The sequence below is a fragment of the Spinacia oleracea genome, chromosome 2 (assembly GCF_020520425.1).
Source record: "Spinacia oleracea cultivar Varoflay chromosome 2, BTI_SOV_V1, whole genome shotgun sequence".
NCBI lineage: Eukaryota > Viridiplantae > Streptophyta > Magnoliopsida > Caryophyllales > Amaranthaceae > Spinacia > Spinacia oleracea.
The window spans coordinates 80,322,025-80,382,972 of record NC_079488.1 but is presented as its reverse complement, the minus strand read 5'-3'; the positions used below and the strand labels follow the sequence as shown (position 1 = coordinate 80,382,972).

At 37.0% G+C, this 60,948-nt stretch overlaps 2 protein-coding genes across 2 annotated transcripts; one reads left to right on the top strand and one right to left on the bottom strand.

Moving 5' to 3' along the window:
• Nucleotides 1–1,966: 1,966 nt before the first annotated feature.
• On the top strand, nucleotides 1,967–16,087 carry LOC110796827 (CBL-interacting serine/threonine-protein kinase 24). The gene is made up of 15 exons (XM_022001913.1): nucleotides 1,967–2,520; nucleotides 3,612–3,674; nucleotides 3,773–3,844; nucleotides 4,043–4,150; nucleotides 4,299–4,373; nucleotides 4,472–4,525; nucleotides 6,252–6,377; nucleotides 7,440–7,529; nucleotides 8,582–8,704; nucleotides 10,530–10,649; nucleotides 11,658–11,774; nucleotides 13,062–13,118; nucleotides 13,227–13,301; nucleotides 15,431–15,485; nucleotides 15,601–16,087. Exons 1-15 carry the CDS (start codon nucleotides 2,359–2,361, stop codon nucleotides 15,669–15,671), a joined length of 1,368 nt encoding a protein of 455 aa, XP_021857605.1. The 5' UTR covers nucleotides 1,967–2,358; the 3' UTR covers nucleotides 15,672–16,087.
• Nucleotides 16,088–56,545: 40,458 nt separating this feature from the next.
• On the bottom strand, nucleotides 56,546–60,010 carry LOC110796826 (EIN3-binding F-box protein 2). The gene is made up of 2 exons (XM_022001912.2): nucleotides 59,655–60,010; nucleotides 56,546–59,025 (listed from the first exon to the last, which is right to left on the bottom strand). The coding sequence occupies exons 1-2, from the start codon at nucleotides 59,677–59,679 to the stop codon at nucleotides 57,179–57,181; spliced, it is 1,872 nt and encodes a 623-aa protein (XP_021857604.1). The 5' UTR covers nucleotides 59,680–60,010; the 3' UTR covers nucleotides 56,546–57,178.
• Nucleotides 60,011–60,948: the final 938 nt, after the last annotated feature.

Genomic DNA, 60,948 nt, shown 5'->3' with positions numbered 1-60,948 from the left:
CATAACACTTAAAAAAGAACATAGTCTGATTCGTGGTAAAAGAACAAAAATACTTTTAAAAAAAAAATATAGATTTAGTTTAAAGTGCATCAAAAAATCGTCGTTTCGTCTTTTTTTAATTAGAACATAAAATCGTTTGAATAGAACAAATAACACTTAATAAAAGAACATAGATCTGATGCGTTAGATAAGAACAAAAATACATTTAAATAAAAATATAGATATAGTTTTAAGTGCATCAAAATATCGTCGTTTTTGTCTTTTTAATTAGAACACTAAGTGGTTTGAAAAGAACAAATACAACTAATAAAAGAACATAGATTTGTTGTTCTTTTCGTCCCTTTCATTCTGTTCTTTGTTTGATAAGGAAAAAGAAAATGTGTTCATGTGTTTTGTTCTCTTGTTTTTTTTTAAAATTTTTTTTGAGTTTTTGTTATTTTATTTTTCTTTTGATTTTGTTCTTTGTGTTTTCTAAAAAAGTTGTTGTTCTTTTTTTAATTATTTTGTGTTCTTTTTAACTTTTTTACTGTTTTTTAATTTTTTATAAATATTATCGATAATATGTTTTTTTTTTGTTTTTCTGTTGCATTTTTCACATAATGTTCTTTTTGTAAATAGTTGTTATTTTTATAGTGCATCAGGAGAGAGAATATGTTATTTTCAATTTTGTACATTTTCTTTAGTTTTTTAACATTAGTGTTTTTTTCAGCTTTTGGTTACTGTTCTTTTCGTTTACTCTATTATGTTCTTCCTGTTTAGTTTCTTATGTTCTTTTTGTATTTTTTTTTTGGCGTTTTGGTACAAGTGCACATAGATCTACGTGCAGACCCCTGCACCATCCGCGCGTTGAACAAAAATGAGTAAATGACAACATCAAATTTGTAAATCAAGAACCCAAAATTTGGAGAAATCTACTTTCACTGACCAAGTCTAAAAAGCCAAAATCACAATAACGAATATTAACAATTGAAAACCCAGAAAAGCAAACCACGATGCGAAGTTCACAATTACTCAGTAATTGTTACGACGTGCTTGCCCACTACTTAGCAGTAAGCCAGAGAAAAATTACAGCCTTAATTACCTTAATTACAATACTCAAACCTATTCATGTCTAGTTTTATGTCCTTGATGACGCCCCTGATTCCTGGTTGTCCCCCTCCACATTGCACATTTGCACTCGATCCCCATCTCTCGATCTTGACCATCAACCATCCCGCCGCCACCTTCACGCCCCCCTTATCTCCATTCTTGGAGCTCTTCCCTACTCCACCCACCTCCAAGGAAGGCCGCGATTGCTGAAATTTACAAATCGCCATCCCTAATAACTTCCTCTCTCTTCTGCACCACCCATTGATTTCGAACCAAGCTCAATTCGAAAGTGAAAATCTTGTAGGAAAGGATTGAATCGCTAAAAACGTTGATATTAAGGAGTTCTAAATTCAATTCACCATTACGGGGCATCAATGTTTTCAATTGATTTGGGAGTAAACCCTAAATCTTCTATTTTTAACAAGAGAAATAGGAGAAAAAATAGAGGGTAGAATATGCATTATGATCGACTGCTCAATTACTCAATTAGTAATAGTATTGAATGGGTCGGAGATGACGGTGGAGCTAGAAAAGGAGGAGGCGGTGAAAGAAGAGGATGAGGTGTGGAGAGAAGGACAAGGAATAATTCTATTTTTCTTTTTTATACATTTATTTTAGTTCCGGTGAGTTAAACATGAGTTAAGTGGCCGGAATCTTAACTTTAGGTCCTAATTGATGACTAAAAAAACTGAGGTCCTAATTGGTGAGTTTTTGCAAAAGTGAGATCCCAACTATTGGGTTAACTTTTTTTTTTTGACAGGAGGGTTAACTCTTAATATACAGATCATCAAAAAAATAATAAAAAAATAATACACCTGGGTAATGCAATGCGGTCCGAAAATTACAAACTTAACAAATTAAAAATACTTTTCATCTTTTTTTTAATAGAAAAATGAAATCTGAAAGTAAGGCTACGGCGCACTGTTTCTCCACCTTTCCCCACCTCTCATCACCCATTTCGCCGGAATTCATCATTCCATCTGAAAACTTCGATCTGTCAAGCTCAAAACCCTCGAATTCTATCTCCTCTGCCCTCATTCCATAAAGTTTCCGGCGAATTCCTGAGGAAAAAACTATCAATTATTCCTCAATAACTTGCTAATTTGTTCAAACTTCCTTCAAATTTCTCTAATTTCATTTTTCAATTGTGAACAAAATTGACAGAAATTCCGGTGTTCAGAAAAAATTAGGGTTCGGATCATCTGCTATTTCGGGGATCGTCTCCAATTTCAATGTTGGTGAGGTGAGGTGAGACAGAAGAGAGGGAAAATGACGACGATGAGGAGAGTTGGGAAGTATGAATTGGGAAGGACAATTGGAGAAGGGACCTTTGCCAAGGTTAAATTTGCGATCAACACGGATACTGGTGAAAGTGTGGCGGTCAAAATTTTAGCTAAAACTTCCATTCTCAAGCACAGGATGGTTGAGCAGGTATTAATCTTGTAGTTTTTATTTTATTTTATTAGTATTTCCTTGAACAAACATGGTCTTTTAATTATGATTAGTACTTGTTTCAATTAGACTTGGCAAAACTGACTTGTATTGTATCTAAGTTGACCCGGCCTCAAAAATTAAGAGTATAAAGTATGACTATAGCTTACTCTCTCCACCATTTTGTTTTTTGCAACATCTAGGAGATAGACGGTGTTTAGGAGATAGATTGAGAGAAATCATGTAATACATAGGAGATAGATAGAGAGAATTAGAGAAATCATGTGCAAATAAGGAAAACTTGCAAATCTTGAAATATATATGAACTTCCATTAAATGGAAATGTTGCAATATTTAAAGAACGGATGGAGTATAAGTTATATGGATGGGTTTTGTTACTTCTGTAGATTAAGATGAATGGTAATGTACTTGAATATGACCCAAACCTGACTTGTTTGCCACCTGGTTCACCAGATAAGAGGGGATGTGGGAAATTAATTGCTTTACACTATATGAGAAATTGAGAATGTGTATCCGAAGTAGGGAATTCAGTCTTGTCGAGGCATAATTGTAGTAGGGAAAAATTGCCTCGGTGGTCAGTACTCAGGACTGTTTTCCGCCTGTAATTTATGTGAAGATGAAAGCTTGCTAAGTTTGCTAAGTATTCAAACTTTTATAATGCTGGCAAAGGATGCAAATGATAACGTTTGGGTTACCAAGAACTTTATCAAGAGTGTTAGTGAACTTTGGGGAGCGACCTCAGAATATTTTTCTATATGCAGTAAGCGCATGACTGAGCTACGAGTAAGAGGGCTGGGGGTGGGCCCGGTGGGGGAGGGGGGATTATTGATTGGCCATTATGTTTCTCTGCCTGGTCGAGTCCTTTCAGTTTGGTTTTGGACTTTTGGACGTTTTGGTTACTGCTCGTTGCAATCAAGTGGATGCTGTTTAGTTTGTTGCTAACGGGGTGGAATTGCACAATAACTGTGTTAGATGCTCATGTTGAGGTCATTTTTGTTGTGAACTTTAGGATTTGCCACGTAGTCAGTGTCTCGATCTGCTGGAATTCAAACATTCTTCATTATTTGCAGATTAGACGTGAGATATCCATAATGAAGATTGTTCGACATCCTTTCATTGTCAGACTACATGAGGTATGTGTTCATCCTTTCATTGTTTGACATCCATAATGGTTAGGACTATTCAGGGGAACTTGTTCATGCCCTCTCTGATGTTATCTCCACATTTGAAGGTTTTAGCCAGCCGAACAAAGATATACATAATTTTGGAGTTTGTGCCTGGTGGGGAGCTGTTTGATAAAATTGTAAGGCTCTGTCATTGTTGAAAGATCAACTTATTCAATTTCTATGGATGGCTATTTTGAGAAGATCAGTAGTATTCTGAGGACCCCTCACCTGATTATGCAGTTCACTTCACAGTAGATTCATCATTGTAATTTGTGTCTGAGTTTTGACTAATCAGTTTGCTATCATTTATCACTGCCCTTGCTTCAAGTGTACAGGTTCATAAAGGCAAGTTGTCTGAAATGGAGTCCAGGAAATATCTTCAACAGCTTGTTGATGCAATCTCTCATTGTCATAAGAAGGGTGTTTACCACCGAGATTTGAAGGTACATACCTGTAACTGTGTATTTCTTTAGAACTTTTTCTATCGTTTTCTCAGGATTCATGGCTAAATCTTTTCTTATTCATATACCTAAAAGTAGGATATGACTGCATACATATTCTGACCCCTCCTTTTAACCATACAAAATTTAGCCAGAAAACCTCCTTCTCGATGCACGTGACAATTTGAAGGTTTCTGATTTTGGGCTCAGTGCCGTACCACAAGAAGTAAGCACGATTAAGTTTCTTTGCCTTGAAGCCGAGTTTATATTCTTCTGTTAACTTGCTGTATTGCGTAGCTTACTTCGGATGAATTTATTTTTTAGGGAATTGATCTTCTTCACACCACATGTGGCACTCCTAACTATGTTGCACCTGAGGTAACGTCTTAATTACCATCATAACGGTTGTGTCTTCGCCTGCACAAATCACAGTCTCTTTTGGCACCTGTTTTACATTTTTATGTTCTTAAAATTCAGTTTTGGTGACCAATGATGAGATTATTGAAGCAGACAAAAATAAATAACACAACTTGATTCTATGTATGAAAAAAAATTGAAAACTTCGCACATAGGGGAAGCCAATTGTGTACCTTTGTGTTTGGACTATCCCTTGTCTGAAATAGGATTTCTTTTTTTTGGTCAATTGGTGCAAATAAATCTGATCCAATAAAAAAATGATAACGTTGTTTCCGGAAGTCAAACAGTTACAACTAGAGCCGCACTATTCTGACCATAAGAGCAATTTTGTGGGCAGCAGATACGGCGTTCAACCTACCTGCAGTATTAGTCTGAAAGATCATATCAAATGAGGGGACAAGTCACTTTGGACTATTTATCATTCTAAACTATCCAAGATTCACTACAATGTTATCACCCACCTTTGCTCTCTATGGATCCGTTCTAGACTAGTGACTGAATCTGATAGCCTATTGGACGTAGACATGTTGAGTTCATTGCTATCTGTCCCATCAGACTCCTCAGTTGAAACTTTAATGTGAAAATGATTATCCAGTTCAACATCTTATTTTTTGCAAGTTATTTTTAAGATCTCTTCAAAACTTTAAATACTCATGACTGATCCCTGAGGGTTGCAATACTTTACTACTTTCCCTTGTGTCATTGACCAAAAAGTAGATGGTGAGATCTTTAGAAAGGAGTCTTGCCTTCTTTCAGTTAACAAGCCGATAACTTGGCTCCATCCTTCACTAGATCATGGATAGAATTTATGATCATACTTCCCTTATTTACTTCTAACTGAAGCCACACTGGAGGAGTTTTATTCCCTCCAACCTTGCGCAACATCCGACTCATCATCCTGCTCTCCTCATCCTGAATGTGGATAGTTTGTCCAAGTGTCCAACAATAACTGCCTCCTTGGCGGAATCAACAAACATATTTTCTTGAGGGTTTATGGATCTAAATTAGAATTGGAAATGCGATTCCTCTAAATCAATCATCATATTGTCGTCCTTTACTGTTAACCCCTTTCTACCAAGTTCGTGGATGAGAATGGACTCATACCAAGTTCTACGGTAACAAACTTGACCTCCTGATCATTGAGTGGGCACTGAAGAAGACATCACACTATGCTATACAGAATCATCCCCTTTCTTAGGGGTAAGTTTATGGATCTCTCTTCCATTTGAACTGGAATCTACTATCAACCAAAATTTATATTTTGTTTGATTATGATTACAACGTTATGCAGCTGTTGTGAGGTCCTCTGATCGGGATATTGCTACATTTGGGATTTTAAATTAAACACATTAAAGTCCTATACAAGACTTGTATTTTATGGAACAACATTACAGTACCTTCAAACGAATTAAAACACTGTTGAGTGTCGTGATTTATTAAGTTACTGAGATGGCAGTGAAAAATGTATGCAAATTGTAGAATCGAGTTAGCGTGATTGAATATTGCATGGATCTTGTTGTTACTTTTCTTTCACGACCTTGATGTTTATCTCCCTGTAGCTGTTTTTGAAAATTTGAAAATTTTGAAATACCTTACTTGGAAGGCTGGTTACACTTTCCAGTATATGTTTGCAACACGATAAATAAACATATAGATGATTCTTTTGTCTTATTTGTTGAATAAATAGGTTTTGAATGGCCGGGGATATGATGGCGCTGCTGCAGATATTTGGTCCTGTGGAGTAATCCTTTATGTTTTATTAGCTGGATATCTCCCTTTCCAAGAAACAGACCTTCCTTCCTTGTACAAAAAGGTAACCGTTTATTTTGGGGCTTTGGTCCAGAACTTCACTTTGAACTTGATGGAGTTGGTACATTTAATTATGGTACTTTTCCTGGAACCTTGTATCTTTTGTTTCCTTTGAGGTACTTGTGCTTTTATCTAGCTAATATTTATTCTGTATGAGGTCTCATGCTTGACTCAATATCTATAGAAACCTTAAAAGTAGGGTGTGCTGGTGTGGTCATGGTCCTTCAGAGTCCTCCTTTTGTCTTAGTTTGCGCAATTCGTTATTCCAGAATTCCTGAATGTTTAGTTGTCCCAACTCAGTATGAAGATATTGGAATTCTTAGAACCCGAAGACTATAATTAAGCATTCCCCTGCTTGTATTTCTTTCCTCCTTATCCCTGTCTGACTTTCTCAGATTCACTGGTAATATTAGCATTCAATCTGAAGGTTTCTCATATTTAGGGTAGACTCATATGGGAAATTGACAAGGCTGCAAAAATAAATAATGCCAGACACGCCAGTTAGTTAGGCCTTAGGGTTTCAAGTTCCTGAAAGCACCCTCATTCCTTCAATTTGGTATCAATTATGATTTGATACTCACCCTTTTCAGTAGGATTGTGTTCACTTTACCAGGAGGGTTGTATTGGCTGTAATTTTGAAAGAGCATCTGAATTTGTTCAAACTCAGAGTAGCAGCAGACATGGAGCTGATGTGGAGTCAAATGAGTTTCTTGACCACTCTTTCTGCACTGTCGCATCTGTCAAAGTGGAGTCAAATGAGTTCCTTGACCTCTCTTTCTACTCATGTTAACCTGTGTACCACATTGTACTGCCAATATGCTATTATACAACTTTGGCTGTTCGTTGTAGTCCTCGTTATTTCTTGGATTTTCACACATCTTTACAATTGACTCAGTCTGCACGTCAAGATTCAAGAGGTCCTATTGTATAACTTGTATTATATCATGCTTACGTTTCTCATACGACATTGATGGATGCAGAAACAACTGAAGTCTTTGAACATGTCAGTTGCTATGAATGATCGTCGTATGCATTGTATCTAACTCTTTCTCTGGTGTGTCTGCAGATTAACGCTGCTGAATATTCTTGCCCATTTTGGTTCTCACCAGGTGCAAAATCATTGATTGGAAAGATGCTTGACCCTAATCCCAAAGCAGTAAGTATACATCATCATGTAGAGAGGAAAATTCTCTCTTTCTTGTTTTTCTTCTAAATTTTCCTGCTCATGCCGAACCGATCCTGGTCCAACTGAAAATTTTAACTTTAAAATCAATATCATCTATGTTCAGCAATAAGAATATATCCACTGCATTCGACAATTAAACTTTAATCTAATCTGAGTTAACATGTTCTTTCCACGTCATCCGTTACCCCACCGAGCCAATTGTAAGTGAAATAACAGTCAAATGACAATTGTTTTTGTAATAAAAATTAATTTCCCGAAGCGAAAATAGACTTTTTAAATGGAAGTTTCATTTCCTACTTTCAAGTTATCATGGAGTTATGTTATAAAAAAAATATAAGGAGTACAAATGAAGTAGATGTTCTGTTTAAATTTATATCTGATGTTTTTATAGAATTTATTGTTCAAAAGTCAAAACAAAAATATGTCCCCATTACAGGTAATAATGAATTATTAGAAAATGTAAGTTTATTAATGTTAACACTGAATAAATGATATAAGTTGAATAAAGTAATGTACCACAATTTTTGAAGAGTCTAAAATGAATTAGGCCAAATGGCCAATAAACTTGCAATACTTGAGTGAAGTTTAAGTATAAAATTATACTTCCTCCTCCCTATATTAATTGCTACATGTAGAGGAGGCACACAAATTGACCAATTATGGAAGGGAAAAAAGTGAAGAAGGTAACCATTTGCAAGGGGTAATTTGGGAACAGGGAGGAGAGGGAATGTGGAGCAACTAGCTAGATCTGAAAACGTAAGGGTATGTTTGTCTTTTTATTTGAGAGTAGTTACCATGTTTAGGTATGTAGGAATTAATGTGAAACTTCCAAATAAGGGAAGTGTAACAATTAATATTGAACGGAGGATGTAAATAAGTTAGCGAAAAGTTTATGTGATTGTGAGCTACTAAGCTAGAGTATGAAGTCTTGAGTTATTGTAGGCAGTTAACTTGCTAGCTTCAAGAGGAGAGAGTTTCCGGTTGTGCCTAATCAATTTTCATTTGTTTCTTTGTCGATGCAGCGCATTACAATAGAAGAAATTAGAAAGGACCCTTGGTTTCCAGTGAACTACATTCCTGCTCGACAAGGTGTTGAAGAAGAAGTGAACTTGGATGATATTCGTGCTGCTTTTGATGACATTGAGGTTAGATTCTCGCCCTTGCCCTCTTTGTTTCCATTACTACGTCCCCTCTCTTATTTATTTATTTATTTATTTATTATACCCACTAAGTTTCCAAAATACACAAGAACCCTATTTTTTCAGAAATTCACCAAATGCCCTAATTTTTAACGGAAGTCCAATGCAGTTAGTTTTAATGATAATTAACTCTTAATTAACCCCCCAATTAACCTAATTGACCATAATAAAACCTAATAAAACTTTTTTCTCTTTTCTTTTTTTTTCTTTTCTCTCTCCACGTTCCTTTCTCACCCAGTTTTAGAAACGAACATTAGTTCCAGATGAGCCTGCATTATCATGCTTGCTGGGAAGTGTCTCTAACATCATTTGGTGGTTTCCACAACAAGAGTTAGTGATGCCCTCAACAGAGTCTGAACTATAGCCTGCAAAATCTTAGTAAACAGTTTTTTCTGGAGCTACAATTTGCTTTTCATTCGCTGCTTTCAATCCGCTCTGCTCTTGAGCCAATTACCTGGCCTAGCATAGACGTACCAATTGTTAATGCCATGGCAGTTTTGGGCATTAGAACAACCTTTCTAAACATGAGAAAACCATATGTAAATTGAGTTTTTTAGAATTTCATATATACATCAAAATTAGACCACAACCATCTTTCTTCACCCAGTTCGCTGCCCCACACCACGACCATCACCGGATACTTAGATACTCGAATTATGGGGGAAATCAAATTGGGTCTGAGCCTCTGGGGCGGCTAATTCCTTATCTGAATTGAATTACCTGGTATTACTAAACTGAAGATTTAAGGTTAAATTTGGCAAAAAAGGCATCATCGAAGAAGATGCGCATGATAATGAAGAGTTAAAGTTTTTTTGTAAGATTAAACAACAAAACAGTACCTTATTGAGATCAATAACGAGGAATAAAGACCAAGTCCAACTTATGAAGTGATTTGAATTGGACAAAAGCCCCAAATTCAGTATTGTATAGCTTATGCGTCTGATTCTTCAAATTGGAACCACCACCAAAAATGGGAACTAATCCAAATTAATAATTCGGTACGTCTTCAGGTAAATCGATCCAATTTCTTCTAAAATTTTAATTTGAAGACGGTGACCCGACGTTTCGTTGATGGTATCATAGTAGTGGGGATGGTGAGGTTGGTCGCAGGGAGATATGTGGGTTGATGTAGACCAGTGGCGGTTCAATTGGGGAGAGGAGAGGCATTGAGAAGAGAAGAGTAGTAGACGGCGACCCGGTGTTGGAGGGGCGTTGCGGTGGTTGTTGACCGTGGTGGTATAGAGGTTGTGGAGCAGAGAAGGCAGAGATGTGGGGCTTTGAACCTTTGAATCCGCCATTGAAGAACAGGAGAGAAAGGGACGAGGACAGAGAAAAGAAAAGAGAAAGAAAAAACAGTTTAATTAGGTTTAATTATGGTTAATTAGTTCAGTTAAGGGGTTAATTGGATTTTAATTATCATTAAAATAACGGCGTTATACTTCCATTAAAAATTAGGGCATTCGGTGAAATTTCTGAAAAAATAGGGGTAGTTTGTGTATTTTGAAAACTTAGTGGGTATTTGGTGCACTACGCGAAACCTCCAGGTCAATTCATGAAAAAACCTTTTTTTTTTTTTGCATACATCTGTGGTCTTCTTTGCTGGCCGTGCTGGGTCCTTTTTCTCTTGACGCCTGTCAATTCTGTCATCTAATTTGTGATCAATTCCCATGATTGCTTTACAGTTGTAGCTATTATTTTCTATTTTGTTGCTGTCTTTGTGATAGGTTGATTCTATTACTTACGATAAGTTCTCTTGGGTATTATTCTACAGGATCATTTTGTAACTGAGCAGTCTAGGAAGCTGGACAGGGGCCCCCTGATAATGAATGCGTTTGAAATGATTACCTTATCTCAGGGTCTAAATCTATCAGCCTTATTTGACAGACGGCAGGTATAATCTTTTTAAAATTTAAACAGAATAATCTCTATAATACTAATGCAAAGAAAAATACAGTTAGTTGCAGTGCTTGGAATACATGAACTTTTTTGATCTATTTCCTTGATATAGTACCTTATTAAACCTCATTAGACTTTAACGAAAGTTTATTAGATTATTACTAAACTTTTAACCATTAGAATATTAATAATAATTATCCAAAATATATAAAATGCAAGTATGGATTTGACCGGTTTGTAAAAAATTATTTGTGATTAACTCTTTAATAAACCTCTTTATACTCCGTAATGGAACTTTATCAAGGACGAAAAACGACTACTCCGTATTTAATACTCCCTACGAGTATTTCACAACTCACAAGTGTAGGAAAAAAGTTTTTTTTTTATTTGGAGGGAAAGATCGGGCGGTCAAGGAATTATATTAAAAGTTCCACCAAAGTTTGAATACTTTGGGTGAAGGAGTTCATACATACTCTTAGGGATCATCCATTGATTTGTGATGTACACGTAATTTTAAAAGTGTGAATTAACCTTTTCCCTTATAATTATATTGATAAATTAATAATAACATTTAATTAATACTTAATCACATAACATTGATAATTATTAACTTCAATTAGTAATCACAAATTATTTTAATATAATAGCATAAATATGATTTATTTAATATAACGCAAATAATCATAATATTACATATTTTATCTAAGACCTTATTGGAACTTATACGACCTTATTAGAACTTAAAGGGTTTTATTGGAACTTATAAGGCCTTGTTGGAACTTATAAGGCCTTGTTGGAACTTATATGACCTTATTGGAACTTATAGGAATTTATTGGAAATTATAGGCCCTTATTAGAACTTATAGGACCTTATTTAACTTATAGGAACTTATCTGAACCTATTTGAACTTATAGGACCTGAAAATAAGGTCTTATAAGTTGAAGAGAACAAGGTCTTAGTTTTCTTTCTTCACAATGCCCATTTTGTCCTTGTTTTTCATAGGATTATGTGAAGAGGCAAACTCGCTTTGTTTCCCGGGAATCTCCAAAGACCATCATTTCGACTATTGATACTGTTGCTGAATCAATGGGTCTCATGGTTCATACACGTAACTACAAGGTGTGCATCTTAATTTTGCACGAGTTTCTTTCCTGAGATTGCAAGGTTTATGCATAACAGCTCTTTTATCTGTATTGGGTTTATGCTATATTGTTTGAGTTTTGTAACTTTGTTTGCTCAATCTTGTCAGTTCTCTCTATCCGTATCCCATGTTTCTTGTATATGGTATCAAAGACGTGTTGAAATATAATATGCCTGCTCATAGGTGCCTCCCTTTTTTGACGGATGGAGAAAAGCCTATAGTATGCCTGCTCATAGGTGCCTCCCTTTCTTGATGGATGGAGAAATGCCTAAATGTTAACAAATGAAATATGGTTATTTATTCGAAATATTGGTTTCAATTTTAATACGTTTCCATCAACTTCTCTAACAGCAGCTGGAAATTTTGTTTTGGGATATTTTCTGATAAGAAACGAAAGTTCTATCAGGAAAACCTTTTATTAGACTGCAACTCTCGTAATATATCCCTGATTTAAGTTTTCTTAGTCTTCAGTCCATTTTGTTATTGGTATTGTAAGTTTGGGTGAAAGTTTGTAGCTTTATACCAGAGTTGTTTCTCAAAGAACAGAACTTCTGAATCTTCACAACTTGTGAGGAATTGGATTGTTGTGGTATTAACAATATATGAGGCAACCTGTTTCTAAACCGAAACTTCTAGAGTAGGAGGTTCTGTGGCTAATTTCTGGTTTCTATAAGAACAGAGTTCCTGATTCCTCACCCCTTGAGGATGTGACTTGTTGTGTCATGAGAAACTGAGGCAACATGTAACTTAGGATATCACAAGTTCTATTGTTGGAGGACCTGAGGCTAATTTTCTGCTTGTGGTTTTATCTGAAAAGGAAAACGGTAACTTTTGTGTAAGACCGCCTTACCGGAAAGACCACTTTGATTGCTTAACTAATTGGTTCCATTGCTTTACTAATTAATTCTAGTGTTTAACTAATTAGTTTCATTGCATAACTAATTGGTTACAATGCTTAACTAAATAGTTCCAGTGCTTAACTAATTGATTTCATTGATTAACTTATATGATATCAGAGTGGTCTTTTGTGTAAGACCGCCTTATATAAAAGTTTGTAAAAGGAAAAAGGGCACAGTATCTTTGGCTTAAAAATTCAAATATTATGTTCTGCTTTGAATTTGTTACGTACTTAGGTAGATGAGCTTTATTGTTCTTTTTCTTCGTTTCCCTTCCTGATATATATGTGGATAAGTAGTAAACTGCTGATTCCTGTCTTAAACTAATCCATTTTTTACCTTTCTTTTCCACAATGTTGGTTGATGTAGATGAGACTCGAAGGAATATCTGCTAATAAGGCGGGGCAGTTTTCTGTGGTGCTGGAGGTAAATAACTTTCTTTCTTGCACTACATTGAATCTTGGATACTCTCCTTGTACTCCCAATAGTATCGCAAATCCTCGTATGTGTTAATTGAGTTCATTCGAATTTCAGATCTACGAAGTTGCTCCTTCACTTTTCATGGTGGATGTTCGGAGAGCTTCTGGTGACACCCTTGAATACCACAAGGTTAGCTTTCATCAGTAGTGTCCAGCAAGCAACATGTGTATAATGTGATTGTTATTTCATATCAGTTACCAAAGCATGATATAATAGGGATATGGCAGAGCATAAATTGACAATTTGAGTGTGTTACTGTCAGTAGCTTCCACACCTGCAATATCTGTAGTTTATCAGCCATGCATTGTGTCACTGGGTTTATTGAAGATTCCGATTCACTTTTCAGAATTGTAAATCCACTTTTATGATAGCTGCTCTATGAATTAGGATTTTTTACAATCAGTCTTTCACAGTGACATATTTTCCATCTTAATATGGTATTCTCAATCAGACAAGAGGTCCTACTTCCTTTTGGCCTTATCTTTTTGTTTAGCTTCTGTTCACGGGTTCCTCTTTAGATTTAGATTTTTCTCAGCTAAAATTTCTTGGGCGATTGATAAATGTATATCAAGCAACCCTCTAGCTTTGTGAAAATCTTGCCAAGCTTAAGAATCTATTTCTAAATAGACTTGACATATTTTGGCAATAAATGGAAAAGGAGTGCATGATCCTTTTACTCTCTTCTTCAGTAGCGTTGTTTTTCCATATGTGACATCTTTTTTGTTTAAAGGATTTATTCTCACCAGGTTTCCTTCCAATGCTTCGACCTTTTTAAGGAGGACCGTTTGTTGCACTAAACTGAGAATCTATTCCTGGTTCTGCCCTCGACTTTTTTTTTGAGGGGGTGGGGGGGTATGATGTTGACCTAATACAAAGATTTTCAGCCCACCACTTTTACCTTCATGTGATCAGAAGGAATTGACTACCGGGATCTGAACCATAGGCATAGCATAGAGGTGAGACTGGTGATGAGCAACAATTTGACCAAGGACAGTTGGGTTTGGTGTTCAATTACTCACTCTTTCTTCCTTTTTCACCTATATCTTTCAGTAATATCTCTAGTCCCGCTACTAAATACTCCCTCCGTCCCAGATTAGTTGTTACACTTTCCTTTTTCGTGCGTCCCAGATTAGTTGTTACACTTCTAAATTAGGAATGACCCCACAATTATTATATTGTTTCTCTCTTCCCACTAAATCTTTTTTTGTCCCCACACCCTCTCTCATTCAATTAAAAATATACCCCACTAACTCTTATCACATCTACTTTTTCAATAAAATAATAATTGATAGCCACACTACTACTTATCGCATTAAACTGTGTGCCCAGGAAAGTGTAACAACTATTTTGGGACAGAGGGAGTATTATACTGATGCTCTTACTAGGGAAATTTGTGAACAATTACCCATTATGACACTAATTTTGTAAATAACTACCTGATATGTGCGTTTTTGTAAATAACTACCTAATATCATTCTTTATTTTTAATGTGTTTTGTCCAAATTGCCATTGGTAAGGACAACATTCAACCCTTTTCCTCCTTTGTCTTCTTCAATGAACCAAAATTCAAATTAAGCTCCCAATATTTTTATTTTCCATATCTTTAGCTCAGAATAGGAAAATGTAGGGCCTGCAGACAACTTGGACAGAAATCGTGTTTTGCAGGTGTTGCCCCAAAAAATATACTTAATATTAGGTAGTCATTTACAAATATACACATAATAGGTAGTTATTTACAAAAACTATGAAACTTAAAATAGGTAGTTGTTCACAAATTTGTCTTCTTAATACCTCACCTATCAGTTTGAATACTTGGAACCCCTCCCCCTCCACATTCAGTTCTGTTTCCATGGACCCATCATGTCATTGTTTTCCTTTTCCCTGTGTAGCTGGATGTCCTTCCTTTCCCAAGGGATGGGCCTGACTTCATTTTGTTAATTAGGCTCACCAGAAATCAGTTTGGTATCTTTCACCATGATTTTCCACTTGCAAATACTTGGTGCATGAAGTTCATGTGTATGCTTTATCTTGTTCTTTTGCTGATACCCTGGGTGGTAGCATTAGCCAAATACTGATTTACATCTTGTTCATTTGGCAAACTGCCCGGGGTTTCAGTTACAATACCAAAAATATTCACTCTTTTGTAGCTTAGCTAAAATCTCTAAGATCTTATCTATGGCAGTTATTTTTAGTTGGTATTTAATTACGTAAGTCTTAATTAAAATCTCTAAGATCTTATCTATGTTCTTGTCCTGCAGTTCTACAAGCATATATGTGCTAAACTGGATCACATCATCTTGAAACCAAAAGAGGGTATGCCATATTCCAGTCTACTTAGATCTGGTTCCATTGGATAAGGAAAATGATTGATGAGGCAGAAACTAACAGACGAGCTAACTACATCTAATCTACCTATATTACATGATAGGAAAAGGCGAAGAAGGTTCTCGAACCCTTGAAAGCAGATATCATAGAAGAATGTTATCGGAGCCACCTTGAAGGTAGTTGCCATTGACATGCCACTTTATTATTTATCAGAAGATCTTGAGTGTATGCAACATTTGCGTGTTAATTTGCACAGTGTATGTCTAGATTAACCCTTATAGAATTCGTCCCGTATTCTATCTTTATCTTGTCTGGGAATTGGTTGAGTTTTGTACACCGGGAAAAGGAAGAAGACTATGCACATCTCAAGAAGGTATGAACTGTATTTGGTAGGTTTCCAAGTGTTGTCTCAATAAAACTAGGAGCCTAGGAGGTGTCTCCATCCGTACATGTAGCAAGAACATTAACTCTGTGTTTGTTTGTTATAGGCATTCAAGTTGTTGTAAGGTAAAGTTAATAAATGTTGAGATAATAGTTATTCTTTCTTTTTAATAATTTCCCAGACGATACCCAGGATTCGGGATTGATCATGTTTGTGCTGTTGTCCACTGCTTCGAATGGACTCCAAATGTATAACTTCCACAAGTATCTTTAGAGACAATATAACTCAGTATTTTTCTTTGTTATATTGTCGTGGAGGGCTGTGATAGACTTATTTTGCTTATCACAAGCGTGTTATTTATGTTGGGTAAAAATACGTTTGTGTGTGTGCGCGCGTGCTTGCGTGCGTGTGTGAGAGAGAGTTACCACTTTTAGAGGTAAACTCCAATTGTCAAACAAGGCTTTTACCATTTCGAGTATACATGATAATACATCCAACCACGTTGATTATGTACTGAAATACAAGAGACTCAGGAGACAAACTGAAACCGGAGAGGGAAATACTCAACGTATGATACGGGGTAATTTACATTTTCTTTAGGTAGGTAAGAAGAACTGTTCTTCACCCAATGTCAAAAAAAAAATAAAAAAAAATAAGAACTGTTCTTTTGGGCTAAAACTTAACACGAGTCATTCATCATTAGACAAGTTTAATTGGCCTTTTATCGCCTTTTGCGGTAAATTCAGTAGACACAAAAAAATCAGTGCATTAATGACTTGAGAGTTGAGAAACAGACAAGATATCTTGAATTCTTGATATATACAGAGCATTTAGTTAAATAAAAGTACTCCATAAATATAGTATCATCAAAATCATCAATTATATATATTAATCTCCTATTTTCCACTTATATGCAAATTCTCTATAGAAATATAGCTTACAATCTTTGCTTTGAAACAATGATTGATTTCTAAAGTTAATCATATTCTTATAATCCGGATTTAGTTGTCACGTTACTGGTTGAAAGACGATAGGTTGTTATATCCTCTAATCACGGCTGAAAAACCTTATTCTTACACCTACATTTCCAAGACACCAAATAATAGTTTTCTTCTTGTGATGAAACTCGACGAGGAGGAATTACAAGAACAGCCATGCATGGTCTGCAATTCATACACTTGTTTGTGCACTTTGGTGGTCGAGATCCCAAAACCATTCTTTTGCTCTCCGAGATACCTATTCACCCGGAAAAATAATTAAAAATAATTAGGGTAAGCATATCATTATATTCACAATTACTAACATTAATCTATCTTAATTATGGTCAAGAAAATTCTAATTACAATCGTGATCATATTATTTCACTCGAAAGGGGGGTCATCCGGAAGAGTTAGATATCTGAAAATGTGAATTAAATCGTCTGCCTAGTTTTATTTCCTTATTAAAAAAAAAAAAAATCTTGATCATATTCAAACATACATAATAAAACAACACTCCTCTAGTATAAAATAATACTCCAGTGTTTTAGCTAGCTAGAATAATACAAAAGTTAATTAAAAATTAATGCAAATCACAAAATGATTCTTCAAACTTCAAAAAGATAGGAATGAATTTCACAAGTAAAATATTCTTTTTAAAAAAACACCTATATAGACCAAAGGGAGTACGGAATACAACAAAATCTTTCTCCTTGGATCTTGAGCAAACAAAACATACTCCAAGATGATCACAAACAAAATTTAAAAACTATAAACAAGAAATTAGTTACTACACTAAACATTAAATTCACTTGAGGGAAAAAGAAATAAAAATGAAATTCTCAATGGTAACCCCGTATTTCGTGAGGGAAAACAAGAACTTATTCATAGGTAAAAGAGAACCTTACTTTACAAATGCGTTTTGTAAAAGAGGATCTTACTCTAAACAAAATTTAAAAACTAGAAAAACAGGGAAATTCTTAATGGTAACCCAGCGTTTGTAAAAGAGAAGCTTACTAAATTAGTGCATATGAAATCTGGGTTGTTACCTGAAATAGAAGGAAGAGAAGAGAAAACAACGACAGATGCCAAAAACAGAGCTGATATCTGTAGCCACCTGAATGATTTGCATCTTGTATTCATCATTTATATCTAATATTTAACTAAATATGAATTTGAAGGAAGATGATAAATATGGGAAGTTTGAGGTTGTATAAAACTGAAGGTTAATGGTGTGTTTGGCTGTTTGCTCAATTATTCTTGTTGAATGCTTGTTTGTTATACTGTAACAAAAATACCAAGTAAGAGAGTAGATCGATAGCTACAGTATGTCTCAACTTTTTTAGGGGTGCACACTACCCTGCACACTACCGCACTGACGCACTCTATACCAAATACTTGTATTATTTTAGTGCTATAGTGAGTGACACTTGTTAGAACAAACAATGACAATAATTGCGAGCTGTTAATATCTGACCCATGAAACAATTACGTGTGAGAGTCTCACATTGATAAAAGAGAAGTTAATCACTTAACAAGGCCAAAGGGCTACTCCCCTTATTGTCATATGGTTTTAAGGTGGAACCTCCTTTGGACTTGTTAAGTGGACTCTCTCTTAATAGCGGGCGCGGCCCAGACCCGTATTTAATACGGGCAACGAATAGTAACATCATCCCTTAATCTTTATGAACACTCGTGTTTAAGGTCGCTTGAGTTTCTCTAGACTTGTTACGTTGTGTTGGATTCCTAGAAAGGACACTCGCTAGAACAATTATAGAAATTGCAGGTGACAAATAGTAACAAACATATACTACCTCCGTTTCAGAAAGTTTTTTACGCTTTGAAAAATGTGTCCAAAGTATGAAAACTTCTAACAAATGTTTAAGTTGAGCATGACCAATTTACCACCATGTGTCCCTAATCCCTATATATATAGACCTAGTAAGAAGTGGTATGTCACCTCACAATTCTTACTGCCTCGTATGTTGTGTCATGTCGAGGTTGAGATTTTGGAGAATTTGACATTGGAGTAATATGCCAGTTTAATGCGTTGTTGCCGTTGTAAGATCTGATTTAAGTTTTTAATGTCTATAATTAAACACAATTATTATAAATCTCGATTCTTTGTAATGCAAGACATCTCAAAAACAAAGGTGAATATTGCAACTTCGGATTAGAAAATTAATTACTCGTATTTTGTAAAATTAAATTAGGGTTGCACGAGATAATTATTTTTTTTGGTTCTATTATGAGGAGTTCCCACCGTTTTCGACGAGTGGAGTACGAGACAATAAAATTGATGAAATTCTATACTATTTAGTCCTTACTAAATATGGATTTGTACGACTAAGTATTCAATTATTAAAGAAAATGATGGAGAATATCAGAAAATGACCTTAAAAAGGTGAAAGCTAGAGTTTCGTTCTTCCTCACTTAAATAGCTACTCGGTACTTTAAGTGAAACTGTTTATATGGCCACCATCAAAATTAGTGAGTCCAATGTTTTTTTTAAGTTAGTGGGCCCAATGCTTAGTATTTAATTATTTGTTGAACACATGATACCATTTTACCAAAATGCTCTTGAGAGTCTTGACTTCGATAGTCTTTGATGAAGGGTTTGTCAATTGTCATGATGTTTGAAAGACAAATTAAGTTTGGGATGTCAACGGGATGAGATATTCGTAAACAACTATGTTAATAAGCTCGGTCAAAGCTCGTCCAGTAAGTAAATAACAAGTTTAATATCGCATTAAGTTTAATAAGTATAGCTAACTCGAACAACTATGTGTTCAACTCCTTTAGACCCGTGAGCAACTAAAGTAATGCAAAACCAACTCGTTTAACTTTTCAGGCTTGTTAATGTACTCCCTCTGTCCCTTAATACTCGTACCATTTTGACTTTTTGTACTATTCATAAAATTCCCTTTGACCCTACTTTATTTCTAGTATATGAAAACAAATGTTAGTATATAATATAATGTTGGCTTCATCTTAATATATATTTTCAAAGTATTATATTTTTATAAATTTTTACAATATGTAGTTAAAGATATTGATGGTCAAAGTTGTGCATTAGCAAGCGTGTTCAGTCAAAACGGTGCGAGTATTAAGGGACGGAGGGAGTAAATATTTGTACATTAATATCTCTACTTGAAAAAATTATTAAAAAGTTGATATTTCGAAAGTACATAACAAAACGATTCAAACAAGATCTCACACTATTACCCTATTTACTTATATACTCCGTATAAATCACACGTAATAGTCAAATTGGATTTTACATATAGTGTCAAAAATCAAAGTATAATAACCACACTTTGTTGAGTATTTGGATCGGGTGTTCCAATTCCAATTCCAATTCCAATTCCAAAATCAAAACGAAAAAAAAAGGGGGTAAAAGAGTGGATGACAGATGTTAAGGTGAAGAAGATAAAAAGAACAGTTAGAAGATGTGTTTGTTAGAGCAGATGACTTGACCTTCCTTCTGCACAAATAATTGAAACTTGTCTCCCACTCTCCACCTTTCAATCTCTGATTTCTTCACATGAATAATACCACCAAATTCGTTCTACACAACACTATTTACTCTCAACTACAGTCATTTTTGCTGGAGAAGAGTGAGACATTTCTCTTAAATTACAACCAACTTTTTAAATCCAAATACCTTTTTGACTAAAACTCTTCTAGGGTCCAAGTTTCTGTATCATTAACCCGAGTGGAGCTCATGGGTTGTTTTTGGCTTAGACCCGGTTTTCCGAATTTTATTTGGCTGAAATAAATTTAACTAAACTTAATTGAATTGAGCTGAAATGAATGGAGCTTAACTGAACTGAATTGAGCTGAATAAATAATAAATAATAAATAATAAATAATAGATATAATAATAATAATAAATAATAATATAATAATAACAATAACAACAACAACAACAACAATAATAATAATAATAAATTTTAATAGTAAATAAAGATGAACATTACAATTAATATTTAATATTGTAACAATAAAAATAATAAAAAAAAAACTTTAAAAAAAAAAAAAAACACGTACAATGTCGTTCTTTTGAACTGGACTGAATGAAACTTAATGGAGCTAAATTGAACTAATCTGAATGGAGCTGAATTGAACGCAACTGAATGGAGCTGAACAGAACTGAACTGGACCGAACCAAACTAGACTAAACGAAACTGAACTGAACTGCAATCAAGTCCAAATGAACAAGGCATTATTATGTAATTCAAAGTGATGCGTTGAGCCAAATTTATTGAACCAACTCAAGCATCTTGTTTGCAAAAGTTTTTGGGGAGGCATCGAAAGCATGCTCTTTGTCATGATCAAACATACGGAGTACTTTGACACTATTATAGTTGACACAACTAGATTAGGTCCCGTGCACGCACGGATATTTGAAAATTATTATTTGACCATCTTTTTAATAAAATTTTTAATTGAATTATTTGTCCTTTAAATCTATTGCGTAAATAATAATCTCCAATGTACTCATTTTATCATATTTTAACTTACTACGTATTATATATTTTATATGTTTAATATGATCATCTGACTAAAATATTTGATATATTTAATATGATAATTTGACCAAAATATCGAGTAAGAATATTTTTTATTATTGATATGACAGTTTGACTAAAATTTTACCAAAATTTTAATAATGGCATATTCCATAATCCTATTTTTTTTTCCATATATAAACATTTATACAAAAGGAGAGAAAATAAAAAAAGAATAAAATAAATTTCTATTTAGGAAAGAGTTTTTGGCGGGAAAATTTTTCACCAGGAAGTGACACGTGTCATTCCTGGTGTCTGTTTTAGTATATAGTAATAGATATTTGCATCTTTGACACTACCAGTTGCTGGACCAGGCGCTAGCGAATGTGGTCCCCTTAAGGGATGTAAAATCGATTAATGAAAGTAAATATGTAAAACTTGTATAGTAAAGGGTAGGGAATATGAAATATAAAAATCACAAATATACAAATTGGTAAACACAAACACTTAGGTAACATATATTATACATTATATCTACTTGGTAACCAAGATTCTTTAAATTTTACAAAAGGAGCAAAGCAAAGAGTATTGGCCAAAAACATGAAGCATTGCCTTGCAAAATTCCTCAGTACATACTACATTAAACTTGGCGAGTTAGGGTGATGCAACATTATCAGCTAGTGTCAAACTACTCTGTAATTTATACATATAGAAACTGACATTGATGCCTAGCCACATAGAGCTAGACATCATCCCCGAACTGCATTCATTCACCATCTTTTGTCTTCCAGAACAACTTTCTTAAGGGTCCACTACATAACATTGTTCCTCTAGAAAGAGTTATGGTCTCATTTCGATCAGCAAATGCTTGGTGCGAAGTAACTCGATCTTGGATAAACTTGAATGTCCCTTGATCATTCTACAATTCAAATACAACTTAGTCTAGAACACTCTAATATAAAATCATACGATATATAACAATGTGTTTAAGGAAAAGATAAAAAAAAACAAATAAATTATTAACTGTAATAAGAGGAAAGAGTAAAACAACTACTATGAAGTGTAATACGGAGTAAGAGGGAAAGGGGAAAACTTAAATGTACTATTGTTGAGAAAAGATAAGAAAAAACAAAAAAGGAATTGAGGGTATTTCAGTAATACCACTGTTGCATAAATAGTAATAAGGATTAAGTGACAAAGGGAGATCGATTTCTTGAGTGATTTTCAATGTTATTTCTAAACTTTTAAAGTTTGAGTCTATCTATGGCGGTGTTTGGTTAGGAGAGATTTGAGAGAAAAAGAGCTTTTTGAGGTGAATTAGAGGTTTGACCTTTAGAAAAATCTAATTGGGAGTGTTTGGTTAGGAGAGGATTGAAAGAGAGTTTTGGGGTGAAAAGACTAATTTTGGAAAAGCTCAATATAGGAGCTTTTTGCAATTAGAGGTTTGAGAAAGTGGATGAAAATGATTATTTTGTCCTACTATTGCCTATGTTTACAACCACTATCAACCTTGGTACCCTACATATTTTTCTCCTAAAAACATTACTCACACTTTCTTTTTCACTTCACGGTATTTACTAGATTCGTTTTTTGTTGTAATAAATTTTATATTAGTAATTTGAAGCAATTGAAGTATATTGCAATAATGCTTAAAATATCATTAGTAATTTTTCTCTATTTAAAAAATATATATTATTAAAAAATTTAAATTAAGAATAATATATAGATATTTTTTAAAATAAATTTATTTTATTTAGTCAATGTTTATTAAAAAAATATAAAAAGAAAAAAATTAACACGATAAACTATTTGTCTAATATTAATAAGAAACAAAGTATGTCAATGTTCTTAATGGTCATTTTACATATTAAACAGCTAACAGCTATCAGCTAACTTACCAAACACTTTTACACAAACAGCTAATGTAACCAGCTAGTCAAATCAACTAATGCAAACAGCTAACCGCTAACAGCTAGTCAAACTAGCTATCAACTAACAGTTAACATCTCCTAACCAAACAGGGCCATATAAATAATGTTGAATTGTGTTTATTTAAGTGACATGCAAATATGGTTAAACCATGTGAACTTCATGAGTACTCCAAATGCTAGGTAATTTCTGAGTGCAGTCAGGGGAAGGGGGACAACTCTTTATTTTTATTCTTAAAAAAATCTCAATAAAAATAGTTGTTTTATTAGGTTCCACCAAATTGTTCCCACACTAGTGACTTGTTTCCTTAGCCTAGAAAGCTGACTGATCATTTGCGTGTTCCATACACCATACTTCCATGCCCATGCTCAGCTCCTCCATCAAGAAAGAACTACTTGAATTATACTCATGAATCATGATCGTAAAGTTACAACCTATTCCGAACATATTAAAATGGTATAGAGTTTATTACTCCCTTCGTTCCGGAATACTAGCAACAGTTTGACTGGACACGTTTGCCAATGCACAACTTTGACCATCAATATCTTCAATTATATATAAAAATGTATATTAAGATGAAACCAACAATATATTATATGCTAACATTTGTTTTCATATACTATAAATAAAATAGGGTCAAAGTGAATTATGTGAATAGTGCAAAAAGTCAAACCGTTGCGAGTATTCCGGGACGGATGAAGTACATTTTTATTTAATTAAAAGATACTGAGTACATTTTTTTTATAATCGACCGTGTTTAATTAAAAGATACGGAGTATATTTTTCTTTTATGGCATATCATGGTCTTTACTTTCAATTATGTTAATATTAATCTCGTTTTTGTGATCCCCCAACTTACTCACATCATCTTTACTGCAATAACTAATTAATTCACCTACAATCACACTTTCATCTTATTTCAATAAATTCAACTCATTATCCTAAAATTACATGTCGATTAAAAAGTATATTTTAATTAAATACAGAGGGATTATACTTTCTCTATCACCTTAAACATTACTCCTACCCATCTTCTCAAAACTGAATCACCGTCACTTTTCAATATGGGTGGCAATTTGAGTCAGTGGATTAGGTTCGCTTTGATTTCAAGTCGATTTCAAGTTGTATCTATAAACATGAGATATTGTGTAAAACTTGATATTACTACTAAAAAAAATTACACCATTAACGACGGAAAATTCCGTCGTTAAAAGCCAATAATCGTTGATTTAATGACGGAATTTCCTGTTGCGAACCCGTCATAAAAAGGGGTCGTCGTTAATGGAAAATCTCGTTGTTAACCCATCGTAACCATTTGCAACGGTTGTTCCCGTCTTTGTTTGATAAAAGGTTTTTGCCACGGCATTTTTAGTCCGTCGTAATTAAATTATCGTTAAAAATACAAATTTTTGTAGTGTTACAAATATGATAAATGAGTCACATTGAGTTGAATTCGAATTGTTCAAGTTTAGTTCATACATATCGTATTCGTGTTTCCCTTAATAACTTGATATTGGGTTCAAAACTTCAAATGGGATTTTTTGTCGAGTCACGCAGCCCTAACTTTCAGCCCGTTTCTTAACACTTGTGCACAGTGCACTCCCCCTACATTTCAAGATGAGGGAATATTATGTACCATCTTATCTCATACGAAGTATGATATCTAAGGAATGGTAACGTGTGATGAGTATTCCCTATTGAGTGGTTAAAGTTTCAGAAAAATTATATAAACCAAAGGGAGAGAAGACAGGTGAATACAAGTAGGTGATACTCCCTCCGTCCCGGAATACTTGACATGTTTTTCTTATCGGGCCGTCCCTTAATACTTGACCTGTTTCTAAAAATGGAAATATTCTAACAATATTATATTATTTCTCACTCCACCCCTATTAACCCACCTACCCCCTACTCCATACAAAAAATAATTAAAAATTCAACCCCTACTCTCTCCCAACCCCACCCCTTCACACATTTCCCACTAACTACATTAAAATAATACCCCACTATCAACTACTACCTATTAAATTAAATAAGTCAATTCAAGTCCCTTAAACTCTGTGCCGGTCAAACCGGGTCGAGTATTCCGGGACGGAGGGAGTAAGACAACTGAAAATATATGAACCAAAATTTGCATATGTAAAAACTTTTGGAAATTGGAACAGTACATACAATACATCAAAAGAATTTTTCTTGTGTATCGCACGTCCGTGTACGCGAAAATTGCCCGCATTTTTTACGTGAAATGACGGTTATAACCTTATAAAACTCTACCCTGTAATAATAGTATTAATACTACTACTACAACAACAATAACAACAACAACAACAACATAATAGTAATAATATAACAACAACAACAACAACAACAACAACAATAATAATAATAATAATAATAATAGGAAGACTTTTCAATGGCTACACTAAAATGGTAGCCACCATAATACATTAAATCTCTACCCTTCATTATTGTTGACTCATTTAAGCCATTGATCTTGATGACTTTTTATGACTTAAAAAAAGTGTTTTTTTTATTATAAAAAAAAAACCTCCCCGTTATACTCCCACGTTCTTTTTTTTTTTTTTTTTTTGATATTTTTTCTGTTAATTACTTTTCTTGCTCCTGGAAATTACCGGCTACTCTACTCATCCTTTACCAAAAACTATCAACGAATGCTTCATAAATCTATTTTCACTTTTCTCCATCTAACACAAAATCAAAATTTAACAACTCAGATTATTCAAGGAAATCGAATAGATGACGATTCTACCCAAATTTGAAGAACATCCAGTACGAAACCAAGTTTCAGAAATTTTGTTCAACGAAACCACCCAAATATGAAGATCCCAAATCGTTAATTTCACAACAATAAAATCAATTTTGAATACAACAGTTCCAGAAATTTTGGTTCATTGCTCACGTCGTGGATGATAGGCATAGGAAAGTGGAGTATTTTTAATGTATTTATTTTTATTGAAAAACTAATTTTAATTAATAATAAAATACTTTAAAGTCAGCATAATTAACGGTTTAGATTGGTCAATTTTATTTTAATGGTTAAGATTTAATATATTATGGTGGCTACCATTTTATTGTAGCTATTGCAAAATCTTCCATAATAATAATAATAATAATAATAATGCAAATTTGCCAAAAAGGACATTTTATAACTCAAATTTAGCGAGAAAGGAACTTTTTTTTTTTTTTTTTTTTGTGAAAACACATCTTAAAGTAATTTTTTTTGCGAGAAAGGACCTAAGGGAAGTTTCTGTCATTGACTGAGCTTTTCCGGCCATTGACTGAGCTTTTCCGGCCATTGAGTTGCACTTGAGCAGCATGTGTGGCTTACGTTGGCTAAATACATTGATTTTCCCGAGTCTTGAATTTTCAAACTTGATTTTATTTGGGTTTTTTTCAACTTTAGGTTTTAAAGCTTAGAATTTTGGAGGAAAATTGGGTGTGATTAGCAAAATAAAGTCACACGTGCTTCTCACGTGCAAGTCAATGGCCGAAAAAGCTCAGTCAATGCCGGAAATTTACTTTTGGTTAGCTTTCGCAAAAAAAAAAAATTACATTAAGGTGTGATTTCACAAAAAATAAATTATAAAAGGTCCTTTCTCGCAAAAAAATTTACATTAAGGTGTGATTTCCACCCCTAGTCTACGTTACTTTTATTTTTATTTTTTTTATAGCACAAAATCAATAAGAATCAAACTATTGTTAGGTTATGAATAATACAATAATAAAATTCATGCGGAAAAACCATAAACCCAGAATCCAAATTAATTGCCACATAGTCAATTAACATAATTTAGATTACATACAATGTGATGCATGCCTTCCCTAGCTGCTCCAGAACCGAACAAGAACAAGTCTTTAGAGCCCCAAACGTTGCCCCTCCGTAGAAAGTCCACATCACGTTCGTATCCGCCTTAGGTTTAACCAACTAGGATAACCTTAAGTAAAATCCTAGTTTGTTGAATCTAAGGCGGATCCGAACGTGCTGTGGAATTTCTACGAAGGGGCAACATTTGGGGCTCTAAAGACTTGTTCTTGTTCGGTTCCGGAGCAGCTGTATATGGAAGGCACGCTTCACATTTTATGTCACCTAAATTATGCTAATTGACTATGTGACAATTAATTTGGATTCTGGCTTTATGGTTTTTCCGCATGAAACCTAACAGTGGTCTCACGAGCCTCTAATTAATTCTATAATCAATCATAGTTAACATGGATTAAATTTTATAAAATTGCAAAGAATTAGAGGGGTGATTAATTTCGTGGATGTAATTGATTGCAAATTTGTGCGATTATTTGATTATATGTTCGCAGGATTTTTCGGCAGTTTTGTCAATAATGGTCGAAATCTTATATTTTTATAGTCAATTTCGCATGTAACACTACAAGAATTTGTATCTTTAACGACAACCTAATTACGACGGGTCAAAAATCCCGTCGCAAAAGCATTTTGCGACGGGGCTAACAACCAAACAACGACGGGAATAATCGTCGCAAATGTCTTTTACGACGGGTTTACGACAAATTTACGACGGGATTTCTATTAACGACGGCCCCCTTTTATGACGGGTTCGCGACAGGAAATCCCGTCGTTAATCAACGATTATTGGCCTTTCGCGACGGGATTTCCCGTCGTTAATAGTACCATTTCTTGTAGTGTAAACAACGTTTTAAAATTTTGACAAAAATCATCGATTTGATGCCGAACCCAGAATTCCCAAATTCGAAGCCTAACTATGACTTTTCGGAGGTTTTAGTTTTTCGAATGCAAAATTTGTAATTTTTATGATGTTAAATTAAATATTTGCGAATCCTTTATGTAAATCTTGAATCTATGATTGACCTACTGTATATGTTTAAAAAATTTAAGGTCTAATCTTGTTAATTATACAACCTAATTTGTAATTATAATTAATTCGTTGAATTTTAAATAATTTAGAATTTGTTTTGAATTTCATAATTAATTGATAATTTAATTAGGATCCTATGATTAAAAACCACCATAAAATTTGTTAAAATTGAAAAAATTTAAAATTTTATGACCTATATTTTAATCCCTAAGAATATATGTAATCGGAAATTAATTTGAATAATAAATTTTCGATTTTCGGCTAAATTTAGTGAAAATTAATATGATTATTAATTTGTCATTAAATTTAAATATAAAAGTTATTAATTTTATAAATCGGTCACAAATCATGCACGCACGAAACAATGGAAGCTAAGTGTTACCCTTAAGGGGTGTTGCATAGTGCGGGCATGCGACGACGAGCAAGGGAGCTAGTCGCCCATGCGATACGAAGCAGCAAGCAAGCACAAATTGCGCGTGGGGGCACGGGCTTGTGTGGTGCGTGCTGTGCGGGTGATCGAGCAAGGCGACGATGCGTCGTAGCGCAAGGCAAGAGGCAAGGCAGCAACACAACGAGCAACGGAGCTCGCGTGCCGCCGCGCCTAACCCCCTGCCCAGCGCACAACAGTAAGCACAACAAGGGCTGCTGCGTTGCTTGCTGTGGTGCATCACTTGGCCAACAACAAAGCAGGCCATGGGCGCTGCGGCGTGGCTTGCTTGGGCGAGGTCTGGGCTTTAGCCTACGGCCTTGCCTTGGCACGTTGGTGTTAGGTTATGATACATATGACATTTACATAGATCATGCGGAAACAACCATTAACCCAGGAAACATATTATTTACACATAATCATATAGCATAATTAGATGCATACTCTTTGTTGCGTGCCCTCCCTAGCTGCGCCGAACCGAACAAGAACAAGTCTTTTAGGACTCCAAGTGTCGTCCCTCCGTAGAAAGTCCACAGCACGTCCGGATCCGCCTTAAGATTGACCAACTAGAATCGCCCTTAAGGTACTCAGAAAATTCGGCACTTTTGGGGCAAGATGGGTGTTTGAATTTTCTCTCAAAAACTCACTTTTGAATACTTTGAAACTTGTGTATAAATTATGACCCCTAGGCCTTTATTTATAGAGTTATGGAAAAGGAATCGTAATCCTAGTAGGATGCGAATTAATTGGAATTAGAATTCTACATGAATTCTACTTAATCAATTTATCCAATAGGAATAGACATTTAATCATACACTGACTCTTGCAGATTCAGGAATCTCGCATGAGCTCAAACTCACACACACACGGCAGCCACAAGGACTGCCCATGCGTGCGAGCTGCAGCCCACGCAGCAAGGCCCACGCATCCGTTGCCTTGGCGCGCGCTGGGCTTGTGGCGTGCGTGCTTGCTGGGCGACGGCCTGGCTTCGTGCTGGGCCTTCGTCCGGCAGGCCTCGTCCGATGCTAATTCGTACGATACGCTTCCGATTAAATTTCCATTTCCGGAATCTATTTCCGATACGAACAATATTTAATATTTCCGATTCCGGAATTAATTTCCGTTTCGAACAAATATTTAATATTTCCGTTTCCGGAATTATTTTCCGATTCCGGCAATATTTCCGATTCTGACAATATTTCCGTTTCCGGCAATATTTCCGATTCTGGTAATATTTCCATTTCCAATAATATTTTCCGATACGTACCATGTTTCCGTTTCCGGCAACATCTACGACTTGGATAATATTCATATTTCCGATACGATCCATATTTCCGTTTCCGGCAATATCATCGTTTCCGGAGTATTCATTTCTTGCCTGTGACGATCTTAGCTCCCACTGAAACCAAGATCCGTCGGTTCCGAATATTCATAGATGGAGTATTTAATGCCATTAAATACTTGATCCGTTTACGTACTATTTGTGTGACCCTACGGGTTCAGTCAAGAGTAAGCTGTGGATTAATATCATTAATTCCACTTGAACTGAAGCGGCCTCTAGCTAGGCATTCAGCTCACTTGATCTCACTGAATTATTAACTTGTTAATTAATACTGAACCGCATTTATTAGACTTAACATAGAATGCATACTTGGACCAAGGGCATTATTTCCTTCAGTCTCCCACTTGTCCTTAGGGACAAGTGTGCATTTCCTAATTCCTTTGTCGCTCGATGCTTGCTCTTGAACATAAGGTAAGAGTTGTCATCCTTATTATGTCCAGAGGTGTTCCTCGGTTTCAGAGTTCAACTGATCAAATAAACAGATAATCATAGCCTATGATTCATCCGAGCACGGCCATGCATTTCACAGTTTCTAGCTCTCCGAGTGGCCTTGTACAACTTTTAAGCATCTCATCCCGATTTATGGGAGGACAATCCCAATCTTGCGATCTTGAGATTAGACTTCGTTTGATAGGTGATTACCTGAGCGTTGCCTTTATAGCCTCCTTTTACGGTGCGACGGTTGGTCAACGTCAAAGCAACCAGTTCTCAAACAAGTAATCTCAAATCACTCAGGTATTGAGGATTTAGTGTCTAATAATTTAATGAAATTTACTTATGACAGACTTTCATCTCTTACAGTAAAGTTTCATAGGTCTTGTCCGATACTAGTCTTCCCAAAGTAAGTATCTATGCAAATGATTATGACATTGCCATGTCCACATAGTTCAAGAAACAGAACTACTAGTCATCTTGCATTCTAATCGTCTAACGTTTTCTATGCGTCCAATTTTATAGAAAACTCCGAATAGGGACCATTTTCAACCTTTGACTTTCAAGTTCACTTGATAGACATTTCTTAGTCACAGGACTGGTCCTGACAGTCTATCTTGAATATATCGTCAAATTTGAAGGGACTCATCATTTAATACTAAACCAAGATTAAATGGAATATGAAAATACATTTCATATATGATAAATGTTCAACCCCAATGTTTTATAACCATGGGCCTCAAACCCATCTTCTAAAACAATTCATGGAATTCAAAGCTATGCTTGATTTCCAGTGCTACAACGTGAGTGTTGCTTCTCACTTGTTGCATAGGTTTAGTTATCATGCTTTGCCAATCTTAATATCCTTTTCATCGAATGTTCTTCGAGATATGATGATAAGATCTTTTCGAGTTTGTTTATTATGTGATCTAGTCTTTCTTACTTCGATGGTGGTTTTACTCATTTTTCAATGAAGAACCATCAAGTTAGCAGACGTTTTTCTTGCTTCAAGAGTGGTTCTACGCATTTTTCAATGAGGAACCATCAAGCCAGCAGATAGGTGATCTACCCAAGTTCAGTGAAGAACTTTAAACAACCCTGTTTTATTGCTTCTTAGGCAATAATTACTTTTACTTCAACTGCATAGGTTGCTAGTGATGCTTTGTTTGGATTTACCTATCCAAGCAGTTCATAGATATGTGGAAGACTCTCCAACTATATCTTAGAACATAGAAATTAATATTTTAATTTCCCACGCAACAACTCATGGTCTCCAATCCATGTTGCCATTTCAAAACACGATGCTCTATAGCTCGTCCTTATCAATGGTTAACTCCAAAGGGTCTTGCTTGATCCTTTGCCAGTGTTTATGCGTGTAGCATCAATATTTAGCGTATCTTTATTTCCTTGAATCAAGAACTATTCCTATGTACCTTTTCAAGTACCATAAGTATTCTTGGTCTCAATCTAGTTGATCTTCACTTAGATCAATAGAGATTGGTATATGTTCGTCATGCCTAAAGTCATACGATACGTTTTTGGCGATCCTCATATTATATCATACATGATAAATTCTTTTTCAGAATAATTCCCAATTGAATTCTATTCATGTAATTTTAGCTCATTCAATTTCAGCAGATACTGAATCCAGCTAAATTCTTTGACATATAATATAGGTTTAAGAATCTCATTTAGACTCTTTGATGTTTAACTTAGTAAATGCTTATACATAGTTCAAACATCCTTTACTTAGATTTATTCACATGGGTCGAATATCTCCAATGGAGACTTTCGTGTTTGATTTAGTAAATGTCGTTACTTAATCCAAAACAATATCATAAGAACTTTGTAAATAGATCTTAATACCCAGTATGTACTAAGTTTCGCCATGGTCCATCATTGATGAATAATTTCAAATCTAAGTCATTAGCATTTGAATGTTATTTCACAATAGAGAGATATGTGTGTAATACACATAGGACCAATTAAGTTTTAAGTACTCCCACTAAACTTCTTATATATCTATAAGAATCATGTATATTTTATGAAACTAAAATACTTATTAGCTTCACTAAAATACATTTCTAATTCCCTAATTGCTTGCTTAAATCTGTACTTTAGATTTTATAAGCTAGCTTTCTCTTTCAAGCATTTATTTGGATCCACAAATCCTATGACATACCATGTACATAGTTTATTCCAACATTTGATTGAGGAATACGTTTTGTCATCCAATTGCTATATGTACCAATATGCAATCATTGCTTGAATTATAGATTTGAGCATTACGATTATGCATGAGGTTTCAACACAATTTACACCATGAATTTGCTTGTAACCTTTAGCAACTAATCTAGCTTTGTGTGTGAACACAATTCCATGTTTGATGGTTTTTATCCTTAAAACAAACTTGCAACCAATAGGTGTGAACCCATTCTTGCAAACCAACAAAATTTCAATTTTGTCATCAAAACATTGAGTATGTTTTATGGCCTCTAACCATTTAAAACATTTGAGTCTATATATGGCCTCTAACCATTTTAGGGAATCTAGGTTTCGTCATAGCTTTCTTACAAGTCACAAACTCATTAATCTACATGATAATAGTTTGACTGCAAGTTGTAGGTTTCTTCATTATTTAATAGAAGAATCTCATAGTTTCATTGACCTGATCTCTATGTTTCTTTACTATCTAATAGAAGAATCTCATAGTTTCAGTGACTTGAATTCTATGCCTACTTGGGTATAGAACATCAAACAATAGAATATCAATAGCCACTTGAAAGTCCTTTGAATATTCTGTTCTCCTTGAAGCACTTGTAAAGTCTTCTAAGAGATGTCTATTCTTTAAAGCCACTTCTAAAGCCCTTAAAGAATAAGTTCGGATTTTCTGAAGCACTTCGAAAAGCCTCCGGGATGTCCGTTTATGTTTGTTGTTCGCCTCGAAAACTTTCGAGGTCTATTTTCTCCCACTTGTCATTTTGGAAACGAATCTCCAAAAGGACATTATTTCGAGCAAACAAACATTATGTTCTCAAAAATTCGTGGTAGAAACAATACCCTTGTGTCTCATTTGAATAAATCACAATGAAACATATATCTAGACTTGGGCCTTAGTTTGTTGAATAACAAACACTAAGCTCCCACTGAGTTTAGCAACTCTTTAGATATATATAATTGAAAAGATATCCTGAAATTTCTTTTCAATAGCTTTGACGAATTTGGTTTAGTTTGGTGGTAGTTGAGCATTTTGTTTTAGAAATTATAGGAAAAGTCTTTATGATTCATCATTGATCGAATCAAGTACTAATTGACTTCGATCATTCCAACGTAGATATGCCATATCTTATGGAGCTAGATTGTGAAATTACAACACACAATCATTGATGATCATATTTGGTCTCAAGTAATCATCAACATGATCTAACCTAGATCTTTATGATTTCTTGCCGAGTGGATTTTATACTTCTGAATCTTTGAACTAGCCAAACAGATTCAACTTATATCACATTTGAGTAAATAAACCTATATTCACTCAAATCCATGTGAAATAATAAAGTCATAAAACCTTTCTTTAGCTTTGAACTCTATCGTCTAGGCGTTCTAACAATAGTTCATATTCTTTGTTACTTTCAACAAGTAAGACTAGTTTGTCTTAAGTTGATCTAGAAATCAACCAACTTTCAAAAGTCCATCAAAATAGAGCTTATGAATGTTAACTTGTTGATATGGTCTAAGCAATAATGCCAAAGATTTAATGGAACTCAAATCAAGGGTTTGATTTGAACCTAGTAAAGTTCTTTAAAGAGTTGTTTGTTTTAATCAAGCATATTGACTCAACCAGTAATTGACCATTTCATTCAAATAAACAAACAAACAAGCATTGTTTTTGTTCTTCTGAATGTGAGTCTTTCTGTGTTTGAAGCAGAAATTTAGGTATGCTGATTATGGAACAAAATAGCCATTAAGTTCCAGCCTTTGAAAGGTCTTAAAACAAACTAGATGACCCTACAACTAATGTAGCATTGCCATGCTTCATTTCCCACTTGTAGGTCATTAGTGTATCCTAGCTTCCATTGTTTGAGTTATTACCGAAGTAAGAACCTCAAGCGGTATATGATACCAAGGAAGTTTGATTGCTAGGTCACTTCTCTTTAAACTTATAGGTAGAACCGGAATCGTAAATTCCTTTCATTTGTTCCTCGTTTTCCTATTTCTTGTACCCTTTCTTATAGTCTTAAGAATTGAATTCTTTAGTGTTGACTTTTATACTTTGTTAGACATGTCCAATGTCACCAACAAGGTTCTTTACCATTTTAATTTATGTTGAATATTCTGTTTCAACTAGATGATCTTACCAGAAGCTTCTAAAGTTCTCTAAGCATCGATCTATTCGAATGTCTAGGAACTAGACTCATTCGAGAATTAAATGGAAAAAGGATTTTAGGTTGTTAACCATTGGTAAGGCTGAGCGTTTAAACTCAATGCTTTATAATCTCAAAACTACATTGTATTTTGAATTCACAAGCACCAATTGGTTTGCCATTCGATTTTGATATTCGAAAACAACCATAAAAGTCGATATAAGAAACGTACATTTTAAATTGCTCACTTTCTCTCATTTCCGTGAATCGTTCTTGGATTCACTACCAATCGAGGAAATTTACTGTTATCTTTCTAAAAGGATTTATTGCAGTGCAAGATATTTAATTATAAACAATAATTAAAACATACATTGAAGCATGCAAAGTCTAAACATTTATCATGAATAATAACTTGAAATTAAAGCAACCATGCAATTCAAACAAGTTATTAGCATTTTATTCGATTTTATTGTTCCGGCAGGTGTGAATAAAATGATTCCAAGATCCTAAAATCATTGAAGAACTAAGCACAGTTTGTCGACTTAATCCTAGAACATCTTAGGTAAGCAAAAGCCTTTTGCTAATAGTCTAGAAACTATTCTTGGTTGATAGGTACGTCTAAGAACTTATTAGGTAAACCTATCGAATTTGCCACGACATAAAAGGACTCCTTACTTATATCGTTGAGTTTCACCAAAACTAACATGTACTCACAATTATTTGTGTACCTTGCCCCTTTAGGACCAATAAGTAACACCTCGCTGAGCGAAAACTATTACTAGATTGATGTAAAGGATATCCAAGCAAGTGTATATTTTGGCATGGCACCTTTTAACTCAATTTTTAAGTTTGGAACTTAAGGCTCTTACTATGTTGGTTAGATTTTAAGTGAACTAAAATCCTTAATCATGCAACATAATCAAGCTTTTGATCTCATGCATTTTAAGACATATTTAAAACAATAAATAACTTAAAACATGCATAAGATATTTGTGATCTAGTATGGCCCGACTTCATCTTGAAGTCTGACTTCAAAGTCCGTCTTGAAAATCTCCGTGGGAGGCACCATTTTCTTCAAATAGGATAAGTTATAACTAATTACAACTATTTGATGGTACGCAGACCATATTTGAATTGAAAAACAACTTTGGTACTTTAGACCAATTACATTCAAATTAATGGTACGCAGACCATATTTTCTATCCTATTTGGGCCATACTAGTCACTTCATAACCTGCAAAACAGTACATATACAATATATACCATTCACCCATTCATTATCATGAATGGCCCACATAGCTGGTTAGTTAAACACATTATGCATCACGTAAACATTTGCAGCAATTAATCAAGGGCACCAATAATCTACCAATTATTCAGTCCTTATTAATTCTAATCGAGTTGTTTTAACCTTAAGGATTTGTAGACCTAATCAAGAGTTTATGACTAAAAAGTGCTCCCACTCAAACCAATAAATTCATATGCTTTACTAATTTTAAACATAAAATTGTATTTCTAGTCTAACCGGAAACATACAAATTTAATTAAAATTTAAAGCTCATATAAATTTATAATTGAATCCAAAATTTAATTTAATTTCAGTCGCATTTAAATTAATTCATGATTTTAATTTTAGTAAAATAATTAGAATAAATTCCATTTATTATAATTATAATATTCAAAATTAAAATCCAAGAAATTAATTCAAATTATTAATTTTAAAATTAATTAAAATTACGTGAACTGAAATTTTCAAATTAAACATTCAAAACGATCTAATCGAAACGCAAACACCCTACGCGTTGCACGCCCATGGGCCGTACGCACACATCCATTGCTGGCCATGTGCGCGCAGCCCATGCGCTCGTCGCATAGCTGCTGCTGTCCTATCCGCAAGCCTCCGCACAGCGCCCACCGCACGCGAGCTATCGCTCGCAGCGCGCGCGCGTTACCGCGCTCGCTGGTGCGCGAGATCGCTCGCTGGTGCGCGCGAGCCATCGCTCGCTGGGGCGCTGCATCGCTCGCTGGTGCGCGCGAGCCATCGCTCGCTGGCGCGCGAGATCGCTCGCTGCGCGCGCGCGAGCCATCGCTCGCTGGTGCGCGACATCGCTCGCTGGGCGGGCGACGTCGCGCGCTGTGCGCGCGAGTGATGCTGTGCGCAGCGCTCGTGGCACGCGAGCTTGCGCTCGCTGCGCACGAGGTTGCGCGCTGTTGTGCGAGGCAGCGCGCGCTGTGGCGCAGCTCGCTTGCTGCCCACACGCGACTGCCTTGGCTCGCCCCTCGCCCATGCCCATCCGTTCATTGCTCGTGGCACACGACACAAGGCAGGGCTGCTGCCTTGCGCTCGTGCACTACGCCCTTGCTCATTGCATTCGTGCCGCACGGGCGACGAGCTCCCTTGCTCGTCGTCGCATGCCCGCATTATACAACACCCCTTAAGGGTAACACGAAGCGTCCATTGCTTCGTGCGTGCAAGTTATTTGAACGAATCGCATAAAAAATTTAAAATTTATATTTAAAATTAATGACAAATTAATAAATAATATTAATTTCATAATTTTAGGGCGAAAAATCGAAAATTTATTATCCAATTGATTTCCGATTGATATGGATTCAAGTCTAGGTCATAAAAATTTAAAATTTATCGTAAATTTACAATTTTTATGGTGGTTTTTAATCATAGGTTTCTAATTAAATTACAATTAATTATGAAAATCAAATTAATTCTAAATTATTCTAATTTTCAACAAATTAATCATAATTACAAATTAGATTGCATAATTAACAAGACTAGGCATTCAAACTTGTTAAACATATGCAGTAGGTCAATCAAAAATTCAAGATTTATCAACAAGAATCGCAAATATTTAATTTAACATCTTAAATTTACGAAATTTTGCATCCGAAAAACTAAAACCTTCGAAAAGTCATAGTTAGGCTTCGAATTTGAGAATTCTGGGTTCGGCAGAAAAATACTATTTTTGTCAAAATTTTAGAATGCCTTTTACATGCGGAATTGACACAAAAATCACTCAATTCGGATGAGTAATGAAGAAACTGCCGAAAAACTGCGTACATATAATTAAATAAACGCAATTTGCAATTAATTAACAATTACGAAAATTAATCACCCCTTTTAATTCTTGCAAATTTGTAATATTTAACCATGTTCATGCAATTTAGATTATGAAAATAATAAGGGGCTCGTGATACCACTGTTAGGTTATGATACATATGACATTTACATAGATCATGCGGAAACAACCATTAACCCAGGAAACATATTATTTACACATAATCATATAGCATAATTAGATGCATACTCTTTGTTGCGTGCCCTCCCTAGCTGCGCCGAACCGAACAAGAACAAGTCTTTTAGGACTCCAAGTGTCGTCCCTCCGTAGAAAGTCCACAGCACGTCCGGATCCGCCTTAAGATTGACCAACTAGAATCGCCCTTAAGGTACTCAGAAAATTCGGCACTTTTGGGGCAAGATGGGTGTTTGAATTTTCTCTCAAAAACTCACTTTTGAATACTTTGAAACTTGTGTATAAATTATGACCCCTAGGCCTTTATTTATAGAGTTATGGAAAAGGAATCGTAATCCTAGTAGGATGCGAATTAATTGGAATTAGAATTCTACATGAATTCTACTTAATCAATTTATCCAATAGGAATAGACATTTAATCATACACTGACTCTTGCAGATTCAGGAATCTCGCATGAGCTCAAACTCACACACACACGGCAGCCACAAGGACTGCCCATGCGTGCGAGCTGCAGCCCACGCAGCAAGGCCCACGCATCCGTTGCCTTGGCGCGCGCTGGGCTTGTGGCGTGCGTGCTTGCTGGGCGACGGCCTGGCTTCGTGCTGGGCCTTCGTCCGGCAGGCCTCGTCCGATGCTAATTCGTACGATACGCTTCCGATTAAATTTCCATTTCCGGAATCTATTTCCGATACGAACAATATTTAATATTTCCGATTCCGGAATTAATTTCCGTTTCGAACAAATATTTAATATTTCCGTTTCCGGAATTATTTTCCGATTCCGGCAATATTTCCGATTCTGACAATATTTCCGTTTCCGGCAATATTTCCGATTCTGGTAATATTTCCATTTCCAATAATATTTTCCGATACGTACCATGTTTCCGTTTCCGGCAACATCTACGACTTGGATAATATTCATATTTCCGATACGATCCATATTTCCGTTTCCGGCAATATCATCGTTTCCGGAGTATTCATTTCTTGCCTGTGACGATCTTAGCTCCCACTGAAACCAAGATCCGTCGGTTCCGAATATTCATAGATGGAGTATTTAATGCCATTAAATACTTGATCCGTTTACGTACTATTTGTGTGACCCTACGGGTTCAGTCAAGAGTAAGCTGTGGATTAATATCATTAATTCCACTTGAACTGAAGCGGCCTCTAGCTAGGCATTCAGCTCACTTGATCTCACTGAATTATTAACTTGTTAATTAATACTGAACCGCATTTATTAGACTTAACATAGAATGCATACTTGGACCAAGGGCATTATTTCCTTCAGTTGGGTCGTTCGTTTAATTTTTCGGTTGAAAACGATTTTAATTAAATTTAATTTCGTAATTTAATTTTGTCTTGGAATTTAATTTTGATTAATTTAATTATTATAAATTATTTTATACTAATTATTTTAATAAAATTAAAACCTTGATAAAATTATAATTAATTAATTTTAATCAACTGAAAATAATATTAAGGGATTTAAAATTATTTTATACGAGCTTTAAATTTTAATTAAATTTGTAAGTTTCCGATTAGACTAGGAAATACAATTTTATGTTTTGAATTTGTAAAGCATGTAAATTCTTGGTTTTAGTGGGAGCTTTTAGTCATTAAACTCTTGATTAGGTCTACATTCCTTTAAGGTTAAAACAACTCGATTAGAACTAATAAGGTTGAATAATTTGTAGATTGTTGGAACCTTAAATGTTTATGTGATGCATGATTTTTCTACTAACTTGCTATGTGGCCCATTCATTGATAAATGAATGGGTGAATGGTATATTGTAAATGTACTGTTTTGCAGGTTAGGCAAAGTGACTAGTATGGTCCAAATAGGATAGTAAATATGGTATGCGTACCATTAATTTGAATGTAAAATTGGTCTAATGCACCAAAGTTTTAATTTAAATATGGTATATGTACCATCAAATAGTTGTAATTATTTTTAATTATAGCATATCCTATTTGAAGAAAATGGCGTCTCCCATGGTGAAATTCGAGACGGAGTTTCCAATCCATTTTCAAGACGGAGTTTGAAGTTGAAGTTTCAAGATGAAGTCGGGCCATACTAGATCACATTTAAATCTTATGCATGCTTTAAGTTATTTATTGCTTTAAATATGTTTTAATAATGCATGAGATTATGGCTTGATTATGTTGCATGATTAAGGATTTTTGTTCACTTAAAATCTAACAAACATAGTAAGATCCTTTAGTTCCAAACTTTAAAAATTGAGTTAAAAGGTGCCATTCCAAAATAACGCTTACTTGGATAATCTTTACATCAATCTAAGTAATAGTTTTCCGCCATAGCGGGGTGTTACTTGTTGATTCTAAAGGGGTAAGGTACACAAATAATTGTGAGTACATGTTAGTTTTGGTAAAACTCAACGATATAACTAAGGAGTCCTTTTATGTCGTGGCAAATGGGATAGGTTTACCTAATAAGTTCTTAGACGTACCTATCAACCAAGAGTAGTTTCTAGACTATTAGCAATGGATTTGCTTACCTAAAATATTTTAGAATTGAGTCTAAATACATAATGTGCTTAACTCTTCAATGATTTAAGGATCTTGGATTCATTTTATTCACACCTGTCGGAACACAAAACTCGAATAAAATGCTTAATAAATATTGAATTATGCATGTATGCTGGAATTTAAGTTTATTAAAAGAAAATATGAATGGTTATTTATTTGTTTATTCTTTTCAATTGTAGTTTTAATTATGGCAAATAACAATTCATTCAACATCCGATCAATTCTCGAAAAGGAGAAGTTGAGCGGGAAAACCTTCCTTGACTGGCAAAGGAACTTGCAAATAGTTCTTATGCAAAAAGAAAAGGAGTAAGTCCTGGAAAAGGCGATGCCCGAAGTCGCGGGCGAAGGGGTCACTCAGGCAGCCCTCAATCAATGGATTGATGCCAACAAGGATGTGAAATGTCTAATGCTTGCAACCATGAGTGCATATCTACAGACAACGTTCATCAACTCAGATGATTTCACGATCATCAGTGAGTTGAAGAACATGTTCCAAGATCTAGCTCGAGTCGAAAGATTCGAGACTCATAGGCAAATTCTTGACACCAAGTGTAGACACCTACTTTTGTCCCCATTCCCGAAAGGGAAAGTTCGATGATGAGAACATAAAATCTTCACTTGGCAACGCATCTCCTATAAAATAACGAATCTCAATCACCCTTTTCATTTCACCCGAAACCTACTATTTATAGAAACCTGCTATTTATGGAAGCCTGCTAAAAATGGTAACGGCCGTAATGGGTAGTTGTTAAAAGTGGCAAGTCATAAAAGATAGAAACCTGTCAGAATTAGGTGTTGCACTCCGACATAAATCCTAAATGAGATAGAAATTGCAAGAGGAATCATATTCCTAATATGATTCGAAAATAAGAGTTACGAATTAATTAAAATCCTAACGAGCCTAGAGTTCGTAACGGGCCCAGACGCATTCCGTCATAAAGTTAATACGCGCTAAAAGACTCGGATAAGTCTCAAAGACTCCGTATTCCACGAGTCCAAATCTGACAAGGAAATACGGCCCAGACCCTATTTTCAACGCCTGGCTCTGGGCGCTGAAAATACCTGGGTACGTGTTCTCTCCTAATTCTTTTTGGATTAGAGCTCTACAATTCTATCTTTCCACGAACTCTTTTCTATAAATATAGCCCCAAATTCGACGTGAAAGAACACACAATTCATATTCTGAGTATTGACTCCAACCCCTAAGCCTAAGCCTCACGCTGCGAAATTGATCCCGCGTTCTGTCGCAATCGATCCAAAAATCGAACAGTACGTATCCTGTCCCTTGTAGCTAAAGAATTAAGCCCGAAAACTTGAGATTAGTTAAATAAAAGGAGAAACAACAAAGCCAAAGTGGTTAGTTTTCTAAGAACCGTGACACACCTCTCAAGGGTGCGTCGTAATGTGTCCCTTTGCATGATTTAATTTATTTCCTCGCCCTTTTATAAAACTGTTAAACTGTTTAATCTGATTGTTCTATCATGCCTAATAAAGATAATATTTTGGGAAATTGAACTATCATGCTAGGTCCCTTAAAACAATCTAAATCAGATAATCGCGATCGATCTAGTATTATGTGTTGCATATTGTTAAAATCAATTCAGATTAGTTTAATAGTTAACGCATGTCCCTTCAATTATTTATGCTGAGCTAGTAAGGATATCCTGCCTCTGGAGTTATCGAAGAGCGAGTACTCCTCTCGGTAGTTACAGTCCCCCGAACCCTCAATCTTTACCTTGCGGGTGTATGTTGAGAGATCCCCACACCAGGGATCACAAGGGAACCTATGGCCGTCGTGGTCAAACATAATTGCACTCCCTTTATGTCACGATAATCGGGTTTTGTCAGTTTTTCTCATTGTCGTTAAAAACTGAATGGCGACTCCTATATTACTAGTCCATTGGGTGTAAACTCACAGGAAATCCAATTACATTTGATTTGACAAAAAGAAACGTCACACCCACGAGGGACGAGGTCACGCATTAGCCTCGTGCTTTTTCGACCCCCTCACAGTGGCGACTCCACTGGGGATAGTGAAGGAAATACTCGTGCTCGTAGGTAATCAAAATAGCCGAAGGGTGAAACGATCCTACCCCGCGTTTATTTCCCCATCAAGTTGGGACGACCTGAAAATCAGCATATTAATGTGAACGGGCAGAACCGCATAACGAATCTTGGCTCCCTTGGGATTTTTCATCTCGGGAGTTGGGACTAAGGATACCCATCGCCAACCGGGGGGGTGCATACGCTTCGAATGTTGTCCACTCGGCACTTTCGCTAGTTGTACACCCGTCCCAAACCCAATCGCTCGCCCACTAGGTCCCTCTCATTGGTGCATGCCCCCTTGGCTTACATCGTGATTGACTCTTGGGCGAAATTCGTCTGTTGAAGGCACAACCTCGACCGGGGCATGTGTTGGATCTGCGATAGAAGCGGTACCAAGCCGGCGCAAATACTACCCATAGAAGCCTATCATAAATTACATGACATGTTATTATTTCCTCATGATGTAATGTTAGTTATGTGTAGCGAAATGTATGATTGTGTGTGACAAATAATGTTAGAAAACCAACGACCTTAAAAATTGCCCAAACATTCATAAACCAATTGGCCAAAGAGTTATACCAAAATACGTGTTCCGCAAACCCGAACGATCGCCACAAAAATAAGCGACGCTCGGGATGGCCCTAAGCTGGGCGCCAATATTTCTAACGCCCTAAGTTGGGCGCTGAAGTTGCTGCATGGCCTTTTGGTCAGGCACAGCAGCCTCGGTGCTCGCGCAAAAAAATATACGTAGCAAAAAAAAACTTTTCGCAAAAAATTGCTGCAAGGGCGTATGAAAAGGCACTCGATCCTAAAAGCGACTAAAAAAAATATAATAAAAGTAAATAACTCTTTGTGTCGTTGTTAGGCCTCCTACGACGACAATGTTCGGCACCAAAATCGAGCATGCTAATAACTATGAATGTCACACAAGCAAGTGCTTCGAAAATCCAAAGAATGACCAAAAGAAAAACCAAAAGTGTACCAACAAAGGAAAGAGCGAAAAAAAAACCAATAGAGAGAGTCAAAAGTCTAGACTAAGTAATGCTTGAAACTTTGGGGCCTAAACTTTAGCTTATCTTATGCATAGGGCTGGTCCTGCCACTTGGTGCCGATCTGAAAATCAAAGGTTAGTACGTCTCGAAGATACATCACCGACACCAGGTTTAATGACTCGAAGCTCCGTCCGTCATCCCTCATTTCAAGGACCTCCGCTTCCCCAACCTCGATTCGCACCCTCAAACATGTCCATCGAAGAATTGCGAGACCAGATGGCTCAAATGACCCAACTTATGAGCCAACTGAAAATGGAAAACGAAGCCTTAGCAGCTGCGCAAGCCAAAAATGACCTCGATAACGAGAAAAGGATTGAAAAAATGGTCCTACAGCAAACCATGGGGAGCAAGTACTTCTCCCTCGATCCTGAACCTTTTCCTGGCAAACTACCAGAAAAGTTTAGTTCATCTGACAATCCCCGTGATCACCTCTTGAGCTTCGTGAATGCCATGAACTTGAAAGGCGTGGACAAGTCCATGTATTTGCCTGCCTTTCCCTTGTCCTTGGAACCTGTGCCGCTCAAATGGTACTACCACCAGGACCCTAAGCTCTTCCCCACTTGGGAAGACTTTGTCAATGTCTTCATCCAGAAATACTCGTCGAACATGGATTTTCAAGTCACCATGCGCGAGCTGGAAGTCCTCTTCCAAAAGAAAAATGAAGGTTTCACAACCTACTTTGCTAGATGGAGGGACCAGGCGGCCCAACTAATCAATAGGCCTCCCGAAACAGAATTGGTCCAAAAATTCATTGACAACCTGGACCCGGCTTACAGACAACACTTTAGGTACCTGGGCCTTGACACTTTCAAAAGAGTTTATGACGTGGGAATAAAGATCGAGGATGATCTCGCAAAAACAATAAAAAGCAAGCCCGCATACAAAAGCAACACCTACAACAGCGGCAACACATCCCAAGCCCAAGAAGTCCATGCCGTAGAGGAGACTCCCACCCGAAGAAGCCCTGGAAGATGGGTCCGAGATCGAAAGTTTGCCCCACTCGGGTCGACTTTGGTACAAGCCTTCGAAAGACTAACCAATCAAGGAAAGTTGAGGCCTATAGGCCCCACCCGTGACCCTCCTGTCAAAAGTAAGTATTGGGTCGAGGGTACTTACATCAAATTCCATCAAGGAAATGGGCATGACACTGAAAACTGCTGGAATCTAAAAAACACAATCCAGGACATGATAGAGGATGAAGTAATACCTCTCCCTAACGTTGGCAAACCCAACAACAACAAGAGCCCACTCGGCTCTTGTCACATCTCTCTCGACCAGCCAGAAAGTAAGAACTTCGACCCTACGGTGTACATTACACCTCAAGGTGCACCACTCGTTGTGGTCCCTATGGATCGAATCGAGAGAGAAGTGTGCGGTGTGTGGGATGATGATGCTGAAGATGTATACCTATCTCAAGTATCGGGCCAGGACCTCTTTACCGAAACTTGGCCCGGGTATGCTCTCATTGACACCACCACTCAGGAGCCTAAAGTCGACAATCTCACCCGATCCGGAAGGATATACCAACCGGATATTCGCCCACCTCCCATGGACGATATCCCAGTCAGACAGACTCCTGAAAACGTGCGGCACACCATCGTCGCAGAAGTCATCGAAAATCCTCTCTTGAAGCAACTAAAAAGAACCAAAGCCGAGATTACCATCTGGGATCTCATGTGCACTTCAAAGGAACATCGTGAAAAACTTATTCGCTCACTTGACCTCATCTTAGTCCCTACGGACATCACACCTGGCTCGTTGGTTAGCCACGTCACGAGAGATGTTGAGGAAAAAGAAATAGTTTTTACTGACAAAGACTTACCTAAAGAAGGAGGCGCCCACAATAAGGCTCTCTATCTAGTGGTTGGACGCAAAGGACAAAACATCCCCCTAGCGCTCGTAGATAACGGTTCGGCAGTTAACGTTTGCCCATTGCGAACCGCCCATTGCTTGGGACTAGGAAATGATGACTTCCAAACCTCCACGCAAGGAGTACGAGCTTATGATAACTCTCGAAGGCCTGTTTTGGGAAAAATCAACCTTACAATACAAATCGGGCCTTTGGCACGCACCACGGAGTTTAAATAATCGACATCAAGCCCACTTTCAACCTCCTCTTGGGGCGCCCTTGGCTCCATGACTTAGGAGGTGTGGCTTCTACCTTGCACCAAATGGTTAAACTTAACCATAACGGGGTAATTCTGGAAATCCGTGCCCCTCCTCTCGACATCAGTTGTACTATGGTTGGAACAGCCGAAACTGCCGACGACCTTTACGGTTTTCAAATGGATGAAGCCTTCCAGTTCATCGAGGACTATGATTCAGCATTCCTAGACCCGCGCGCATCCCGAGTCATCCCTAAAATGCTGTTAGCTCAAGGTTATTTCCCAGGAACCCCATTGGGCATAAGGAAGAAGGAATGCACGTTCCATCCTCTACCCAACAAATCTACTCCCTTTGGCCTAGGCTATGAACCAACGGAGGAAGATATTGCTGACCGCTTGTCTAGGCTACGCCTTAACTCAGCTAAGGCCAAACAAACCACCCTTCTTCCCCCGTATCAAAGAACCCTTAACGGAATGTTCGTTCGAAAGGAGAAGAACACCCATGCTGTGATTTCCATGAACCCTTCGTTCAGGATGGCTTGCTAAAACCCGGATTTGAAATTTTCCATGACTGCCACACCTTGGATGAGGCACCCCACCTCACCAAGACCAAAACAGCTGAAATATTGGACAACCAGGCTCTATGGACATTGTTTAATGAATCGAGGCCTATGGAGGACGAGACTGTGATGACTACCCTAGCTTTACAAGATGAAGGTTTCGATCCAAGCCGGTTAATCTCTAAAGGATCAACACTAGAAGAGGCCGAGAACGGATGAGTGAAGACATGTCAGTGGGTCAACACAAAGGGAATAGAATTCAAGATGAGTACCGGCGAAGGAACAAAGTTTTACGAGACTAAACCCAAGGCTTGATCCATATAGAGCACCTTAGTAAAAAAAAGCGCCTAGTAGTTCTTTAGATTGATAGAAAAAAATAAAGGCTTTAGATGGTCCTAAGACCCCTTAGAATATAGGCTAATTTTGTTTCAGTGTGTTTTCCTTACTTTCTAAATTAATAAAGGCGTAAGATTTCTCCTAAAAACTTTTATTCTAACACTAAATAAGCACCAAACGTACTTGCAAATACAAAAACGAAGAGACGGCCCACTCTAGGCCCAATAAACAAGGCCCACTCGGTCTTGAATCGTGACATCAAAACTCATCAAAAAAAAATCCCCAAAATAAGCCACACTATCATATTGCCACAACATGAGGGTCTAACCCATGCAACCCAAAGAAATCAAAGAGGAAATCAAATTCAAATGATACAAATGTTGCTCAAGAAAAAAACTCATAAAAAAATAAACACTGCCCCCCGCATCAACACGCACCTCAGCCCACTCAAAAAACCTACACAAAGATCTTCATATCCTCCACACACTAACCCCATTCTCGAAACCGTTTCGAGTCACGAATAGAAAAAATCAATCCGGACAAAAATGCGTCTCACGCTAACAGTCAAAAAAGCCTCCGAAATAGCGTCAAAATTGATTTTAATACGAGTAAAAAAGTAAAACACAAAACAAAGAGAAAAGAAATAAATGCAAGAACATGTGAAGCAAAGCGTCGAAAAAAGATCGCCCAGAAATAATTTTCGGCGCCCAGGGCTGGGCGTGGAAATCTTTGACGCCCCAGCCTGGGCGTTGAAACTCTCTGCCTGCGTAATTTTTTCCAGAAGTGCTCGTCATTTTATCCGCACATAACGGAAAAATAACGAACACTTGGGGGGTACATCACGTATTAAGATATGCGTACAAAAAATTCAGATATGCGTACAAAAAATAGCCGTACAAAAAATAGCCGTACAAAAAAAACACATGGAATTTCATGTACAGATACACGGCTTACGGCAAAAACAGCAGACTAAAATAATGATAATACTTCACTCACTTTACCAATTAAATAATATGTTTCCACCTCAGGGCATATCTATTAAAATTCGGCATCCTAGAATTTATTCTAGCTAGAACTACGCGCGACCTGATTCTAAGTTAGAAATATTTAACAAAGATACGTAGGCAATCCTAATTATGGATTCGGTCCAATCAAATAAAAAACATATATACGTTGTGCAAAAGTGTTAGACATACATAAAATGGAAAAAAAGGAGAAGCAAAAAATGAAAGTAAAAATAAAATACGCCTTTATTAAAAAATGATAAGAAGGAAAACAAAAGTGCTAAGGAATGAAAAACAAACACAACTGAAATAAATAAAGGGCACCTACACCCTAGCAAGAACTACACTACTCTAGTTCTTCCGGATCATCAAATAAAGTCTTGTAGAGGGCAATGTTCGCAGGGTCCACCCCCACATGCCACAGGTTTCTGCACTGCCCCTATATCAATCTCCATAAGAACCGGCTCCTGGATACTAACTTCCAAAGATGCCGAGGCTTCAGAAACATTCCCAGTTTGAACAGTTATAGCCTGCTCAGCCTCAAGTGCACAGACAATGGTGGGGGAAGGATTATCAACGTCAACTGGATTAGTCACTGGTTCTACTAGCGGCTGAGCTTTCCTAACCCATACATTATTCCGGCGACCATCTCCGCGAGATCTTGCATTTCTTTTAGCAACGGCAGGCCCCTTCATGTTAGGCATCTTCTTAGGCCTAGAACTGGAACGGGGAGGAACCTCCTTTCGTTTTCGATCAGGACGATCTTTCACAGTCTTAATACCATGGGTGCGAGGATTGGCAGAATCACGGCCCTCATACCTAACCCGAATACGTGGTATCAAAAGCTCAGCCGACTCTCCATTTCGAGCCTCGGTCCTCACAGCTTCATCATCGGAACTCATCCACAACTTGTAGTTTTCAGAAAGACCCACAAAACCATTTGTAGCCACGGCCCAACGCGGGAGACCATCATAATACTTAGCCCATGCTTGAACCCGTGCTTGTGAAAAGGCCGCTACTTTAGGTGGTACTGTATCAGAAAAGGGGATAGTCTGCCTTAAGCCGTATTGACGCATGACTCGGTAAGGAAAGATATAAATGGGCCGAGATAGCCCCAACAAAGAAACATAAACCGACACATCAGAACCCCCCGTCATAGTAGTCAAACCCCACCACGGTACCACCCCTTAATAGAACAGATACAATGAGTAAAAAAGGAAGCCCACTCGACCTCGTCCTGGCCTCGGTGCAAATACTTTCGGTTACCCAAGGCTATAGGGTGATAATGTTTAGGATCGGCAGGAGTTTCTAAAAGCCTGAGTCGTTCCATGAGCAAAATCTGCAGAAAACGGGTACGATCAGATCAAAAAAATATAATAAATAAGAGAACGAAACCTGGGGCGCAGTTTCAACGCCCAGGACCAGGCGCCGAAAATTCTAACGCCCAGCCATGGGCGTTGAAACTCAGCTCCAGGCAGGACGAGTAAAAATATGTAAAAAAAAATATACGTGCGCAAAGGAAAAGGTCGATTACCTGCAGCAATAGGGGGCTCCCCTTAAAATATTCAGATTTGGCATTCTTCTTCAACTCATCCGCACTCAGCAAAGTCTCGGCAACAACCAACGGCATAATAGAATATCAACTTTCCATCTGGCTAATCAAAGGGATCAACCTTATGTCGCCGAACTCACCATTGTTATTCGATAGCAAATAATGATTCAACAAGCAAAATACAAGGGCTCGAATGTTCAATTTCTGTTCGGTCATATTTTTACTAGGCCTAAAGTGGTGTTTTACAAGCTTTGTCAAATTAACCTCATCACCTACAACAATCTCAGCGAGCATGTTAGCATCTAGTCCTAGGAAAGCCCCTATGGTTGTTTTACCCTCTTCAATGGTGCCAGGGGTGGCAGGAGTAGCATTAGTAGGATAACCAAGGATCGCAGCAAATTCATCTGGCAAATGACATATTTCATTGCCCTGAAAGCCAAAAACATGGTGATCGGAATCCCAAAAGCTCAGGGCTGCATACAGAAAGTTATAATCAATATTAATTTGTTGTAAGCCTAAAAGTGCCTCTAAATGGTATTCCTTCAACAAAGCCTTTTCTATAGGAGTAAGGGCTCTTAGCCAACGCCTAACAGCTCGTTGGAGGGAGAAGGGAGGAATCGACATGACAAAAGCAAGGAAGAATTAAAGCTAAGCAATTACAAGATAGAAGAAGGTTAAGAGTGATGGAAAAGAGGGACGTATCTAACCCCTATATATAGCTGAAGACATCAAGTGACATCCTGATCCCATTCGGAAACGCGTTAAGAAATCCGAAAACCAAAAATCGCCAGGAAAAGACTTTCAGCGCCCATGGCTGGGCGCCGAAATGATTAACGCCTAGCCTTGGGCGCTGAAAATGCAGCCCAAGGCCCGGATCTCACAAAACGCGGAACAAGAAAGGACTTAAAACCGTGTCGGTAGGCACGAGGCCCTATTGAAATCAAGATCAAGCCCAAAAGCACCTTTAGCCCCCAAATAGTGAAAATGAATGTTAAAACTTGGTCAAAACTTAGACTCGTCTCAAGGAATATACGTGTACATTTTTTCAAAAACAAATATGAGCAAAATAAATATCAAGGTAATCCTTCGAAACATCAAAAAAAATATTGTTAAGTCGTTGGTTTCTCAAATGAAAAATGTTTGTTTGTCAAAAGATTAATCTGGGCCAAGCTAAGCCTGATATTATTGAAAAATAAACTTTGTCGCCTGGAAAACGAAGTCGCACTCCACGACTTCGTCAAAATAGCATACCACTATAGAGGTCGCTCGCACATACGAGCACGACCCCGAACATGATTAAAGGGCGTTATAAAATACGTACCTCTCTTGGTAAGAAAATGACCATCAAGCACGAGTGCTTGGGGGCTCGAAAGAAAATACATACTCCAATGAAGAGTGTGCAAAGTTAAAGTCATATTCCTGGAATACGCTATACACAGTCCCATGTTTGGATAATCTCAAAAGAAAAAAACAGATTTCGACCTCAGAGTAAAGGTCGCCGTTGATACTTGTACATGGTCCTCTGATCAAGGACCAAGTGGTGGCAAAAAAAATCGAGCCGTAAAGACTAGCTCAAAACCATAAAAGAAGACGACCACAAGACAAAGGTCCGTCTAAGCCCGTTGTCAACCCACCAACAGGTTGCAATCACAAAAGCCTTTTTTTAGGGCAAAATGAAAAGAAAGTACTAACTTCAAAATAGGCTCATCATCTTCAGCCGGCGGGGTCTGCGTTACTAATCACGCAGGTCCTCAGTTTTCGAAAAAATAGAATCTTCAAAAACAAAATGAAACAGGCTCGCCATCTTCAGCCGGCGGGGTCTACGTCACAAACCGCGTAGGTCCTTATTTTCAAAAAAAAAAAAACAAACAAAACACACAAACAAATTTCAAAATAGATTCGTCCACTTCTATCGGACGGGGTGTCCACCCTTAGCGGACAGGTTCGCCATCTTTAGCCGGCGGGGTCTACGTCACAAACCGCGTAGGTCCTTATTTTCAAATTTCAAAACAGATTCGTCCACTTCTATCGGACGGGGTGTCCACCCTCAGCGGACAGGCTCGCCATCTTTAGCCGGCGGGGTCTGCGCCACTAACCGCGCAGGTCCTTAGTCTCCGTAGCGATAACTTCTTTCGGTTTTCCCTTTTTCCAAAAATTAAAGGATTGGTTTTCCGTTTTTCCAAAAAAGAGCGATGTGCTGGATTTTCCTTCGTTTTACGTCCCATAAAAACAAGGGGGTTTTCTCGTTTAGCTAACCCTGAAAATGAGAATCTTTAAAAACATTTTACCTCGTGATTGGGCTTGGCCAGGCCCAATTACACTTTATAGCTTTGATTTCAAAAACATCTGTAGCTACTCCCAATGACAAAGTGAGGGAGTTTTCTACGCCTCTTTAGATACTTCCAATGACAAAGAGAGGGAGTTTCTATACTATCCGTTGACAAATCCCAATGACACGTGAGGGATATGTCGACACTTCAAGTGATGACCCTTAAATTAAATGTTATCACTCGGGGGCTCGTGAGACCCTCGCAAAACGAGTCACATACACTATGGCTTGTGTGACGCACTCCGTCCAGTACTTTGACCATCGTCTCATCCCGAGACTCCGTCAAAGTGGGGGCTAACTGTAGACACCTACTTTTGTCCCCATTCCCGAAAGGGAAGGTTCGATGATGAGAACATAAAATCTCCACTTGGCAACGCATCTCCTATAAAATAACGAATCTCAATCACCCTTTTCATTTCACCCGAAACCTGCTATTTATAGAAACCTGCTATTTATGGAAGCCTGCTAAAAATGGTAACGGCCGTAATGGGTAGTTGTTAAAAGTGGCAAGTCATAAAAGATAGAAACCTGTCAAAATTAGGTGTTGCACTCCGACATAAATCCTAAATGAGATAGAAATTGCAAGAGGAATCCTATTCCTAATATGATTCGAAAATAAGAGTTACGTATTAATTAAAATCCTAACGAGCCTAGAGTTCGTAACGGGACCAGACGCATTCCGTCATAAAGTTAATACGCGCTAAAAGACTCGCATAAGTCTCAAAGACTCCGTATTCCACGAGTCCAAATCTGACAAGGAAATACGGCCCAGACCCTATTTTCAACGCCTGGCTCTGGGCGCCGAAATCTTCGGCGCCCAGCCCTGGGCGCTGAAAATACCTGGGTACGTGTTCTCTCCTAATTCTTTTTGGATTAGAGCTCTACAATTCTATCTTTCCACGAACTCTTTTCTATAAATATAGCCCCAAATTCGACGTGAAAGAACACACAATTCATATTCTGAGTATTGACTCCAACCACTAAGCCTAAGCCTCACGCTGCGAAATTGATCCCGCGTTCTGTCGCAATCGATCCAAAAATCGAACAGAACGTATCCTGTCCCTTGTAGCTAAAGAATTAAGCCCGGAAACTTGAGATTCGTTAAATAAAAGGAGAAATAGCAAAGCCAAAGTGGTTAGTTTTCTGAGAACCGTGACGCACCTCTCAAGGGTGCGTCGTAATGTGTCCCTTTGCATGATTTAATTGCTTTCCTCGCCCTTTTATAAAGTTGTTAAACTGTTTAATCTGATTGTTCTATCATGCCTAATAAAGATAATATTTTGGGAAATTAAACTATCATGCTAGGTCCCTTAAAACAATCTAAATCAGATAATCGCGATCGATCTAGTATTATGTGTTTCATATTGTTAAAATCAATTCAGATTAGTTTAATAGTTAACGCATGTCCCTTCAATTATTTAGCTGAGCTAGTAAGGATATCCTGCCTCTGGAGTTATCGAAGAGCGAGTACTCCTCTCGGTAGTTATAGTCCCCCGAACCCTCAATCTCTACCTTGCGGGTGTATGTTGAGAGATCCCCACACCAGGGATCACAAGGGAACCTATGGCCGTTGTGGTCAAACATAATTGCACTCCCTTTATGTCACGATAACCGGGTTTTGTCAATTTTTCTCATTGTCGTTAAAAACTGAATGGCGACTCCTATATTACTAGTCAATTGGGTGTAAACTCACAGGAAATCCAATTACACTTGATTTGACAAAAAGAAACGTCACACCCATGAGGGACGAGGTCACGCATTAGGCTCGTGCTTTTTCGACCCCCTCACACCAAGTTCAAGAAGGGCGAGCCCGTAAGTCAACATGTTCTCAAGATGATTGGATTAATTGAGAATATGAGTCGGCTGAATCAGCATTTCTCTCAAGAAATGGTTGTAAACACCATCCTCCATTCTCTTCATAACGGGTATTATCAGTTCAAACTGAACTACAACATGAATAGTCTGGACAAAACGCTCACTGAGTTTCACGGTATGCTGAAGACCACTGAAAAGAGGCTCAAAAGTGATAAGCAAGATGTGCTTATGGTGCGTGGGGGCAAGTTCAAGAATTCTGGCGAGAAGAGGAATGCTAAGAAAGGTGGCAAGAAGGCCAGCCCAACTAAGCAAACTGGCGGCACCAAGTCTGAAAACAAGAAGATGAGTCAACCCACTTCTGAGTCTGAATGTTTCTACTGTAAGAAGAAGGGGCATTGGAAGAGAGATTGCTTGAAGCTTAAGGAAGATCAGAAGAACGGAATTGTCGTTCCATCTTCAGGTATTTTCGTTATAGACTGTATACTTGCAAATTCAACTTCTTGGGTATTAGATACAGGTTATGGCTCACACTTATATTCCAATTCACAGGGACTAAGAAGAAGTAGAAGGTTTAGCAAGGGTGAAGTCGACCTACGAGTGGGAAATGGAGCAAGGATTGATGCATTAGCTATAGGAACTTATTATTTATCGTTTCCCTCTGGGCTAGTTTTGGAACTGGAAGAGTGTTTCCTGTTCCAAGTCTTACTAAAAACATCATTTATGTTTCTCGCTTAGATGCTAAGGGATTTACCTTTTTAATAAAAGACAATAGTTGCTCGTTTTATTTTAAAGAGATGTTTTATGGATCTGCTAGATAAGTCAATAGACTTTATTTACTAGATAACGACAAACAAGTTTATAACATAAATACCAAAAAGGCCAAAAAGAATGATTCAGATCTCACCTATCTGTGGCATTGTCGATTAGGCCATATTAACATGAAGCGCATAGAAAGACTTCAAAAGGAAGGAATTCTAGAACCATTTGACTTAGAGGATTATGGTAAATGCGAATCATGCTTACTTGGAAAAATGACAAAGCAACCTTTCTCTAAAGTTGGAGAAATAGAAACTGATCTATTGGGTGTAATCCATACAGATGTATGTGGATCAATGAGTACAAATGCTAGAGGTGGTTTCAGCTACTTTATCACTTCCACTGATGACTTCAGTAGATATGGTTATGTCTACATAATGAAGCATAAGTCTGAATCCTTTGACAAATTCATGGAATTTCAGAGTGAAGTAGAGAATCAGTTAGGCAAGAAGATTAAGGCACTGCGATCTGATAGAGGCGGTGAATATCTGAGATATGAATTTGATGATCATCTGAAAGAATGTGGAATCTTGTAGAATTGACTTCTCCCGGAACACCTCAATGGAACGGTGTGTCAGAACGGAGGAACAGGACCTTGCTAGACATGGTTCGATCAATGATGGGTCAGACCGAACTTCCAATAGAATTTTGGGGACGTACACTAAACACAATTGCAGTCACACTAAATAGAGCTTTGTCTAAAGCTATTGAAAAGACTCCATATGAGTTATAGTTTGGAAAGCCTCCAAAAGTTAAAAAAAAAAAGAACAAATCATACAATTCAATTTATACAGTAAATCGTATTTATTCTTCAACATAAAACATCATTTTCGATTTGGGGAAAAATTAATGATTCCAAAACCCTAATTTGAGATTTGTGAAGAGAAAATGTAGGAGGGAGATAACTTACATATTATCTGCAAAACCATTGATGAATTTAGGGGTGCTTATGAGCTCCCCGAACTTGCGAGCTACTCGAACCCGACTCGGTCAAAGCTCGGCCAAAACTCGACTCGAATCAGCTCGACTCGAGCTCGAGATCGACTCGAAAATTTAACGAGTCGAGTCGAGCAACTTGATACTCGACTCGAAAAGCTCGAGAAGCTCGAATTATATATACATAATAAAAACTGTTATAAAAATATAAATGTTTTATTTTATCATTTTTATTCATCATTTTATGTTTGTTAATTCTTTAATAAAAATATTTTTTTCTTCCTAAAATGGATGAATAAGTTATTAAGAACAAAAAAAATAATCTAATTCGTCCATATGGATTACACTATTTGGCAGTCAAAATGTCTTCTACCGTTACTCCAACGTTGGTACATAAATACGGGAGGAAAGAAGGAAATAAGTATATTCATTTTGTCCCACATGGGTAAATAAGTGAGGGAGGAAAGAAGAAAATGTTATATTAACTTTGTCCCACATTGGTAAATAAGTGAGGGAGGGAAGGGAAAAAGGATTATAAGTATTACTCTTTGAGTATGAAAGTGTACAAATCACTTCCATTGGGCTTTCATTTGGGCTAATGGATAAATTGATTTGAGGTATAAACTTACTTTTTATAAGATTTAAATTTGATTTAAGTTGAATTTAAGCTCAATTTTGGGTTTTCAAGTCGATTACGAGTCGAGTTTTAGCTCGAGTGCTTGTGTTTTCGAGCCGACTTGGAGTCGAGTTCAAGCCGAGTTCGAGCTTGAGTTTAGTTTTTGAGCTCGGCTTTGAGTTTTCGAGCTGATTTCGAGCCGATTTCGAGTCGAGTTTGAGCTCGGGTTTAGTTTTCGAGTTCGAGTCGATTTTGAAAATTTTAAGCTCGCGAGTTTTCGAGTCGAGTCGAGTTTAACTATGAGTTTTCGAGTTCGAGTCGAGCTTAGCCAAACTCGAGCTCGACTCGGCTCATTAGCATCCCTAGATGAATTGAATTATAGCCTGAAGCTTCGATTGAAGATGTATGAGGATTGAGGGGAGAGAAAAAATTTCAAGAGCGTGTTCCAAGGAGATCGAGAAGCCCTAGAGAGAATTTGCAGGAGGAGAGAGAAAACAGAAGGAAGAGAAAGAAAAAATATATGAAAATCGAGTTATGAGAGGAGGTCATTCAGAGATACGAATTTACCATATTACCCTTATTTTGTGATTTTGTCAACTCTCATCTTAAGGGGTGGTTCTCACCAGATACTGATTATATATATATATACATATATATATATATATATATATTACTTTACGTCGACCATATTTTTTTTAACTAATAAATAGAAAGTTGTTATTAAATTGGTCTCCAACACATGCACTGGGCTGGAACTTAAGATAGGCCCAAGAACGAGGCCCAAACCCTTGAATTCCCCAAAAAAACTGAAACTGTGATTCTGTGCTAGGATGGACTTAGATAGGGAACAAGAGGCAAAAATGAAGCGGAAAGCTCCAACCTTTTTTTTTTTTTTTTTTTGATTTTTTTTGTATTTTTCAGAGTTTTTCTTTTTCTTTTGTAACAATCTAAAAGTAGTTGCCAAATACATACAGATTTAGAAGTGAATAGAAAGAGCCATACAAAACTAGGACCTTGTACCAAAAAAACAACCTAGGAAAAAGGTTGTCAATGACAAAATGCCATTGCCAAAGCCCATGAGGAGACTCTTCCTATCATCACATAAATCTGCCTAAAGCAACTACAAACTACCGGGAAGCCGAAGACTCCAAAATATATGAACAAAAGACTCAGAAACATCCTGTCCGGGGCTGCTCGAAAAGTCAACTTTACCCACGACAAAGAAGCTCGTAAAACATCATCAGGCACTCGAACACTTGGAAAGGTATCAATGGTGTGTAAAAAGGAGTGTCTTCCCATCTACAGGAAGACATAAAATCCGAACAGGCTTCTTCAGCCCGTAAAAAATGAACAAGGCAATGTAGTTTCTGCCAATGATACCTCTGAAAAACAACCGAACCTGAACTGATGCAACTGTCGAGCTACTACTTATATCGTGATCTAAAAAAAACTGAAGATGGTGGTGATATTCAGCAGAGAATATCACATCTCCATAGATTACCCACGAGCATATCGACACTGCTGCTGCTTAGTGAACTGCAGTGTTGAAGGTTCAAACCAACCAGGCTTTTCCCTAACTGGATAAGGAAAGGTAAGCTCTTGTTTGATATTCTAACACAGCCTGATATGGAAAGGATTTGTAGGTTTAGTTGCTCGGAACATGATAGTGCAGCAATACCTGAATCTGTTACTGCAGAGTTGGAGACATCGAGATCATTAAGCAATGAGCAGCTGTTAGCAATGGCAAATAAGCTCGTATCAGTAATCTTCCTGCATCCATCGAGATTCAGCGTTTTGATGGTCTCGCCATGGAATCTAGCAACAGCAACAACAGATTCATCGGACAGGTTTATACATCCACTAAGGTTTAACTTAACAATACCCGCAAAAGAGGTCTCGAGGAGTGAGAGAATACCCTCATCTGTAATTCCATAGAGGCCACTCAAGTCTACCTGCTTAAGGTTGGGACACATCTTACCCAAGATACTCAAGCTAACACTACCAACAGCAGGGCAGTTTTTGACAGAAAGACATCGAAGGGTCATACAAGGGTATATGATGGCTTCTTGGAAGGGCATGTCCTTAAGACCCATGCATTTGACAAGCGAAAGAGATCTCAACTTTAAGCTGCAATTTGAGAGGGCGGCCATCACCCCAGATAGAGTAATCCTATTGCAATCTTCCAAATGCATGCTCTCGAGAGATTCCGATGATTTCGAGAATTCCAATAAACCAATGTTTGACATGAAGCAGCAATTGCGGAGGGAAATATGTTTAAGGTTAGAACAGCCCTTACCGATAGCTTCAAGACCCAAATCTGTCACTCCAAGACACGAAGAAATTGACAACGATACCAAAGTCTTTAAACCTTGAGCATTACCCATCACCCAAAACCCTTTTTCGCTCACGTTCTTGAGGCTGCTCAATGTGAGGCTCGTGAGGGACTTCCCATAGTGGCCTATCACAGCAAGAGAGAAATCTGAGATGTTTAGCTTCTGAAGCTTCACTTTACCCAAAACTGATGAGGGTGATGATAACAAACTTGCAACCCCTTGATCCCCAACCAAAGGGCAGTCCTTGATGGAGATTGATTCAAGTTTAGGGCAGCCCTGACCAATTGCTTGCATGCTGTCATTGCCTATGTTAGGGCATGATTCAATTGACAAAGTAGTCAAATTCGGGCAATTTTCAGCAATAGCAATTAAACCCTTGTTGGTAATAGATGGACATTGGCATAGGTCAAGCTTTTCCAACATGTGACATTCGTTTGCTATCTCAAAAAGGCCTTCATCCCCAATAGAGGAGACATTCCACAAAGAGAGAGATTTGAGAGATGGACACCCGCGAGCTATAGCTGAGAGACCGGAATTGGTGACACCGTTACTTCCCCGAATAGAAAGCTTCCCAAGTCCACCTCGAGCAGCAGTTCCAACAGCGATAGCAGCAAGTCTAATATCTGTAGCTTTCTTCCCTTCCACGGACCTCGTAAGACAGCCATCCAATTCTCTATCCTCAGACACCATAACAGTGTCATTATCACACATATCAGACCTGCGGATGCCGGTCAAGAGAGTAAGCCAATGCTTGGAAACACAAGCAGAGATGCTTCTCTCCTGGCCAGGCATGCGTCTGAAGATCTCAAAGAGACATTCGTCAGGAAGAACATCAATGGATGATCTTTTCTCTTGCTCAAATTCCTGACCCCAGAGTACAAATGGGGCACTGATGCGTGCACGTTTGCAAGGAGAACCAAATACATCCACATTGACCATTGAGTTACCACAGAATGAACTCTCATTGTATAATTCATCTTTCCCTGAAAATTAATAGAAATAGTATACATAAGCAACAGAAAATTTAAATTGGGTCACTTATTATCCTTCCCAATTCAGATCATACAACAGAAGAAGCTATTAAATTCCAATAAATCATGCAACAAGAAAAGTTTTCCAAGTTTCCCCAATCCAAGATTAAGAACATTTTCCAACCTAACTTCCGACTAATTTGAAAAGCACACTCGCTGATTTCACAAGCATGATCATATAACTATAAGAAATCAGTTCATCAGTTTTAATCATGATTTAGCTAATTGAAAGCCTTAACCCTAAACAAAATTTAATCCTAGCACCCAAATATAAATACCCAATTCGATGAAATTCAAAGTATATGCCATAATTAATCAACAATTCATACGACTACTGTATAATCAATTTCAAAGCAGAAACTAACTACATTAGGGCATGATATAATCACACACTAATCAAATTCTAACAAATTAAATAATTAACCCAAATAAAAATTCAATAAACGAAAGCAAGCTCAGTAATCAAATTCTAACAAAGTAAATAATAACCCAATTGAAAATTCAATTAAAGAAAGCAAACCCAGTAATCAAACCACAGAAATTAGCAAATTTATCAAGAACACAAGGAACGGAGAACGTACCACAGTGATTGACAAGAGTCGGCATGAGTGAAATTGAATTGAAAAATCAAGAAAAATATCCAAATTGAAGAGAAACCCAGCAATAAAAAACAAAACCCAGAAGAGTTGATCAAGATTAACTGCAAAGACACAGCACATTACAGAAATTTAAGAACCCTAAAAAAAAAGAAGTTAATTAGGGAAAAAAATGGTGATGATGAAAATGAGGGAAAGAAAACAAAGATTTATATGAGTTGGGTAGGAGAGAGAGAAGAAAAAGGGAGGTGGATGATGATGATGATCAGATACATTAAGAAACAACCCCCCTAAATGTTTTGCCATGAATATTATAACACTGTGGTTTAATACAATGTATCTGAATGATCCTTACATGAAAATTAAATAAATAAATATTACCATTTCTAACGTTATTCTTTTGTCCCCACTTGTCCCCACCTCTCTCTTTCATTCCATTTTTGCATTCTACTCCAACTAACTTCAAACCGCTTTCTACTACTATGTGAGTCACTGAGTCTATGTCCGTTGTTCAGGCGGTAATCGAATTGGTTGGGTCTAGGTCGGGGTCGGGTATAATCCGGTGGATTAAAATCGGATTATAATAAGTGATCAAAAGTGGGTCGGGTTGGGTTTAACATAAAATTTATGTAAAAATTCTTATGTATACTCGGGTACATTCATGATTGTGGTCAATTTCATGATTTCATCAATGGTCATTCTCAAACACAAAATTAAGGACGGATTTTTGGGTTAAATTGTTTTTCAGGCCATGTTCAGTTTTTTTTTCCTAAAAACATGTTTTTTGGAATGTCTAAAAGTCAAGTTCAGTGGGTTGTAACACAAAAAATCATATCAAAACCCACAAATTAGGGGGGCGAGTTTTTTGTGCCAAATTGTTTTCTGGGCTTTTCGAATTAGGTTTGTGTTTTGTCCAGACCCGCTTATTTTTGGGACAGGCCAACGGGCTAGCCATTGTGGATTAGCTGTGGTTTCCGGTCAAGTGGTCATTAATATAGTGACAATAGGGCTAGATAGTTCGGGTCAATTCAAGTTTGATTATATTCGGATAAGGATCTTTTAGGCAAACGAATAGGGAGGAAGGAGTACTCTTATAAAATAAAAAAAGGTTTGATAGATTTTAATTTGTCGGACCAAATATAATTAGCCCAAATAATATTCTAATAGTTTGACATACTACACAAATCCAAAAAGAGCCTAGTTAACACTCTCCATACCCTTTCATCAAGTCCGGATCCTCTAGAGTTTTAATAAAACTCTACAAGGTAGAGTTGTATCT

Coding starts and splice junctions, on each gene's coding strand:
- LOC110796826 (XM_022001912.2), bottom strand. CDS start 59,679: ATGCCGACTCTTGTCAATCACTGTG. Junction 59,026..59,654: donor GACTCTTGTCAATCACTGTG/GTACGTTCTCCG, acceptor ATTAATTTTCAG/GGAAAGATGAATTATACAAT.
- LOC110796827 (XM_022001913.1), top strand. CDS start 2,359: ATGACGACGATGAGGAGAGTTGGGAAGTATGAATTGGGAAGGACAATT. Junction 3,675..3,772: donor TCATTGTCAGACTACATGAG/GTATGTGTTCAT, acceptor CCACATTTGAAG/GTTTTAGCCAGCCGAACAAA. Junction 3,845..4,042: donor GGGAGCTGTTTGATAAAATT/GTAAGGCTCTGT, acceptor TCAAGTGTACAG/GTTCATAAAGGCAAGTTGTC.